At 44.1% G+C, this 72,089-nt stretch overlaps 2 protein-coding genes across 2 annotated transcripts in view; both read right to left on the reverse strand.

Annotated features, from left to right (window-relative positions):
* Positions 1 to 23,985: 23,985 nt before the first annotated feature.
* Positions 23,986 to 46,470, reverse strand: LOC132651917 (ubiquitin-like modifier-activating enzyme 1 Y). Its single transcript, XM_060376871.1, has 25 exons — positions 46,393 to 46,470; positions 46,213 to 46,268; positions 45,960 to 46,128; positions 45,740 to 45,874; positions 45,402 to 45,508; positions 45,103 to 45,193; positions 44,420 to 44,552; positions 42,209 to 42,306; positions 41,968 to 42,114; positions 41,690 to 41,866; positions 41,477 to 41,581; positions 41,308 to 41,388; positions 40,835 to 40,990; positions 38,535 to 38,700; positions 38,094 to 38,290; positions 35,041 to 35,105; positions 34,638 to 34,833; positions 33,977 to 34,051; positions 33,694 to 33,883; positions 32,330 to 32,418; positions 25,381 to 25,473; positions 25,060 to 25,251; positions 24,475 to 24,576; positions 24,274 to 24,374; positions 23,986 to 24,121 (listed from the first exon to the last, which is right to left on the reverse strand). The coding sequence occupies exons 2-25, from the start codon at positions 46,263 to 46,265 to the stop codon at positions 23,986 to 23,988; spliced, it is 3,054 nt and encodes a 1,017-aa protein (XP_060232854.1). The 5' UTR covers positions 46,266 to 46,268; positions 46,393 to 46,470.
* A 23,280-nt stretch (positions 46,471 to 69,750) lies between these two features.
* Positions 69,751 to 72,089, reverse strand: part of LOC132651916 (ubiquitin-like modifier-activating enzyme 1 Y) — a 22,452-nt gene continuing 20,113 nt past the window's right edge. The window contains exons 21-25 of the mRNA XM_060376870.1: positions 71,146 to 71,238; positions 70,825 to 71,016; positions 70,240 to 70,341; positions 70,039 to 70,139; positions 69,751 to 69,886 (exon numbers count right to left, since the gene is read on the reverse strand). Of these exons, the coding sequence (XP_060232853.1) occupies positions 69,751 to 69,886; positions 70,039 to 70,139; positions 70,240 to 70,341; positions 70,825 to 71,016; positions 71,146 to 71,238 (624 nt within the window). The remainder of the gene's footprint in view (positions 69,887 to 70,038; positions 70,140 to 70,239; positions 70,342 to 70,824; positions 71,017 to 71,145; positions 71,239 to 72,089) is intronic.

The following is a 72,089-nucleotide window of genomic DNA, read 5'->3' on the forward strand; positions in this document are numbered from 1 at the left end:
AGTTGTTTTGTTTACTTCCTTCACCTGTCTGATTGTACTTTCCTGTTTTTCTTTTAGTTCCTTCAACTCTGTTTCTTTCATTTCATTCAGTGTTTTAAGCATTTCCTTTCTAAAGGCCATAAACTGTTTGGCTGCAGCTTCCTCTATTTCTTTATGGATGGCAATATTCTGTTTGAGTTTATCTTCCTCCATGTCTTTACGAATCTTATTTGTTTCCTCTGTTATCATCTTCATGAGCATACTTGTTAGGTCATCTTCTTGGATTTCAGTTATGGTGGGGTGTCCAGGGCTACTTGGATTTCAGTTATGGTGGGGTGCCCCTGGGTAACTGGGTTCTGGAGATGCCATATTGCTCTGTCTTTTGTTGCTTGAGCTTTTACGCTGGCCTCTACCCATTGTGTTATCTTAGGAGTTTAGGGTTATTTTCTGGTGGTTCCTGGGGATCCTGTGGTGGAGAGAATCCCCTTTGCAGAAAGCTGGATTTTCCTGAAGGATGTCTTCTCAGCTTTTTGGGTATAGTCCCTGGATGGCTGGTGTTTTTTCAGGAGTTGCTCACCTCAGGGATATAGACCTGAGTGGTAACTGTGGTCTTTGTTAGTCGAGAGGGTTCTCCTCTCACCCAGGGAAGTCCTGAGGGCAGCTGCCCTGTTTCTGGGTTTCTTGTTGCAAATTTAATGATCAGCTGCTGTGACCCAGTTGGACATCAGGCGCGCCTCAACTGTTTGTGCTTGTGTCTGGAGCACAGCTGAGTGCTGGCGCCTCGGCCCCACTAGACTACTAGACTTTTTCTAGGGAAGGATTGGGTGATTTAGATCAGTACAGTTTCCTTCCTTCCCCGTGGATTCTCTGGAGACACGGACTCCTAGTGTCTTTTTTTGCCCTGGTGCACACTGCTCAGTGTCCGCCAGCTGGCTGGCCACAGAAATTTGCCTGTGCCTGGAGCACAGCTGTGTGATGGCGGCTCAGTCTCTGCCAGCTGTCTGGTGCGCAGAAACTGCCTGTGTCTGCCTTTGTGGCTTTTGGGAGTCTGAGTGGCTCCCTAAGCTGGGTAATTTTCCGGGGACCTTTTCAGGTTGGGGGTGAGCTGAGTGCTCTGAGATCAGACCCGCCGTTTCTATCTCTGGCGGCGAATCAGGCGCGCAGGCATGCAGGGCTCTGTGCTGGAACCTGGGTCCCCGGCTCTGGCTCCGGGCTGGCTCCTGGGGTGCCCGTGGAACCCGCCCGAGTCTTTTCCAGGGGATGTCTGGGTGACCTAAGGCCGGTCCCAATCGTTTCCTGTACCCTGGGGTTATCTCTCGACTGAAAATTCCAGTCTCTGATAGTGTGGTGCCCAAGGTTCAGTCTGGGACCGTGACCAGAGACACTGGCTTGTGGCTCTGGGCTGGGGCTGGGGCTGGCGGCCGGCAGCCAAGCGTCTGGCGGAACCGGGATCTCTTCCGTGGTTTAGCCGGGTGAGTTAAAAGCTGATTGAATCCCCCACCGTGGGGTATCCTCTCACCTGGGAAACACAATGACTGTGTTTTATGGCCGAGAGTTCTGATTGCTGTTCACTGTGCTGATCCTGCTGTGCTGCTGCTCAGAATGAGAGTCCTCCCGGCGCCGCCATCTTGCCCCCCCCTTTTCTTTAGTTCTTTATATATACTTGATATTAGTCCTCTGTCAGATAAAGGGTTGGTGAAGATTCTTTCAATTTGTAGACAGTCGTTTTGTAAGATGATGGCGTCCTTTGCTTTACAGAAGCTTTTCAGTTTCATGAGGTCCCATTTATTGATTGTTGCTCTTAGAGCCTGTGCTGTTGGTATTCTGTTCAGGAAGTTTTCTCCTGTGCCAATGAGTTCAAGGGTATTCCCCACTTTTTTTTCCTAACCTATTTAATATATCTGGTTTTATGTTGAGGTCCATGATCCACTTGTACCTCAGAGTGATAAGTATGGATGTATTTTCATTTTTCTACATGTAGACATGCAGTTAGACCAGCACCATTTGTTGAAGATGCTGTCTTTTCTCCATTGTATGGATTTGGCATTTTTTTCAAAGATCAGGTGTCCACAAGTGTATGGGTTTATTTCCAGGTCCTCTGTTCGGTTCCATTGATCTGTCATTCTGTTTCTATGCCAGTACCATGCAGTTTATAACTGTTGCTCTATAGTACAGCTTAATATCAGGGATGGAGATACCTCCAGAAGATCTTTTATTGTAGAGGATTGTTTTAGCAATTCTGGGTTTCTTGTTATTCCATATGAAGTTGAGAATTTTTCTTTCCAGGTCTGTAAAGAATTGTGTTGGTAATTTGATGGTAATTGCATTGAATGTATAGATTACTTTTGGCAAGATGGCTATTTTTACTATGTTAATCCTGCCAAGCCATGAGCATGGGAGATCTTTCCATCTTCTGATATCTTCTTCTAATTATTTCTTCAGAGACTTGAATTTTTTTTCATACAAGTCTTTGACTTGCTTGGTTAAGGTTACTCCAAGGTACTTTATGTCATTTGTGGCTATTGTGAAGGGTGTTGTTTCCCGAATTTCTTTTTCAGCCCCTTTGTCTTTTGTATACAGGAGGGCTACTGATTTTTTTTTAGTTAATTTTGTATCTGGCCAATTTGCTGAAGGGGTTTATCAGCTGGTAGAGTTTTTGGGATCAGTCAGGTATACTATCATATCATCTGCAAATAGTGATAGTTTGACTTCTTCCTTTCCAATTTGTATCCCCTTCATCTCCTTCACCTTTCTTATTGCTCTAGCAAGGACTTCCAGAACTATGTTGAAGAGATATGGAGAGAGTGGACAGCCTTGTCTTGTCCCTGATTTCAGTGGGATTGCTTTAAGCTACTGTCCATTCAGTTCGATGTTGGCTATAGGCTTGCTGTATATCTCCTTTACTATGTTTAGATATGTGTCTTTTATCCCTGATCTCTCCAATATTTTAAACATGAATGGATGTTGGATTTTGCCAAATCCTTTTTCAGCATCTAGGGAGATTATCATGTGGTTTTTTTTTTTTCTTTCAGTTTGTTAATATGGTGGATCACATTGATGTATTTCCATATATTGAAACACCCCTGCATATCTGGAATGACGCCTACTTGGTCATAGTGGATGATATCTTTTATTTGTTCTTGGATTCCCTTTGCAAGTATTTTGTTGAGTATTTTTTGCATCAATGTCGTTAAGGGAGATTGGCTTGAAATTCTCTTTCTTTATTGGGTCTTTGTGTGGCTTAGGTACCAAGGTGGCTGTGGCTCCATAGAATGAGTTTGGTAATGTTCCTTCTGTTTCTATTTTGTGAAATAGTTTGAAGAGAACTGCAGTTAAGCTCTTCTTTAAAGGCCTGGTAGAATTCTGCACTGAAACCATCTGGTCCCGGGCTTTTTTTGGATGGGAGACTTTCAATGACTGCTTCTATATCCTTGGGGGATATTGGACTATTTAATTGATTTACGTGGTCCTGATCCAGCTTTGGTAAGTCAAATCAATCAGGAAAATTGTTCATTTCATTTAGATTTTCAAATTTTGTGGCATATAGACTTTTGAAGTAAGTCCTAATGATTGTTTGGATTTCCTCAGTGTCTGTAGTTATGTCCCCCATATCATTTCCGATTTTGTTGATTTGGATAGTGTCTCTCTGCCTTTTAGTTAACTTGGCTAAGGGTTTGTCTATCTTGTTGATTTTCTCAAAGAACCAGCTTTTGTTTCACTGATTCTTTGAATTGTTTTATTTATTTCTAATTGATTGATTTCAGCCCTGAGTTTGATTATTTCCAGACGTCTGCTCCTTCTTGGTGTGTCTGCTTCTTCTTTTTCTAGGGTTTTTAAGTGAGCCATCAAGTTGCTTGAAAGAGCTGTCTGGAATTTCTTCTTGAAGGCACTTAGTGCTATGAACTTTCCTCTTAGCACTGTTTCATTGTGTCCCACAAGTTCGGGTATGTTGTGTCTTCATTTTCATTGAATTCTAGGAAGACTTTAATTTCTTTCTTTATTTCTTCCTTAACTCAGCTGTCATTTAGTAGCAAGTTGTTCAGTTTCCATGTGTGCATAGGCTTTTTCCTATTTCTGTTGTTGTTGAAGTCCAACTTTATTCCATGGTGATCAGACAAGATACAAGGGATTATTTCAATCTTCTTGAATCTGTTGAGGCTTGCTTTGTGACCCACTATATGGTCTATTTTGGAGAAGGTTCCATGAGGTGCTGAGAAGAAGGTAAATTCTTTTGTGTTTGGGTGTAAAGTTCTGTAAATGTCTGTCAGGTCCATTTGATTCATGACCTCTGTCAGAGACATTGTTTCTTTGTTTAATTTCTGTGTTGTTGTCCTGTCCTTTGTTAGGAGTGCGGTGTTGAAGTCTCCCACTATTAATGTATGAGGATCTATGTGTGGTTTAAGTTTTATCAATGTTTCTTTTACAAATGTGGGTGCCCTTGTATTTGGGGCATAGATGTTCAGGATTGTAATGTCTTCTTGTTGGAATTTTCCCTTGATGAGCATGAAGTGTCCTTCCCCATCTCTTTTGATTAATTTTGGTTGAAAGTCTATTTTATCAGATATTAGAATGGCTACTCCTGCTTGCTTCTTGGGTCCATTTTCTTGGAAAGTTGTCTTCCAACGCTTTACCCTCAGGTAATGTCTATCTTTGTGCCTTAGGTGTGTTTCTTGTATACAACAGATTGCTGGGTTTTGTTTACACATCCATTCAGTTACTCTGTTTCTTTTTATTAGAGAATTGAGTCCACTGATGTTGAAAGAGGTTAATGACCAGTGACTGTTAGATCCTTTTATTTTGATGTTAGCTGTGGTCATAGGTTGTGAGCTTGGTTGCTTTTTGTTTTACTGTAGTGAGGTTAATTATTTCCTGTGTTTTCTTAAAAGGAGCTAGTTTTTTTGGCTTGTATTTTTCCTTCTAGTGTCTTCTGTAACACTGGATTTGTTTGTAGGTATTGTTGAAATTTGTTTTTGTCATTGAATATCTTGTTTTCTCCGTCTATGAGGACTGAGAGTTTTGCAGGGTATAATAGCCTGGGCTGGCATCTGTGTTCTCTTAGGGTCTGCATGATATCCGTCCAGGCCCTTCTGGCTTTCATAGTCTCTGTTGAAAAGTCAGGTGTAATTCTAATGGGTTTGCCATTATATGTTACTTGGCCTTTTTCTCTTGCAGCTTTTACACAGAGTTGACCTCAGAGATAAATAAAACAATTCTCTTCAAATAAACTGTGAACTTATACTTGAGGGGCCAAATTTCTGATCCTGGTCCCTGGCTTGGCAGTGCCAGACCATGCAAAGCTCCCCTCCTGAAGGAAATGGCTAGTTTATACATTATTGCCATAGAGATGACACAAGAGTTCACAGACTAGTTCCAGTTAGACACCTCTCCCTCCCACTGACTTCTCTGTCTGTAAGAGCAACAGTAATTGACTCTTCAGGCTCTGCTGCATTTTCTGTGGTTTCATCTTCTCAGTTTCTCCAGGCATCTTACCTTAGGTCCCAGAGCTATGGAGAGTTAGCATCAGTGGTTCTGAAGTCCTGCAGTGTTGCAGTCTAGAGATGTAGAAAGGCTAGCAGTCCAGGCCGAAGATCTGAACACCCCTTTCAGGAACCACAGGAGGTGGAACCCAGGGGAGCTGAATAGGTGGCTCCAGGAAAAAGATGTACAGGGATCCCAGGAGCAAAACCGAGCCTGGCTATGGGGAAGCTTCCCAGGTATAGGCATGGACACTTTCCTGCAAAGTATACAAAGTTTACAAAGTATACAGTTTACAAAGAAAGTCCACTGCAGGGAAGCCATTTGAATACCTGTAAATAGCCAACATCCATGAGGAATGCGTGGTTTTAAGGATAATATTCCATTGGTTCATGTTTGGAAAGGATTAGGAGGTGTGAAATTGTTGGAAATGTGTCTGTAGGGCTAGATTCTGAGGTTTAAAAGTCCTCATCATTCCCAGTCTCTCTACATGGTGACTATTCTTGCAACATGAAAGCTGTCATACTGCTTCAACACCATGCCTACCTGCCAGCTGGCATGACATGAAAACAGTAGGACTCTTCTAAATGTTGCCTTGGTTGTGGTATGTTACCAAAGCAGTAGATAGTAATACACACACATATACACACATGTGGTTGAGATATATGTGTATGTGTCCCATATGTTTTATTTGATTTTTAATTGGCAACCTACTTAAAAATAAGTATTTTTTGTTATTCTGTACATTTACTATTTTGATTATTATGTGATGATAGGATTTTCTCTTCTGGTCTAATCTATTTAGTGTTCTGAAGGCCTCTTGTATGTTTATAGGCCTCTCTTTCTTAAGATTGGGGAAATTTTCTTCTTTGATTTTTGTTGAAAATATTTTATGGTCCGTGGATAGGGAAATCTAGATGTCCCTAGATTCTAGGTATTTCTAGAATCTATATAACATAGGTTAAGCATACAAAAATCCTCACACCTAAAGCAGCTAAACAACAAGGAGGACCCTAGGGTGATTGATTAATTCTCATTCAAAAGGACAAACAGGATAGACAGAAAGAGGTTAAAGAGAGGGAACAAAATGGGAGCCAAACTTAAAGGGTCCTCTAAAAAGCTGTACCCAAAATGGGATCAAAGCAGATGCAGAGACTCACAGCCAAACTTTGGACAGAGCACAGGGAGTCTTATGGAAGAAGGGGGCCATAGACAGACCAGGAGGGGACAGAAGCTCCAAAAAAAGAGCAACAGAACCAAAAACTCTGGGCACAGGGGTCTTTTCTGAGACTGATATCCTAACCAAGCTCCATGCATGGAGATGATATAGACACCCTGCCTAGATGTAGCCCAAAGGTAGCTCAATCTCCATGTGGACGCCCAAGTAAGGGGAGTAGGAGCTGTTTCTGAGATGAACTCAGTTGTGTGTTCTTTGATCACTCCCTGCTGGCAGTGTGACTTTAACAGGCCACAGAGGAAGAGGAGCCAAGTGGAAGGACCAGGCCTGATGCCCTCCCCAAAAAGTCATCAGTCCCAGGAACTAGGCCATAGGTCACCAATTTCAGTAATAAGAAAACCATAAAATTTCCAACCCAAGGAATAGCCTGGAGGTAACCACAATGATGGGAAGGTATCCTCTCTCAGGGTGGGGCAGCCCACCAACCTAACATTCCTAAGTCCTACTCAATGTTATGTTAGTCAACCACTTTGTAACAAGCATGCCCTTGGTCACCCAATAATGTAAAACTATTAAACTGGAAATTCCCAGTCCTTTCTTAAATCCCAATAACATACCTACTGTGCAGATGCTGGGCCCTCTCCTCTCTGATCCACTTTGTTGGTGACAGTGGAGAGTTGGAGATTAAGCTGAATAAAGCTCTTTGCTTTTGCATACATGATCTGACTCATGGTGGTCTTTGGGGACCCTAAGATCTGGGCACAACAAGACAGTCCTGATGAGACCTGATAGGCTAGGGTCAGGTGTTAGGGCAGGAGGTCCTCCCCTATCAGTGAACTAAGGAAGGAGCATGGGGGAGGGGAGTAGAGAGGGAAGGTGGGAACTGGAGGTGATCAGGGATGGGCTACAATGAGATGTAAGTGAATAAATTATTTAAAAATAATTTAAATTAAAAAATAATTATAACCCAATGTTTCTGAAATCCACATAGTATGTCCTCAGGAGAACTTGGTACATTGAGATGTAAAATATGAACATAAAACTCTACCTCTTAAAGTTGTGGAGCACAGGACATAGTTATAAATAGCTAGATTAGTCCTTTCCAGGAAGGCTGACGGCTTTTGGTTCTTAATATAATGTCTTTTCATCTATTTTTAGTTTGCTCACTTTTTTGTCTTCTGGAAACTTACTTTGGAAAGACTAAGATAGTTTATATTTATTGTATATCAAAAGGAGATAATATTTTCTAAAAGGACAAGATCTAAAATATATATTTCAGTTAAGCATTTGCCAGCTAAGCATGCAACTAGCTGTTTACTATACCACTGCATAGTGAAAATGTATAATAGTTGAAATGTTACTGATAACTTCAAACATTTGCCACATAAAACAATGTTTTTTAATTTTTAATTTTAATTATTTACAGTTTATTCACTTTGTATCCCAGATGTAGCCCCCTCCCATTTCCTCCCAATCCTGCTCTCCCTCCCTCTACTTCTCCTATACCCTTCCCCAGTCCAATAACTCAGGGAGATCTCCCTCCCTTCCATTGACCCTAGTCTATCAGGTCTCATCAGGACTGGCTTCTTTGTCTCCCTCTGTGGACTTGTAAGGCTGCTCCCCCATCAGGTGGCGATGATAAAAGAGCGAGCCACTGAGTTCATGTCAGAGATGGTCCCTGTTCCTATTATTGGGGAACCCTCTTGGACACTGAGCTGTTCTGGGCTACTTATGTGTATGGGTTCTAAGTTATCTCCATGCATAACTTGGAGGATATATACAATCTTTATGCAATTCAGCAGGAATGTTCTAATGGACACTTTTTTCCCCAGCAGATTTTTCCCTTGTGGCTTTCCCATAAGAAAAAAAGAAACCTACTACAAGTACAACATCCTGAATAGACTTCATGAGCTATTGGTAAGGATGGCTTTAAAAAATACTTCCTAAGAGGAGAAAATATGAGGAAGCCATTCATGCAAATGAGAAAGAGAAACTGGAAGTGGACCATGTGGTTAGTGGTTCATCAACCAAATATAATGGCAGCCTGGCTAAGCAGGAGAACCTCCTTGCCTGGTACCAGGGTTTTATCAGCATTATGGCAAAGTTCTCATAGAAGGAATCTCATCTGCAGGAAAGGATAGGGGTGGACAGGCAGCTTTAGAATGGAGGTAGAAAGGGGCACAGTGGCCTTTTAGGGCCACGAGAGGTTGCAGTTTTGCAGCTCCAAAAAAACAGTGAGACAGAAACAAAGCAGTAAAAGCAGCTGGCGGGGGGGGGGGAACACAGCATTTTTGTTGATTTGTTTGTTTTTTAACCAAGATGGCTGCCAATCATGTGACTGCTCTTGATTGCCCTAAGTTAAGGGCAATCATGGTAACACCATGTGCTTGCCCTTAGTGGAAATGGCAGTGAAGCCTTGGCCCCACCATTCCTATCTCCAAATCAACATGGGGGCTAGCCATGTGCAGTGTGTGGCCATAGTGGCATAGCAAGACCAGGTGCTTGCTGGTGGTATTGCTATCTCAGCCCAGTTTGAAACTCTCTGCCAGTGTGTGGCTTGGCAGATCCTTAAGCTACACAATTGAAAACTGTCCTCTGCAAGCCAGCTTCTTGTGGCAGACTGCCAAAGACTGACCCTGAGCCATGAGCCAGAGAAATCTCTCAGACTGACCCTAAGTCAGAGACAGAAAGTCCCTCTGACCGACCCTGAGCTGGAAGACAAAGAATTCCTCCTCCAGAAAAACACTGACTCAAGACAGCAGGGATAGATTAGCACAGAAAAGGCTTACTGAGGAAATTTGCAAGATAGTAGCCCTCAGCCAGCTGCACTAACAGCCCATGCCTTTGAGCTGGAGTCAATACAAATTCCAGCTCGAAATCCTCCCTCCTAACAGCTCACCTTCCCCCCCCCCATTCCCTCCTTTTATAGTCTGTACCCTGGCTTACAATAAACAGACCTTGACAAGACTTAGCTTGGTCTCCCTCTTCTTTCTTGTCCGTTTTGCCTTTCAGGTGTGGTCCTTCTCTAATTCTCATGAATAACTAAAGTCCCACAGTTGGGGCAGTAGACATTCTGTGGAAGATTTAAAACCTCACCCATGGGGTCTAAGGCAGTGTGCAATCTAAAGTCATCTGTGTGTGTGCAGGGTCCCCAGCAATTGCTTACCTAACAGTAATAGTTTAGAAGTAGGCAGGCTGTATCTGTGTTTGAAGCAGAAGTTTTAGCATCTAGTATGATGGGTTTAGTTTCCCCAAGCCTATTTTGGTGCAAGTGAGTGTCCCCCATATCCCCAGGTGCAGCCTGAGCAGAGAGACAGGTGTTTGTGGTAAGAGCAGGGCAGTTAGGAGAAAATGTAGGTTTTAAGGAAGAGTATAGTCGTTCATGACCACCAATAGTAACCGCCTGCACAAGGGGCTGGGAATTAAAAGAGATGGAGAACATGAAGGAGGGACACCAAGACAATGCTCTGATCAAGGTTCCATCTTTTTTACAGAGTAAGCCACTTATATAGGCAAACCACAAGAGACTTTCCAAGTAACCATATCCAAGCAAAACAGGAAACTCAACCAAGCCAAACAGGAGGTGTCTGCTGAAAACAACAAGAATAGCAAGTCAGTATGACTTGCAAGCACATGACCACCTCAGGACCAATGGAATGGCTACTTCAGTTCCCCCTTTTTCATTTATGACCAAAGACTCATAACAGATCATGCCTGTCTTAGGTTAGAGAACAGCTGATCTCTTCTTACCCATCATCAGAATTTCAGACTGATGTTCTGAAATCCTGTCTTAGGTTGACAGAGTGGCTGACCAATTTTTCTCTTACCCATCTCTGGGCTATCCGACCCTCTGTCAATGGAACCAGGGGGACTAATCAAGGTGATGCTCCATTTGGGCAAGCCATATTCCAAGCTTTGGACCTTCATGAGGGGCAAGTTGTTGGTTTAAGCCTACAAGAACCTTAAGAGCAGACTCATTAAACTCCTGTATTGGCATCTATATCTAAACAACCATCCAATACAACAAGTAATGTGGCACTGCTGACAGCATAAAGAAATATCCATGAGGGATCAAACAAACCCTTTGGCTGAACCAGCTCCTGACTCTCCACTGGCCATGGCCAGCAACGTGAAGAAGAGCTTGGGAGCAGGCAGCCTGATCGAGTTATGAAAGGCCTTCCAGCTTCACTTCTACCATCATTGATCTGACCTGTGACACATCCAGGATACATGGCATTTCCCATGTATGATGAAGTTAAAGCATGACTACAGAAATACAGTACCAAGCCTGAAAGCTACATTTTCTAGTTTAAGCTGCACTCAGCTGGGACAATGGGCCATTGGCTATGTGACTGGATGGCAAAGTCCTACATAAAGCAGCAGTTTGGCCATTAGAAATCATTCTCCTTACTTTGTGTCCAGAGATAATCCAGGATATATCTAAGGATGTGAAGATTGAGTCCTGCAGACACCTCACATGCACATCCTACCTCACCTCCTGGCAGGAATCAGAAGGTCAGGGCTGTCCTTTTTGACAATGTGAAATAAAAGGTCCTGGGCCCATCATGGTGGATCCATTTGCCCCAGATGCAGTGTCAGTTCACCAAGAAAAAGAGCAGAAGGTGCTCCCTTCCCAAGTTATGACCATGAAGATGATGAATGAGCTGATGACTCTTTTTGGCGTCCATGGAGACAAGCATCAAAATGGGGGGCATCAGAGCAAAAGCCCAAAGGTCCAACTTAGCAGTCACTGGAATTATATTAACAGGGATCTCAGCGTCAGCAACTGGGGAGGTCTCCAAAGTTTCAATGTTGTCCACTTGATGCACCAACCTTTCCAGTAGCCAGCGGGCAGCATCATTTTCCTGTGAGAAGACACAAACATATCCTCTCCCCCAAATAAGTACAGGGTTGGATGCATGCCATTGGTTGGTTAGAGGATCCTTCCATCTAATCATGGCATAAGTGGAAGACTTGGGGTGCCAATAACGTTCTGCTGCATATTTGTCTTCTTTATCCACTTGTAAGAAATTTAAAATGAAGAGAACATAGTCAAGGTGAGCTCTGGGGGACTTATGCAGATACAGCTCCCATCTTTGTTTTAGACAGATGATTTCTGATCATCACATGGGCTCTCTCTAGTATACTTTGACCCATAGGATTGTAAGGTATGCCAGTTTTATGTATTACAGAAAATTGTTAAACGAAAAATCCCAAACTGAATATTCCTTCCTTCTACTTCCTATTTATCTCTCTATCCATCTTCCTGACTTCCTCTTACTCTCTGTTTTTCCCTATGTTCATTCCCTGTCAACTGGTTGCTTGCTCTGCCTCTTGACCTATGGTTGATTTTACTTAATCCTGTGTACAATACTTAGACAGAAAGCTCCTGGATTAAAGGTGTGTGCCAATCTAGAAACAGGTTTTTTTTCCAGTGAACAACACAATGTCAGGCTTCACAGTGTGACCAAATATCCTGCTATAGTCACTCCAAGATATTTTATATTATTTAGGGTTATTGCAAAAAATGTGTTTCCCATCCAGTCCAAATTCTTTCTCAATTTGTTTGCCATTTCTGTCTAGGAGGGCTATCAATTTATGTTTGTTAATCTTGTATTCAGTTCTTTAGTGAAATTGTTCATTAGCCCTAGGAGTTCTCCAGTGTAAGTTTTAGGGTCATTTATGTATACCATCAAATCATCTGCAAATAAAGATACTTTTTCACTTACTCTTTTCCTATTAGTGTCCCCTTGATCTCCTTTGACTATCATATTAGCTAAGACTTCAAGCACTATATTGAGGAGGAATGGAAAGAATGGAATCCTTATCTTATTTCTGATTTTAGTGGAATTGCTTTGAGTTTCTCTCCATTTATGTAGATGTAGGTATGAATTTGATACAAACTGCCTTTATTATGTTGAGTTATGTTTCTTCCATATCTAGTCTTCCATAACTTTTATCATGAAGGAGTGTTAGACTTTGGTCAAGGGCCATTTTTTTTTGCATTAAATGAGATGATTATATTTTTTTCTGTTTATATGATGAATTACACTTATCAGTTTGTATACATTGAACCATCCCATATCAGCTTCTTTGGGATGAAGCCTACTTGGCATGTTTTTGGATTCAGTATTATCCAGTAATTTTCCATCTATGATCAAAAGAGAAATTACTCTGTAATTTTCTTTCTTTGTGGTGTTATGTGTTTTCATAAAATGAATTGGGAAAATTCTGTTTCTATTTTGTGGGATAATTTGAAGAGCATTGGCATTCACTGAAAGTCTGGCAGAATTCTAGACTAAAACTATCTGGCCCTGGGCTTTTCAATTCTTTTTTTTTAAACTGGAAGACTTTTAATACTGCTTGTTTTTCACTAGGAAGTATAGCTATTTTATCTTGCTTATCTGATCTTAAATTAACTTTGGTAAGTGCTAGAGAGAATTTCTTTCAGATTTTCCCATTTGGTGGAGTACAGGTTTTTAAACTATATCTATCTAATTCTCTGGATACCCTTTCTGTGTGTTATTATATCTACCTTTTTTTTCTAGTTTTGATAATTTGGATACTCTCTACGTTTTGGTTATTTGGGGTATGAGTTTTAAAATTTGAATAAGTTTTTGAAAAAATTTACTGATTTTCTTCATTATTTTTGTATTGTTTTGCTTGTTTGTTTCTATTTTATTTATTTCAACCCTCAGTTTGATTATTTCCTTCACTCTACTCCTCTTTGATGTACTTACTTGCTTTTGTTCTACAGCTTTCAGGTGTACAGTTAATTTGCTGGCTGGAAATCAATTTATTTTCTTGTAGGCACTTGAATGCTCTTAACTTTCCTCTTTGGAATGCCTTCATTATGTCCTGTAAGTTTGGATATGCTGTATATTCATTCTGATGAATAGAAAATGAATCACTTTTATTCTTGTCTTGTCTCATTTTTATTTAGTACTGACTTTAGTTCCCATGATTTTAAGCTTTCCTTCATTTATCTTGTTGTTAATATCCAGCTTTAATCCATGGTGGTCTCAGAGAATACAGGGCATTATGTTGATTTTCTTGTATCTGTTCAGGCTTGCTTTGTAACTGAGTATTTGGTTAATTTTGGAGGAATTAGGTTTAGAGGCAACTCTACCTGCTTGTTTACAAAAACCAGTGATCAAGTTGGTTCAAGAGAGGCCAGGTCTCAGTAGTAGGATCTTCCTTCCTTTGATATATGTTTATCTCTCTCTCTCTCCCTCCCTCCCTCCCTCCTTCTCTCTATTATTCTCTTACTCTCTTTCTCTCACTCTATCCTTCATTCAGGACCTAAAAGATTCTCTGCACACAGGCAAGCACTGAAGTTCCTCTACCTATGCTAAAAATCATTCTACCAGCACACACACCCAACCCCAGGCATTGGTTTCCCGTGAGCAACCTCGGGTTTACCGGCTGTGGGGCTCACAGTGCTTGACAGAATGCAGAGTTTTCCGGAGTTCTGAGTATTCTTCACAAGCATGGCACCTGAGCTGGGCTTGCCTGAGCTCTCCCTCCAGCCCTTTCCTGTCAGAGTGAAGTACTTCAGTGGATCTAGCCAGAGATCTTGTGCAATGACCTGGAAGGTTGTGAGACAAGTATCTCTCAAGCTTTTGGAGTCAGTATCCTTTACCAGTCTCAAGGTTTTGAGGACTCATCCCTTATCAATTTGGACACAGGAGTCAGAAGCCCTCCACCTCAGATAGCATGTTATCTCCTGGGAAGTTGTGGGTGCACATCCAATCCAAGAAAGTCAGCCTCCGTGGTTCCTGCCAGCAGCTGTGGATTCAAAGGCCAAGGTCTGCATACCATTCCACAGTATTGGACCAGGACTCCTCTTGTCTTGGGAGGGAGGAGGATGGGAGCCTATGGTGTCATGGTGCAGGGCCAGACAACCATACCAGCAAGGAGCAATAGAGAATGGGAATGCCTGTTCAGAGACTGGCCACTTCCTGGGGAGTCTGAGCCTGAACTCCTCCAATATACTTTATTGCAGAAGTAAGGGTTGATGCCAAAGAGAAAGGTAAGCCTCAGGAGCATGTTGCCACAGTGCAATTGCCCTACATGTTGCAGCAAGACAAAGGCAGAGAAAAAACATTTCTAAGTGAGCCAGTACACAGGGGACTGGATGAGGGGAAGCACCATGAGAGCACCAGCCCAACATCGCCTCAGGCCACGCCCAGACATCAACCCTGAGATCACCTCCAAGTTCAACATGTAGCCCAGCAGGTCTTCATCTTGCTCAGTGAGGATAGACCAGATCTTGGGTGCTTCATCGTCTGCCTTAGCTCAAGGAGTCCTGCTGACTGGGAAATGGTGAGCTAACCTCCAGAGGAAAGAAATGTCATCCTTTCCTCTGAGACACAATGCTCCTAGACACCTGCTTCTGGATCTCGCTCTTCCTCAAGGAACCCTCCCTCTTTCTCCAAGTCAGAATCATGCACACTCTATAGACAGGAGAAGGTACTTCGGTGACTTGGGCTCTGAAGAGTGGCAGCTGCCCTTCCATACTCAAACCCGATCCAAAGCTACAGACACTGTGGTCAGTCAGCAGAGATAGTATCCAGAAAGAAAGTGCAATCAGGTCATGTGGGCACACTGTTCCAGCCACCAGGTCAAACTTGAGTTTTGATGCTAATCACAACTCACTTGAGGAACCCATTGCCTGAACATGAGGACCAACCCTTACTATGGTGCAGGAGATGCTGAGAGAGTGTGGGAGATGGGAAGTGTGCACCTGAGTGTCCTAACCCAAGTGTGTAGGCAGTGATCTCTATTCCATGGGCCATGATGGCATCAATGGGGAAATTCCTCCTTCATAACCTTCCTGGAGGCATGCCATACCCTCTGGACCTGCAGTGTTACACTGGAAACTTGTTGCATATGCCTCAGCATCCAAAGAGTTACACAACACACACACACAAACGCTGACAGGTCCACATAGATACAGGACACCAGCAAACATACATGCAATCAGAGACAGAGAGATAGAAACAGACAGAAACTCAGACAGACACCAACTCTGTAGGAAGCTCAGAAATCCAAGGCTAGGGAAACTCCTGCTTATGCCTGGGACATTACTTTCATTCCTTTACCAGCTAGGACCAACATACTTCCTTCTACAGTGACATTCTCATGACAACATGCTATTCCATGTTTGTTCTCCCCTGGACAGTGAACAATGGTAAGGACACTGCTGTAGCCCAGGTGCCAGGGATGCCCTTGATGACCGCCTGTCTGTGTTTGTAGGTAGGATCCTTACCTCTCAGCCACATCCCTCTTGAGGCTCTCAAAGGCCCTGCTGGTTTGGCCACTGACTGAGCCTACAGCAGTGGGTCTGCAGCAGCTCCGCTTCCATCAAAGGAGAATAGCGCTTTGCCAGGCCTCTCCCGGTCTGTGGCCACAGGCATTCCTTGCCTACCTCTCTGGGCCGATCATCTTCTTGCCTAGGCCTTACCTGCACTTCAGTGTATACCCCCACCTCCTCCTGGATTTCTGACATCAGAAGCAAGGCCTCTTCCTCAGGGGATGTTTCAAATTGCCTCACTGTTGCCAGCTGCTGCTGAGAGGCCTCCTCACCAAGGCATCTTGGCTGCTTGGAGTGTTGCTGGGCAATGCCCAGTATAGAACCACCCTCAAAGGAGGTCAGCCCTGCAGCCCAGGTTCTGGCCTCAACTATGTGCTGCTGGGGCTCCTCTGTTTGGGCTGGAGATTCCCACCTACATACACTCTTCTCTACTGCCCATGGCCCTGGCAGCCTTGCTTGGAACACAGGCTTCTCAGGACCTCAGTGTCTTCAAGTCTCCAGTTTCTGAGAGGCTGTGAAGCCAGAGGCTTTTCTTGGGACCTCCCGGCCAGGGTCTTTGTACTGCACATGTGCCTTCCTGTAGAGCAGGGCCCTTGTGAACTCCTGACACCAGTGTTCTATGTTACTGCTCATCAGCTCTGTGTCTGCTTCTGACAAAGGAGTAGTACCTGCCTTTCACTCAGAACTTACTCAGATGTGGCATGAGAACCATTTTAATGCATTTTCCTGGTCAGCCCCTGCACCATACTCTTTGTGGTAGAGGCATGACTTGATGATTTTTTGCACCTCTTCCAGGTCCCCTTGCTTAATTCCTGCCTGAGCCCTCACCCCACAAATGGCCCTTCCCACTTTGTTTGGCCCTGTCTGAGCATGTGCTTTGTATGAACTCCCCTGTCTCTCAGCATTTCAGCCCATGCAAACACCTGGCTTTCATGAGTGCTGCTTTGAAAGATGCACTAGTGTCTTCCAATTATGACTCATCACTTAATAGGATTCAGTAGGAAAACGCATTTGCAACAACAGGGCACCAGAAGGAGGTGATGCGGGGCTGAAATGTCCGTGATAAGATCTCTGTCCAATTTGGTGACTATGGACTCTAAGTGAGGATTTCTGTGATTGAGCTATGAGGCTCCCTGTGTTTTTGTGTGTGTGGAGTGGGCATGTGTGTGTGTGTGTGTGTGTGTGTGTGTGTGTTTGTGTGTGGTGAAGGTAGGTTCATGAGTGACTATTGAATAATTTTCCTTAATTTACAGTACCAACATTCCAGGGCAATCAGGTGTGACAGCAGATAGGGATATGATTCTACTAGAGGAGCTTTTCACTTGGCTGTAGTATAAGATTTCAGGACTGAGGTTCTTGTGCTAAGAAAGAGCTGCCAGGGAGCATCCTGAAAGATGATTCCCAGCATCTCTTGTTGCAAACGGACAAGGACTTTTTCCACCATAGGGGGAGGGAGTTAGCATGGATGGAGGCAGGACCCTGAAGGGCCCAAGGCACAGGGCATTCTACAAAACAGGAATCTAGGCAAAGGCTGGTTTAAAAAGACTCAAAGACCCCAGAATCCCCAGTCTGGTGGTCTGTGTCTTCACACAGCATATACTGCTGAGAGAAGACTGGCCATCATGGCAGCTGGGTAGGTATAGACATTGTATGAAATCCAGCCTAACAGTGAGCAGGAGACAGGAGCAGTAGCTACTGGCTGAATTTCCTATATGCTCCTCCTGGCTTGAGGGGGAGGAAGGCTGGAGCACTTCCACTGGACTGGAATACTCTCTTTTATATTCACAATGTCAGTGCAGGAGACAGTGTTTGAGGCACCCAGGTCCCTGAGAGGTCTTTGGTTGGTATGTTGTATTGCCTGATATGAGTGATTGTTCACCTTTCTCTGAAGAGTGGTTTGTCCTGCAGGCAGGGTGTGTTGTCTGCCTGACTGACAGCCAGGCCAACAAAAGAGCTAGAGCATAGGGCTGTTCTGCTTTGGCCCAAAGCTGAGTGTGTGTGGGAGGGGAGGGGATGCCTCAAAGCCCTTGTGCCATGCTGTGGGTTCTGACACTGGCAATGGGGTCTTTTCCTTGGGATCCAGGTGCTTTTGTGAAAAGAGGCCATCTCCAAACCAGGGCTAAGATAGCTTAGGTTGGGCGGCAGGACAGAAGGATGGAGGGCCAAAAGCTCCATAGAAATTTGTCCTCCTTAGCCTGTGCCATATTCCTTTGGGTTGGCCATTTGTATTGACTGGCAGAATAAGGAAGGTATCCAGGGTACAGTATGCAGGCAAGAAGAAGATAGAGCCATGGCACAGTCCACTTAACACACAGTATGTCAGGGCTCTGGCAGGCAAAGGAGTCTGTCCTGAGCTCTCTTTAGTTGGGAGAAGGAGGACTACAGGTGCTGGGATCTGGATGCCTGGGAAAGTGTGGCAGGAGGAAGGAGACAGGACTGGGACTGGAGTGCCATTCAGGGACGCTACTCTGTTAGGCCTTGGTAGGCATGAGCTCTTAGGAAGCTGAGGGAAGTATCCTTGCCCTATCTCTATTCCTCAATGTAAGATCCTGATACCCAGAAACACAATTTTCCTGGGAGTCTCAGGGCATGGCCCTCGGGTCCACAGTAAATTCCCTGTTGAGAAAGACACAAGCTTTACAACTATCTAAACTCCAGATCGGAAACTGGAACCAAAGATCACAACACCCACCTCACAGAGACAAGCCAGGAATCAACAGCAAGAACTATAATCACTCTAAACACAAGAGGCCTAGATAAGGCCTGGGTAAGAACACAGTATCACCCAGGCACACCATCTCCCCTAGTCAGGTATCCTACCAAAGCAGGCTCAAAGTATTTCAGCAATAGCTGGAGCTTAAGAAAAAATATCTTATAACTGCCTTACACTAAGATGATAGAGGGCCTTAAAGAGGAAATGAATAAATCACTTAAATAAATCCAGGAAAACACAAACAGTGTGTAGAAATGAGTAAGTAAATCTATTAAGGAGATCCAGCAATACACAAATAGTTGAAGGACATAAAAAAACAACAACAAAAACAAACACAATCCTTCAAGACTTGAAAGTGGAAAGAGAATCAAAATAAAACCTAAGTTAAGGGAATGCTGGAAATGAAAAGTCTGAGATTCAAACAACAACTACAGAGGAAAGCTTCACCAAGAACATACAACTGATGGAAGATAGAATTTCTGGTCATAAATATAGGACAGAGATTTGCACCTAACTCTCCAAAGAAAACATTTACTTGCTTTCACAAAATATCCAGGATATCTGGGACACTATGAAAAGAGCAAACCTAAGATTAACAGGAGTGGAGCAAGTAGAAGAAATGTTTTCAACAAAACCAAAGAAGAGAACTCTCCTAACCTAAAGAAAGATATGCCTATAATGGAACAAGGAGGATGCAGAACACATATATTTGGACAAAAACAAAAACAACAACAGCAAAAAAAAAAAAAAAACAAAGAAACAAAAAAAAAACCAAAACAAAACCCAAACAAACAGAGAGTCCATGTGGCACATAATGACCAAAACAGTAAACGAACAGAACAAAGAAAGATACTTAAAGCCACCAGGGAAAAGACCAAGAAACAAAAAAGGCAGATCTATCAGAATTAATACCTGACTTCTCTGTGGAGACTCCTAAAGCCAGGAGGACCTGGACAGATGATAATTTACAAGTTCCAAGGGAACACACATAGCAGCACAGAATACGACACCCAGGAAAATGTTCCATCATGATTTACAGAGAGAGAAAGAGAAAAAAAAAAAAGACAGACAACAATTATTACCAAATTTAATCAGCACTTATCTACAAAACTAGCCTGAAAGCAGGTGCTGGAAGGAAAACTTCAGAAGACTGATGCTGGCTGATGGTGGCCACACAGTATCTGCAGGGAACAGTGTATGAGGGCTTCACTGATGGGCCTCTACTGACAAGGCCCATGGAAACCCCTTCCCACTTGGCAAGGACCTGTGGAGAATTTGGTGGCTTCTATGCTTATTACCTGGATCATGTGCTGCAAGCTCTCCTTGCTTTTGCTATGCTGTTTACACTTATAACAGTTCATATTTTGTCAGCCACGGGCAGGTCTAGGATCACACAGGATTACAGGCCTGAGGATGATTCTATCTTTTCTCAGTACTATTTCAAGGGGGTAATACCCTCCCCTCCCCTCCCTCTCCTCTCCCTCCTCTCCCTCTCTCCTCTCCCTCCCTGCCCTCCCTCTCTCCATTCCTCTCTACTCCACTCATCTCCCCTCCCCTCCTCTCCTCCATAGAACCTCCAGATAAGATCATGAATCCTGGGGATTTGGGGACACGTAGTCATGTCCCTCCCTAGAGAAACAGCTGCAGTCACACTGAGTAAGTAGCACTGTGGCACACTGTGGCAGTAGAGGAGAGCAATGGGTCCTGCTGGAGTAACTATTCTGAACACTTAAAAAACAGTTCTTGGGAAGATGGTATCAGGGACAGATTGGTGCATATCAGGAACGTTTGCTTGGTACAATGAGCATGTCTGTACCTGCCCTTACAAATGTATTATGGCAGAAGGGTGCTGTTTGATGACTGGACTTGCACCCACAAGTGGTCATTCTGTCTCTCACCTTACTTTAACCGCGTAAGCCACATTTGCTGCCAGCTGGGTTTGTGCTCATGTCCACAGGACATGCCTGGCTAGACGTTTATTTTTGGCTTGCCAAACTATAACTACTATACAAAGTATGAACACTATACTTTGTAGTAGAACGCAAAGCGTGACTGATGCAGTGGGAGGGAGGAAGGAGGAAGGGAAACTTTGTGTATTGGGGGCTTTGTGTAAAGAGGGGGCTTACGGTGGTATATAAATAGAATAACCAGTGATGTCTCTGATCAGACAAGCAGGACTATTACTGTATGCAATACAGTAATGTATGAAATACAGATGTCTCGAGTGATTGAAGGTCATTGGCTTGAACATCGACACATGGTCAGCTTCTTCACTTTTGCCAACCTCACACATGTATCCTCATGTTGCAGAACCCCGCTGTCCCTGGTCCCAGGCAACTAGTTATCTATCTTCATTTGTTATTTAATTTCTAACATGGGGCTCGGCGTCCCACATGAAGCTGGCAGATTGAGCCTGTCCAGCAGGCTGACTCGCTCCAAGGATCCCCTGTATCCAACTTCCAGATGCTGGAATTAGGAGACTGGTATTTATGTGGGTACTGGGGATCTTCCCAGTGCTGTAGCAAGCACTCTGCTAACTCGGCCATCTCCCTAGCCCTTTGCCTATTACTACAGGGCTTTCCCCTTCACAAAGCACAGTATGTACACTTGCAGAGAAGTGACAAGGCAAAGGAAACTATGAATCAAACCTGGGTTCTCTACAGGAACAGTATGCTCTTCGTGCTCTTAACTTCTGAGTCATCCTGACAAGCAGGGTTTTCTATATTTTTGCTTCTTTATTGCTGAGACTAGGGTTTTTCTATGTTGCATTGACACTCCTGGAACTCACCATGTAGACCAAGCATGTCAACTCAGAGATCTGCCTGTGTCTGCCCCCTCCACCCAGTGATAGGATTAAAAGCATGTGCAAAGGCCCACTCCTGTGTGTGTCTGTCTATCTGTGTGTGTCAAGAATTTAAACACACAAGGGAAAGCATCCTCTGTAAACTACATCCACGGGAAAATAAAGAACTGTCAAGGATTGAAGATGTGTTGAAGATGCAAATAAGGAAAAAAATAAACAAGTAATTCCCAGAACTATCAAGTACTCTCGGACCTGATCATGTCCACAAGAACATTTAAGAATCCCTGTGGTAAAACAAAGAAATAGAAAGGAAGGAGAAAAACTAATATTCAATGGAATCATGGCGCCAGACTCCCCAAATCCATGGAAATGTGTGCACATGCAAAGAGGAGGGACATTTAGAAGTCAAAATGGACATGACCAAAAAGGGTCCTTTCTGGTCATCTGGTCACACCGTATTTAAAAAAACCTGCTACTGGAAACCTAGCTCGGGGCTTGAGGATAATGAAGTCATAGACCTTTTAGAGGAACCTACAACAACTTTACTAAATCATCATAATCCCTGACTACATTCTCAACACTTTGTCCCTACATGCACAGACATCTAACTGCTCACCGTTCATCAAAGAAACCTCTCTGCAACAGATAAAGACCTTTGCAGAAAACAATACCCAATCAAAATGCAAAAGGTTGTGGAGCCCCATGCCAATACATATATTTGTAAATGCAGTTTCTGCACCTAAGGTCACGAATCACTGCAGAGGAGAGAAAAGGAAGAGTCTAAGAGCTGGAAGTCATGACTGTGAGGATGTATCTTCTTGGAATGTTGTGTACCTGAAGATGAGCTGAACAAGAACTGTAATAATAAACTTGATGGTGTGGACAGGGAAGTGCCTTCCACCCTAGACAAAAAAAAAAAAAACAAAAAAAAAACAAAAAAAAAAACAAAACTAAATGCAACTGAGGAATGCTGAGAATGGAAAGACAATCCTTTCCAGGGAGGAGCACACCTACTCTTTATCTAATCCCAAATGGGCAGCCCTGCAGACCAAAATACAAGTAACAGTATAGAGACCGAGCAGTTGGTGTTTATGAATGTATATGTATATACATACATGCAACAACAATTAATTCAAGAACAGCCACAAATTTCAAAGTGCAAAGAAGAGTGCATCAGAGCGTTTAGAGGAAGGAAGGGAAATGATTTAATCATGTCATTGCCTCACAGAGGAAAAGCTATGAGGTGAGGACAGTCTGGGACTAAATGTATCTTACAGGAAGAAAATTTTGTAAGAAAAGAAAAGCTTAGAAAGGCAGAGATATTACAAACACCGAATGAAGAAAGAGAAAATGATAACATATTTACAAATGCATTTTCTCCAGAATTGCTCCAAGACTAGACCCCTAATAGCTTGGAAAACATTACCCGTTGTCATATTTCCACCACGAGAAGAAGTAACAGCCAACCACATCACTACAATGAGCAGAGTTTTCTTTGTAAACCAATCTAACTCTTCACAACGCCTTCCAAGGTAAGTGTAAACAACAAGCCATTCGTGATCAGGAGGTCAGCACTGCAGAAAATAAAGGAATGTAAAATACTGATGAGGGAGCAAGGTATCCGAAATCACACCGCCTCGGGAATGAACACCTTTCCCGAAACCAGGAAAACTGCAAACATTTCAACTCAATACCACAAAGTCACCAGGAGAGTAGGACAGGAGAAAAGTCCTGAGTGAAGCAGAAGCGCCGGAGGGGTGCTTACAAGAGAGAGCACCCCTGGCCTAATGATACCCCTAAATGTCATTATTCAGCTGTCGAAAATAAAAGAGGCACATTTCATGACTGCCTAGCCAACAACAGCAATACCTAAAACTTAGGCAGGCAACTACACATTCAAAAATAATGACACACGCGTTAAGCAGCAATCAACTCTGAGACCCTTATTCCTAATAAGGCACCAACCTCTTACCCCTTTATTTCAGATGAGCAACTGGCAGGAGGGGAAAAAAAATCAAGACTAGAGTCTCTGCTTCATCTGACATCACTACGACTGGTATGTGGCAGGAGAAAAGAAAGGTTATATCAATGTTAGGTAAGCACTGACCTCCACACGATGGCCTTGCTGCCACAGGCTTCATTTCTCCCTAAGCAGAAACAGCAAGAGGAATGTCGGCATCACCCACATTTATGAGTCCAGCTGAAGTTTAACCTTCAGTATTGTTTTTGAATACTGGATAATGCCCATGCTGCTTCTGTGCAGCTGTTCTCTTGTCACCGTTTACCTGACACAGTGTAGAGTAAGGCATCCACAGTTGAGAGTAAGGGCTGCTGCCCTTGCAAGGAGAGGAAGACACACTACCTAAAGCCTGAAAATTTATTATTATGACTTTCAGTTCTAAACAGCGTAAAAAACAAAATCACTAAAAAAAAAACATCTTGGGAACGAGCAAGTCCGGACTCCGGGATCATCCTAACTACAAGGGTTTTGCTGTGGGCTGACAGAACTGAAAGAATGGAGTTCAACGGATGATGTATCGTACATAAGGAACCTCGATGTCCTCTCCACTCTCACTGTTGCAGCACAGCTCAAACACAAGGGTCTTTACACGATGGCCCAGTTTTCGCTTTAACACACGGCTCAAAATCTCTGTCATCCTGAAAATCAGGAAAAGTAAGAGTTAAGAGGGAAGAATAAAAGCCAAGGTCGGGGCAGAGGAGGGGAAAAGAACAGGAAGAATGAGAAGCACACTGGGATGCTGAGAATCCTCTATAAGGCTTCCATCCCACCAGCCCAGAGGCTAACTCACGGCTGATCCAAGCATTCCTTGAGCTTGGTGGCTGGCATAAAGAAGGAATAGAGCATGGATACACCCTGGGACAGCATGGTGATCTCCAGCTTGTGCACTGCCTGCAAAGGTTAGGAGAGATGTGTGAGTGGTGACTGTGAGATGGGACAGTGGTCAGTCAAATGTACACTTACGGCGACTTCAAGGAGGACGGAGCCCTACCTTAAAGTAGTCTAGAAACTGCCTGAGGGTCATCTCCTCTCCGCTGGGTTGCAGTCCCTGTACGTCAAAGCGATCCCACAATGTCCACTTCTGATCATAGTACTGGAGGACAAATACACGTGCTAAGGAAGGGGCTAACCCAAGCGCTGTTAACATGTTACAACTGCACTAACCATTGCTCTATTGTCAAACACACCCTTGTAGCATCATCTAACTGTGATCAGGAAGTCTGAATCTTTGTAATGAAAAGGACACACACCCTAAGACCCTGCTTTCTCCCTCCCTCATAGATCCCCATCAAGTATTTTGCCAGCACCCTTCTTGCTCTTTTTCGGTTTTGTCGAAACAGAACCTCGCACTCTAGCAATATCTGGCCTGCCCCACAATCAGGTAGCCTGTGTAGTTGATGAACGGACCAAAGTACCCAAAATTTACCTCAGTGACATAACACCTCATCTCCTGTGAAGGTTAGACATACACACGCGAGCACACTCCCGCTTGCACACGCACACACAGTGCTCATGAACTCATCATCTCCCTGAATGGTAACGTCAACATTTCCTATATTCTTTGTAGGTCCCGCACCTGGTGATAAGTTGGAGCTAGGGGTGCAGAGAAGCTAAAGAAAGGCAGAGCCAAGTTGATGAAACTGTTTTTGTAAGACTCCAGTTGTCGGTGTCCCTGAACCACCTTGTACAGCTCCAGACACACAAGGCCAACTACAGCTGCTGTGGTGGTTGCAATGGCTGGGATGATCTTCCCCGCAATCAGCTTGCTCTGTAAGACAGACAGTGACCAACAGGGATTAGCTACTGTTTAAGAGAAAGCAGGGGGTCTACGGAAGACTCAAAGGAAGGAAAAACAGCTTGGGGCAAGGGTCAATGGCAGGTCACAGACTCCTATTACCTGATGCCGGTCTGCAGGGGAAATGCCGTAGTTTTCAGCCCGGAGGTTGGATGCTGCCACAATGAAATCCATGTGGAAGTTGCTGTCATCATCCTTTTGGGAGTGGAGAAGTAGGACAGTGAATGGCTACTGAGGAGACAAGTGTCTCCTCCAGCCACGTGCAATGAATGCAATGACCACAAGAAGTAACTGTGCTGTGTCCTGCAGGTCTTGTTCAAAGCAAAGTTTTTTGGTTTTTGTTTTTTTTTCTTTTTCTTAGAGTGAAATGTAATTGTGGCGTCTCTCTCTAGCTTTTCCTTCTTCAAATCCATTCTAACTATCCTCTTCCCTGCTTGCTCTCTTTAAAAATTATGGCCCCATCTTGGTATGTTTAAAGATAACACCTAAATAGAACCTGCTCAGTCTGTGAGCATTACTTGGATTCCATGATTTCAGGGATGACAACTCGGTACTGAATAAACGCTGGAAAAGAGGGTTTCTCCTACTCTCAGCCTTCCCTCGTTGCCTGCCGTTCTTTGTTTATGAGTGGGGCCCAATAACCGTGCCCTCCCACTCCCCGCTCAGGTATTCAGTGCCTCTAAGGACTCTCTTCAAACACACTCCTATAAGGGAGGCGGGTAGGCTAACTGCAGACCTTCACCTCTCCTTCTGCTCCTCCAAGTCCAGTCCCCGACTATCATCCACAGCTTTGCAGCAGAATACCTGAAGCAGCCTTCTGACCCCCACCTCCTATAGGCCTTCCCCTCCTCATCTCCCTCTCCACATCTAGATCTGAAATCCAGGAGGCCCTCTGGTCTACAGGGAACTATAGGCCTCTCTGGTCCAGGAAACAGGCAGCCTAAATTTAACCAAGTCCTCGTGTCTACCTCAGCTCCTGCAAATCAAAAATTGCAGTCTCAAACCTCGCTCTGTAACAGTCTACTTGTGGCAGCATTCCACACCCACTTCATCTCTATATGTCCTACTGCTCTTCCTCTCCCTACACCCCTAATGGGTTTGTTCTGTCCCCTAATTCCAGCAGGCGTTCCCTGAGAAACCACAGAGCAACCTAGGCAGGGACGTCGGAAAGGGAACTGCAGATCATCACTTCTGCCTCAACTCCTCCAAGTTCAATCCTCTGGTCTCCTCTCGAGCTCTTTAGCAGAGCTAAAGAGCTGTGGTCTCTCCTAACTGTGTGCTCTCGTAACAAGGGCAATGACTATTCAGCTCCTGGTGAAACACTCTGCTTTCCCTCCCTGCAGTAAAGCACAGTTATCACCCCAAGCCCATTCCAATCCTTAAGTCTCAGTTCGCCACACCTTGAAACACATTTTACCTGGAAAACCCAGTCCCACACCTATCAAGACTCCAGAAGATTTTCCTATAGGCCTCACACAGCCTCCACACTCTCCTATAAAATACCAGGGAGAAAGAGAAGCCTATGAACAAAACACCCACCCAGCACAGAGAAGCCTGGGTTTCAGCACCTTGTACACCTAGAATTACAACCCTCCCTATCACAAATGCCTGGAGATTAAAACAAAATCAGTACCATCTGCCTCCATTAAAGCCCACCAACCCCGATACAGCAGGCCCAGCATGTCCACAGCACAAGTAAAAGGTCTTAAAACAGCCTGTTTGAAATGATAAAGGTCCTTAAAGAGGAAATACATCAGACATAAACAAATAAATCTCCTAAAGTAATCTTGGAAGCTGCAAACAGTGGAAGGACACGAATAAAACAGTTCAAGACCTGAGAGCGAAAATACAATCAAAACAGAAAACCCCAACTGATGGAAACCTGGTAATGAAAAATCCAGGAACTTAAACAGAAAATACAGAGGGGACACAGAATACAGGAGGTGGAAGAGAGAATCTCGGGTGGTGAAGATACCATAGAATAAATGAAGCCCACATCAAAGAACATGCTATATCTAAAGAGCTCCTGACACAAAACATCCAGAAAATCCGGGGCACCAAGAAAAGACCACATCTAACAATAGTGGGAATAGAGGAAGGAGAAGAATCCCAGCTCAAAGGCCCAGGATAATTTTCAACAAAATCTCAGAAAAAAATTCCCTACCACAAACAAACAAAGAAACAAATGCCTATCACAGTACAAGAAGCATACAGAACACGAAATAGACTTGAACCAGAAAGAAAGTCCTCTCATCTCCTAATAATCAAAACGCTAAAATATACAGAACAAAGAAAGAATATTAAATGCAGCAAGGGGAAAAGACCAAGTACTAAAGAATGGCTGACTTATTAGACTTATACCTGACTTCTCAAGTCTCCACATGTGTTCGTTCCATGGTGATGGAAGCAGGGACTGTCTCTGTCATGGACTCAGTGGCTGGCTCTTTGATCACCTCCGCCTGAGGGAGAAGCAGCCTTACCAGACCATGGAGGTAGACAACGGAGCCAGTCCTGAGGAGACTTGATAGGCTGGGGTCAGGGGGGAAGGGAAGGAGGACCTCCCCTATCAGTAGACTTGAGGAGGAGCATGGGAAGAGATGAGGAGGAGAAAATGGGACCGGGAGGCAAAGTGGGAGGGGGCTAAAGCTGGGGTACACTATAATTAATAAAACATTAATTTAATGAATAAATATAATTGAAAACCTTTTTAAAGACCACTATTACCACTTAAATCACATGTTGACCTTCACACACTGACAGTGGGAGACTTCAATACCCCTATCACGCCAATGGACTGGTCATCCAGACAAAACCTAGACAGAGAAACGTTGGAGCTGACTGAAGTTAGAAACCAAACAGACTTAACAGATATCTACAGAACATTTCACCCGAACGCGTAAGAGCATACCTTCTTCTAAGACCCCCAAGGAGCCTTAAAAATTGACCATGTGGCCAGACACAAAGAAGTGTCAACAGGTCCAAGAAAATCAAAACAACACTGCACATATCATTTCTGATCACCGTAGATTAAAGCTAGAGATCAACAACAGAAACAACAGAAACCTTACAAACTCATAAAAACTGAGCAAGGCCCTACTGAATGAAAAACAGGTCAAGGCAGAAATTAGAAACAAAACACTTTCTAGCACTGAAGGAAAATGAATATACAGCATGCCCAAACTTAAGGAACACAAGGAAGGCCATTTGAGCAGGAAAGTTCAGAGCACTAAGAGCCTACATTAGAAAGCAAAACAAAAACAGAAAGAAAACTTAAAGAGACGTCATAGTGGCAACTTAGCAGAACACCTGAAAGCTCTAGAAGAAAACGAAGAGCTCACACCAACGATAAGAAATAATCAAACTCAGGGTTAAAAGAAATCAATGAAACAACAGTTCGTTAATGGGGAAAAATCATTAAAGATTGACCAGATCTTTTATAATTTAATTAAAGGGCAGAAAGAGAATATCCAAATTAACAAAAATCCGCAACAAAAAGAGGGCTATGATTACAGACGCAGAAGAAACCTAAAGAATCATAAGGACAATACTTTAAAAACCAGTACTCCAAAAGCCAGGAGCAGTGCTGTACACCTGTCATCCTCCATTCTGGGAGGCAGAGGCAGGGGGACCTCTGTGGGTTCGAGAGCAGCCTCGTCTACAAAGGGAGTCCAGGACAGCCAGGGCTACACAGAGAAGAAACCCTGTCTTGAAAAATCAAAACACAAACAAACACACAAACAAACAGATAGACAGACAGACAGACAAAACCCTGTACTCCACCAAACCGGAAAATAAAAAAAAAAACTGGATAATTTGCTCCTCCATACTTTAGTAACACTTGCCAAAATTAAATAAAAATCAGATAAACAATTTTTAAAGACCTCTACCCTAGAGTGGAATAGAAGCAGCCTTTGAAAGTCTCCCAAACGAACAAAGTCTGGGGCCAGATATTTTAGCACAGGAGTTCACCAGACTTTTTGTTTTGTTTTGTGTTTGTTTTTATTTTTCGAGACAGGGCTTCACTGTGTAGCTTTAGCTGTGCTGGAAATGACTCTGTAGACCAGGCTGGCCTCGAACTCAGAGATCAACCTCCCTCTGCCACCCAAGTGCTGAGAGTAAAAGCATGCTCCACCACCACCACCACGGCTTTCAGAGAAGAGTTAATACCAATCCTCTACAAAAGACAATCAGAACTCTATTGCCCAAGTCCTTTGATGAGATCACAGTTACCCCTGATAATCAAACCACATAAAGACTGGAGGACAAAGAAAGAGAATTACAGACCAATTTCATTTGTGAACATTAATTCAAAGACAGTCAATAAACTGCTTGCAAACCTAATCCAAGAACACTTGGAAAACATCATCCACCATGACCAAGAAGCTTCAACCCAGCGATGCAGGGATGGTTCAATATGTAAAAAACAATAAAAGTGATTCACCATATAAACAAACCAAAATGAGAATATGGGGAGATATGGCTAAAATAATGGTGATGTGAGGGTATGCAGAAACCGAACAAAGTAGAAACTTCCTGAAAGCATTTACAAAAGGGGGTGGGGGCATGCAAGATAGAATGAAATCACCAAATGATGGGAGAGACAAAGTCCCCCCAACTGGCCACCTCTCGTCACAAAAAGAAGCTTCCAGGACTGGGATTGTGTTGCATCTGTCTGAGAAACTGGCCAAAGGGGTCCCAAGGGATCCCCAACTAACCCCAGCTGTTGCCAAGACTACAGGTTGCTCTTTTCAAGCTGACAGCTGAAGAAAAACATCTACACAACTCACTGAACATGGAAATGTCAAACTGGTACCTAGACAGAGCCCTCACCCCTACATTTCACTCTTTGGTACAGGAAGGTTCTCTGCATGCTATCAAAAGAGGAACATAAACATCAAGCCAGTCACAAAGCCTTCATCTACCATAGTGTCCTGCCTGCAACACATACTAGGTTAACACTGACACAAAGACTGGGGGGGTGGGGCAGGGAGGCCAAACGATGACTGACTTGACCTAAGACCCCACCACATGAGATGGAGCCATACCTGACACTGGGTGACTAAGAACCTGACAATAGATACTAAAGAGATGTAGTGAAGAGATCAAATGATACTGGTAAAAGCAAAAACAAAAACATAGTGAAAAATGATTCTTAATGACAGATATTCCACTACATTTATGAATCAATGTTGGTGTCTTATTACACCAACATCCAAAAATCTTCCTTCTTCAGCTGATAGGAACATAGAGACCCACAGCTGGATATTATGCAGAGAGTAAGAGATCTTGGAGCAGCCATCCCTCAATGGGACATCCACATGAAATCCCTCCTCTCTGAGCTCATGAAACCTATGGTAGAGGAGAGAACAGATACCACCAACCTCTTAAAGAAACACACACACACACACACACACACACACACACACAGACTTGTATGCACCTCCTAACTCACGATGCGCTGTCTAACCTCTCCCAAACAGGATGTCTGACCTGGAGTGGTGGATTATGCCCAGTGTCACTCCATCAGAGATGAGCTGGAAGAACTTGAGGAAGGGGAAGAATATGATCAACGTAATTTTACATTTGAGAAGTTGTTTTAGTAGAAATAAATAGTCTACTGGTGTTGCCTTTGTTCAGGTCTTGTTTGGGCAGCCACACTGGTGAAATGGAGGGAAGAGGAGCAGAGAGAGGGTAAGAGCAAGAAGGGATGCAGGACAACAACAAAACTAGGCCCTCTAAATCAACTGAGCGAATCTCATATAAACCCTGCACAGGTCCCCTGAGTAAGTATTATGGCTTTCACTTAGTGGGTCTCTGTTTCTTGTGCCTTCCCCTGGGCTCTTTTCCTCTGTCGGTGGTTTGTCTTATCCAGCTCTGAGGTGATAGTTGTTTTATCCTATGTTATTTTGTTGTATTTGTAAAAAAATAAAAAATAAAAAAAAAATTAAAAAAAAATTGATGAATGAGCAAAACCTTTAGGGTCAAGGTTAACAACCAATCTGTCATTTATACCTGCAGGGAACAGGAACATCACTTTTCTCCTGTGGAGTGACAATGGGTATATCAACCATATCAGAGCAGGTCTCCTGTTTAGGAATAGTGGAACAATACCTAGAGGACTGGACAGTCTGTGTGTGCTTTTATTTTGTTAAGAGTTTGGTGGAGAGAGAGAGATAATGCAGACAGTCCTGATGAGACCTGATAGGCGGGTCAGCTGGAAGGACAGGACGACCTGCCTATCAGTGGACTGGGGAAGCAGCATTGGCAGAGAAATGAAAGGAAAGGGTGTTTGGAGGGTGCGAGGGAGGGGGCCACAGCTGGGATACAAACTGAATAAATTGTAATCAATTTAAAAAATGAATTTTTAAAAAGGGTTTGCTGGGACTCTCGCTGTTCTCTCTCTTGAGTGGTGTCTTGTTTTCCTGGTTTTGGAAAGTCTTATTGTTGTACTACATTTCTGTTGTTTTAGAGACAAATCATGGAAGTTGTGGTTGGGAATGATCTAGAAGGACTTGGGGAAGGAGATGAATATAATCAAAGTACATCTAAATGGAAAAAATGTCTATTGGTGTTGCCTTTGCTCAGGTCTTGTTTTGGGAAACTTCACTGTCAATTCTAGGAGACACAATCTCAAAGCAGTAGTGTTTGTTTGTTTGTTTGTTTGTTTGTTGTTTTTAATCAAAGGATATTACATTTTTTAAAACTTGCCTTCCAGTGCAGGACAAGTACTGTAGATGAACATATGAAATACAGACCATTTGGGGTTTGTGGAAATCAAGCCAGGGACTGGGAACCTAGCCAATTCCCAGAATTAGTCAAGTAATGAATCTTAAAAAAGGAGATGTTACCACACCTTTCCTAAACCAGCCTAATTCTTAACGGCATTCAAGCTATTCATTCTTATACTCACAGATCTAACTCTCTCCCTTCATCAAAGCAACTACTCTTTGAAACAGATGGCGACCACTGCAGGCCAACAATGTTTGACCAAAGCCTACTGCTAGGGCTCTGTGCCTACCATGCTAGACGTCCCAAGTAGCCCACCATATACCTTCTCAAAGTCAATGGGGTACATCTTGAATCCACGCAGCTTGTCTGGAGTAGGAAGTGAAATCTTGAGGTTCTCCAGATGGCTGTTATCTGCACAAAGTGAAAGACACCACAATCTCTGGTGAACCCATTGCACTGTCCAAGGTGAAGTCAGGAGTGAGTGGGTGGTGTTCAGGTAAAAGTATTTGAAAAGGAAAGGTATCGTGGAAGATGGAAGAGAAGGAGAGGTGAGAAAACACTTCCCTGCCCAAGGGATACAGGGATGAGGAATACAAACACACAAACACCTGAAGAACCTAAGTGACAAAGATGAACACATCATACAAGCAAGCAGCATGTTCATAATAGATCAAGGGTGGAAGGAAATAAATTAGTTATACGGCAACAAATTAACAGAGAAATATTCACACAGGAGTCTAATAAAGCCGTGACACAGAGAGAAAATTGTAGGAGTACATTAATGCATAGCCATCACACTAAAAAAAAAAAAAATAGATGAGACAGAGAAACACCTGGTATGATTTTGCTTCTCTGTAGTTGTGCTAAGATGGTATAGGGAGTGGTCAAAAAGACAAGAAAGTCGACAAATGTCTTCTGAAATGGGGAGGTGGTACAGGATGGTAGGAGCTGTTCGATGGGCATAGGATTTCAGTTTTGAAAGATGAAGATGACGGAGCTGGGAAAAAGTGATTCAGATAACTTCACATAAAGACAGACGTTAGTTAATGGAAAGAAAAGACAGGCAATCCTACAGGGAAGAGAAGCAGAGACTTAAATGAAGGAGGTGAAAGTCTGAAAAGGACATTGTTGGCCAAATACCAGAAGGAGACAACTACTACCTATGGGAAATTGAGTATCAACTGGGGAGATTGGGACAAGACAAGAGACTCTTCAGAGAGGTCAGAAGAGGAGATGGAGCATGACTCCAAGTGGGCTCCAAGTGTGGTGTGCTTCAAGCAAGACACAGAGTGGACACAAACACAGAGAAAAGTGTGAAGTAGATACCTGGGTGGGAAAAGAGACAACCTCTGTTACAAGACAAAGCAGCAGAAGGAGATGGCAGGGAGCATTCAGGTTTTGTTTGCAGGAAATGAATTCAAGAAGAAACAAGAAGGAGAATTCTGTAAAGTAATTCATATAAAGAAAGAATGAACCATTTACATAAACCCATACTGCAGAGAAAGGAGATACAGAAACTTGTTTTCCAAGCATGCACCCTAAAGTACAGACTCAAAGAAGACAGGCCAGGAAAATCGCAGAAACACAGTGAAAAGCATGGCCAGTGGCAAACACCAGAGGGCAGGGAGGCTTACAGGGAGAGGAAACAGACACATGAACCCTGAGCTAACTGCGGAGCTTTCTCACCAAGTGTGGCACTGATGCTCTGCAGCTCCTGCTCAGAAGCAGGGATCCTGATGCCAGACTTGGGAGAAAACTTGGGGACTGGCAGAGACTGTAGGAGTTTGGCCACAGCAGCACAGTCCTGGGATCCTCCTAGTCCGTATGTCTGGGCAAACAGGTTGGCAGCAGCCATCACATAATCCAGATGCAGGGGCTGAAAAGAAAGGCAGGGCAAAGGGTGAGGGTAGAGACAAACTCCCCACCCACCCACCGACCCACCCACCCACCGACCCAGGACAACTTTTACATTGGTTGTGTCAAAGGTGAGCGGATGTGGACAGCGTTTTGGTCCTGACCAAAAGAGTGCCCCAGAGCTCGTAACCTAGGAGAATGCAAAGGATGAAGAGGATGAGGGAGTAGGACACTCACACCATCCTCAGCTCATGAATCCCAGGCCCACCATTCTTGGAAATTCATGATGATCCCAACACACAACAAGACAAAACTTACCACTTTATATGAGGTACAAAACCGAAGGAATACTAAGAAATGCAAACTGATCCTTTCTAAACTCCCAAAAGACATTACCATACCTATTTCACAGACGATGTTCATCAAGACATTACCCATGATGTGACCCAGTGCCAACCACAGTTGGGAACTGGGACCAGAGATTGCTGTATGTGCTTAACTAGAGAACTTTCTCACCTCTGACCACGGCCCTCATGTGACATCAGATGTGACTCAGCCCACAAGTACAGGAAGAAAGGAAACTAAACCCCTTGCTTGTCACACAGGGAGAAGGAAAACACAAGTGCTTGCCCAAAGTACTGGCCTAAACCCTGCCTTGGGGTGCCCATGGCAGTTAAGCTGCCTGGAAGAAGCCATGGATAGTCATATATTGGACAGTAAGCATCCAATTTCCTGGAAATGTATTCAGCCCAATACACCCAGGGGGTAGAGAATACCTGGTCTGGAGGGAAGTTATGCAGCAACTGCTGGATGTTGTCAGAATACTGGGTGTGCCAGTGCCGGTAGGCCCAAGTCACACAGTCGGCCCAAGTACGTGGCCTCTGCAGGACCAGGCTGCGCTGTACAGCCTCCAGGACTTCCACAGGCTGGGTGCCTGCTAGCTGCAATGTTCGCTTCATGAATGTGGGGTCCCTGCCCAATGCAAACAGCTGGATTACATCAGGGGCCTAAAAGTAAGGTTTCTGGACTAGCCTATTTCTCCATGGAAAAGGCGACCCTGACCACCTCCCAGCACCTCCACCAGCACCAGGCTCAATCGACCATCTAACTCATCTCCTCTGCCTGAGTTGAGCAGATAGCATACCTTTGTTGGTTGGCAAGACAGTGTCTGGGACTTACGTGATATATTGGTTAACGTTTTCTGCTGACTGCTTGAAGAGCCCTTCAAACTCATTGCGAGCCCACTACAGACAGAGCACACAAATGTCATGTGCTTGTCAGCAATGCCCAACAAAATAGCGTTCTAGACACATTAGTGACTACTAGTTAGTAGAGCTTGCTCTGGGTGAAGACAGCATTCAACCTCTTGAATGAGGGGACCCACCTTCTCCAGAGCTTTCAACACCAATCTTAACACCTGTGGCCATTCTTTGCAGCCACTTATGTTATGTGTGAGACACTAGAAAGTTCATGGCAATACAGGTGTGATATGCTGGGATTTAAGAGAGATAGACAAAAAAAAAAAAAAAAAAGAACAACAACAACAACAACTCACATTAGAAGAAGAATGATCCACAAGCAGTTATTAGGTTTGGGCAGAACAGTACCCATGACTCAACAGACACTGTCTACTCACTAAGGTTTCTGAGAGCTAGGACAAATTGCTGAAATGGCCTGAGACATCTATGTAGACACTGCACATACAGGTTCTGAATTCTAACTCTCACACACAATCCCCTGCTTTTATGACCCACTGCAGAAGAATAAACACCACTGCACACATCTGAATTTTAACTCTGTGATGTAACGATAGCATGAGCAGGCATCAAAGTTAGTGAATGAGTACATACCATACCACATGACTGACTACAATGGCAACCGCATACCCAACACTAAGCACTTTACCAAAGCTTATTGATAAGTGCTTTAATCACCCCCTGAGGTAGATATTACTTCAATGCACATTATCTCTGATAGGGATGCACATTTTTGCAGATAAGCAATCTGAGGATCTGGGAGGGAGCCTGCAAAGTACCTGAACACTGTCTAAACAAGTTTTCTGATTCTCTGTCTGCTGTGAAGACCCAGGGAACCATTCCATAACCTCTAGCAAGAAAACGGACATGGTTCCCTCAGCATTGGGTTTCTTCCGAACAGGGACAACCAGTCTCTTTGGGTGCTTTGGGGCCCGCAGTGCTGTCTGGGACGGTTGAGCCGTGTGCACAGGCAGGCATGGCTACACAACTCTACCGTACTCACCTAAAAACAAAAAAGTCATGAAATTTGCAGGCAAATAGATGAAACCAGGAGAGATCATCCTGAGTGAGGTAACCCAGAAACAGAAAGACAGGCATGGTCAACACTCACTAATAAGTGGATTCAGCCATGTAATATAGGAAAACCATCTACAGACCTAAAGAACCCAAACACCAAGAAGGACCCTAGGGAGGATGCTTAAATCGCGTTCAGAATGCCAAACAGGATAGACACCAGTGGAAGAAAGGAAACAGGATGGGAGTCTACAATAGAGGGTCCTCTGAAAGAATCCACTCAATGGAGGAATGAAGCAGATGCCAATTTTGGGCAGAACAGAGGGTGTCTTAGAGAGAAAGAGAGGTAGGATTACAGGGACATGGGGGGGGGTGGGAATGGACAGGAGCACCACACAGAGACCTAAAAACTCAAAGATCTGAGCCCAGGGGTTCCTGCAGAGACTAATGCACCAGCAGGGGACCATTCATGGAGAGGGCCTAGACCCCCTGCTCAGATGTGGCCAACTGACAGCTCAGTCTCCCTGTGGATCCCTGAGTGAGTGGAGCAGGGACTGCCCCTATCATGAACTCAGTCGAATGCTCTCTGATTACTTGCCCCTGGTGATGTAGCCTTGTCAGGCCACAGAGGAAGAGGATCCAAGCAGTCCTGATGAGACTTTACAGGGTATGGACAGGGGGCAATAGTGGAGAACTCCCCCTTTCAGTGGACTAGGGGAAGAGGGGAAGAGCGAGGGAGGGTTAGACTTGGGGGGACTGAATAGGGGGCTTCCACTGGGATACATAATGGATAAACTGTGAAGAAAAATATAAAAATTAAAAGAAATAGGACATGATAATGCAGCTGGACCTTTCCACAGCCTACTCCTTCCTGATCGCCAACTCCTTAGCACAGCCTCAGTGGTACTACACTGAGCCTATGACCAAACAGAAACAAAAACATCCTCTCAGCCCTGGGCTCTGGGTTTGGTTTCCACTGGACAGCATTCACTCTGTCCAGCCAGATGGCTCACAAGATTATGTACTTGACTACACAGGCAGAAGCAACACTGACTAACCAGCTGTTTAACAGACTTTGGGTAAGCGTTAAACAAACCAAAAATGCACTCACTATCAAAGGTAATTTTTCTAAATTACCTGCAGAGTCAACATTAGCTGGTTTGTGTACAGAAAGCATTGTTTATACAGGCCGTTCTCACTCTTCAGATCATGTCCAATGACCTTCCTGTACCTCTTTCAAAAATGAAAAGCTTAAGGTTCTTTAATTTTTGAACTTGAGATAGTTTTTTCACACAATATATTTTTATTGTATTTTTGACTTCTGCCAAGGCCTCCGAGACTCCCTCCCTGCCTAACCCATGTGGTATCTCTCAAGAAAACACAATAAAAGTAAAAACCCAGAGAAGTAAAGGGACAGAAACCCATTTGCAAGAGAAGAAATACCAAAACAGAAGCGAGCAAGAAAAACAAGAAGGCCATGTGGCCACCTACTCCTAGGCATGGGGCCTACCCTGAAATGTGCTTGATAGACCCAGTAACAGTCCATTGTAGACAACGATTTTTCCCTTTCTGAGCAGGTTTCACTCTTCCTGCTCAGAGGCAGGACAATGTATGGACTTCTTCTTTGTGCTGGGATTTTGCTTGGTTTGAACTTGTGCAATCTTGCGAGTGCTGTCAACAGAGGTGGAGGACACCAAAGGAACACCTGCTAGATATACATCACCTATGGGCTAATACAGGTAAGACCTCAGAGACTGTGACAGCACACCCAGGATGTGCAAAAAGGTAGAGTTCTTTTTAAATGAAAGGATTCACTGACAGGTTCTCTGGCAGTAGGTATACAGCCACAGGATGTATTCCAGACACAGAAACACACAGGAAACTGTAATCTGCAGCACGAGACAGAAAAAGGCGGAATGACTTAACCCTTCCAAGCCTCCCATTTCTCCCAAAGATGTTCACCTGCAGGGTGTGCTCAATGGCATTGGGGAAGTTCTTCAGTGTGCAGATAGGGATATATTTCTCAGGTGGGTCCTGGCTAGAGCTGTAAGATTCTGTCAAGAAGGGAACAACCACCTGCACGTTGCCCTTGGTGCCCAGTGTGCCTGATTCCAGCAGAGGCTTACGGTAGTACACACAACGGCAGTCCATGTACAAACCTTCGGCGAGATGGGGAGAAATGGAAGATAAGCAGCAAGAATGTTTGGATACGGTAGGACCACAGGCCAGCCTGGTCTACAGAGTGAGTTACAGGACAGCCCAGGCTACACAGAGAAACTCAGTCTCAAAACCCCAAGACAAGGCAGCAACACAAGCAACACACACACACACACACACACACACACACACACACACACACATACACACTACCCTGCTCTTGTCCTCATAAAGCTGCAAACTTACGGGCATCCACATTGTCCAGGGCATTGGCCACACCATCAATGTTTTGGAAGAAGTCATCATCATACACGTGTTCTGTCTCAGGGCCTACTCGATTCTGGTGGCTGAACACCGTGATGTGTGGGTTTATGTTTCGCACTGCTGCAGCAGCAGTCTCAGACTTTAACTTCTGGGTGAGAATATGGAAAAAGGAGCTGATTCCCATATACCCACAAAACAAAATGTCACAGAGATATCCTGAGATTTATCTCCAGAAGGGCAAAAGAAGGCTCAAGGTGAACCAGGCTCCAATCGTGTCAGCCCCAAGGGATACTTCAAAGGAGATTACGGACCACAGGATGCTCTTTTATGACAGCTATATTCTCAGATCTCTATGGCTTAAGGATTATAAAGGAAGTTTGGGACCACAGAATATTTTGAGTCTTGTGAAATAGGTATTTCCTTAGCTTGTACATTCTCTGAGTCTCTCTCTCCCCCTCTCTCTGGGTGTGTGTTTACACTTGAATGCAAGTGTCCTCAAGTCAGAAGGTGAGTAGAAAGAAAAACTGAAACAAGACACGAGGTCAGAATGAGCTAATAGCTACTGTATTTTCAGTTAATGGCATCAGGAGTAACCCAAATAGAAACACAGACAGAGTGAGTTATGTTCTACTTCTCCAACAGCTCCTCTGGTTCCACTTTCACTTGTGGCCTCCTCCACTTGGACTCTCTAATCTTTAAATACCACACAGCCCAATATCATCTTTCCTCAGGCTACTGCAAACCTGGCGCGGTCAACTGTTTGCTTTCATACCCTGTTTCATCACGGAAATGCCAATTTCCCTACGAGAAAATTCTTCCTAAGCACTGAACACCAGCACCCCCGGTATTTCCAAAAGCTAACTTCTCTGTTTCTACTTCTCTTACACACGTCTGGCATCCTAACATTAACCATACGCCACATATTCATAAGACATATTCATATTCATAGGACAGTCTCCAAAAGAGCCTCTTGGGATTTAGGTCATATGAACCACAACTTCCCATGTTAGAATTTTAAGCAGAATATTTAAAAGCACTAATAAGCATTTATCGTGAAAACACTTCCAGCATAGAATTCCTGAGGAGTCACAGCATATTCAGATTTTTCTAAGTATGTTTCAGGTGATGTCCTCTCTTCTGACACCTATTGTTTGTTGGTTTCTTTGGTCGGTTGGTTTTGGAGACAGGTCTCTCTCTGTGTAGCCCTGACTGTCCTGGAATTCACTCTGTTACAGCGGGCCAGTGTCTGCCTCCCGAGTGCTGGCATTAAAGGCGTGTACACCGCCACACCACACCTGAAAATACAGCTATATTTTTATATCCATGGCACTCCTACATCTGTTTTTAGGTGCAGCTTTAAAAAAGTTTATGAAGGAGAGCGGGGAAAACAGAGTATTCTCTTGAAGTGTTTTATTTTGTTTTAAAGATTCTGTTTTAGTTTTTGTTTAGTGCATGTTAACCATGACAGGCTATCTTTTGCTTCTTGTATTTGCTGTGCAGCCCAGGCTTGTCCTAATTTCTGGCTTCAGCCTCCCACTTATGGCAGTCTTTGCTAGAGACTGCAAAAGCTGCAATAGCTAACTCTGATTTGATTTTTTGTTGTTGTTGTTGTTGTTGTTATTTTTGTTTGTTTGTTTTAGTTACCACAGACTAGTCATCTGGAAAACAGCTTCACTGAACTAACAAAGGCTCCCAGAAAGTATGGAAGAAACTTGTCCTTTCCACTGGCAGAACGAGCTGGGTGAGGGAAGACAAACAGTATTCAATACCACTTAAGTAATCTCTGAGTCGTGTAGACTCAGTGTTACAGAGAGAGGAGATCAAAATGCACTCAGTAAGTTTCTCCCTTGTTCCAAACCTTCCCATCACAGAGGGCCACGAACATTCCTTACCTCAGTTTTCTAAATCAAGAGTCTAGAATGCTTAGTGTGAAATGAAGCCAAGGAAAGGTGGACTATGAGCAAGTCGAGGTCGTACTGACCTGTACGGAATCCACAATCATGCCTCTATTAACCCACTTCTCACAATGTCACATCTGCCTTGAAGAAACATCCAAGCTTGGGTGGAGAGGGAAAACCAGGCAAAGGAAGGAATAGGACAGGAAATAACATCAACTGAACTCGTTCCAGAATGACTGAAATACAGGAAGGAAGTAAAGAAAAGGGCAGAAACTAAAGAAAGCAGAAACGTGTAAACCACTTGGATCAGAATCAAAGAGATGAGAGAAAGACATGCCATCCCATCCCATCCCATCCCATCCCATCCCATCCCATCCCACTCACGGTGACATCCCAGGGACGGAAGAGAAACTGACGGTTCAGGTTTGACTTCTCAATGGTGTCCATATCTGTAACTGTGATTTCTCCATCCTCTCCACAGCCAAGGCCAATCATGGCAAAGTTCTTGAGCAGCTCACAACCGATGGCACCTGCACCCACCTAAAAGTTGGTAAACAGTCTGATCTGAGTGAATAATGGTGGCACACGGTAAGCCACTCCTTATTCCCATAAGAAAACAACAAGAGAACACAAGACTGTGCAGTACCAAACGTTCAAGGCACAGGGCTGGAAAACTCCTCTGCGTGACTGAGGGAGGAGGAGGAGGAAACACAGAATCATGTAGCCTTTCCTTGACCAACCAAAACACAGAAGAGGTGATGTGATCAGGACATGAAAACCAAAAGATCCCTCCCCAAAAAGGATCAGGGTGAGAGAGATGCTGGAGAGGGTGGAGGGAAGCCATTAGTGTCAACTACCAGGAAGTACTTCTGCTTGCCAAGCTTCTCTTGTAGGTCTGATCCAAACACAGCCACTTGCCCATCGTAACGGTTCTGATGCTGGATTTATGTGGATGAATAGAGACTGGTTACAGAGAGCCTTCCCTCAAGAGGTTCCCAAAGTTTCCCTTTGTTCCCAACAACCTACCGGCACGCACTTTTCTTCCATGAAGGCCACTCTGTGCTCTGGGAGACATTCAAGGGCATCAAAGTACAGCCACTGCCTAATGGGCATAAACTTTCCAGAACAAGCCTGGGGAAGGAGTGCTGTCAGTAGCCAAACTGGAAGTGACAGGGACTGAAAGGCAGTCATGGAATCGGATACACACAGCAGTCCATACCCTTTCCCACTCATGCTAACCTTCATGACCTCCTGGGCAGCCAAGCCACCAATGAAGGCATTCATGGGTGCCAGATCCCCAGCAGCTACATAAGACAACTTCCGGATGAGGTCTATGTCCAGGCAATCCTGCTGAACTGCTGGCAAAGCTTGAGCATTCACAGCTTGTGCTAAGGTCACCACTTCTGCAGCATCCTCCTGGTCGGACCCAGAGAGAATCCATCATGCCCTACTGGAGGTAAAACAGGCACAGGGAATAGACAAATCTGGGGTTCCTGGCTGGCTTCCCACTCACTTACCTCATTATGGGGTCGAGGCGGCCTGCTGTGTTGAGTACAGAACTGATGCAGGGCCTGGAAGCCAATGTGCAGCTGAGCAGGGCGACAACACTTAGCAAAATCTGTTACCACAAAATCTGGCTCTGCCAAGGAGGCAAGTAGGGGTTTCTGTAGACGATGGAGCATTGACACCAGATGTGAACAACCTACAAATCTCCAAAGCACTCCTTCATGCACCCATGGCCCCTCCCCAACTACTCACAAAACTGATCTTCCGAGATACTTTCACTTGACTGACAATGCCTCCACGGATGTACTCAGAGAAGCTGGTGGTATCACAGATACTAAAGGTATAGGGACCTGAAAGATGAAAAAGATGGAGAGGACTGCCAGCCCATGCAGTGCCCATCTGCTGTCCTAAGACCAAGTACAAAAACCAAGCCTAAGACACAGCAGCCTTTTTTTTATTTTATTTTATTATTTTTATTTTTTTATTTATTTCAAGCATGCTGTACTCAAGACATGGAAAAGAAAACAAAACACTCCCAAAGTCACAGGAGTATACAAGTCTTATCCCAGCACTTCAGAAGTCACCTCAAGGGGATTCAGAGTACAAAAACAGCCAGTTCAAAGTGTGCACATAGCAGGCAGAATACAACAAACTCACTAATACCATGAAAGGAAAGTACCACCAAGTCTGGCTTCTGTTTCAAGTTCTGTCCAAGATTTAGTTCAGTGGTTGAGAGTGCTTCCTGCTCCACAAAGACAGGAGTTTGGTTAATTTCCAGCACCTACCCCATACAGCTCACAACTGTCTGTAGCTCTCACTGCAGGGCATCCCGGAACACATACACACACAAATTCAAAACAAGAGAAAAAAAAATCTACTTGTCCCTCTCCCAAGCTTTATGTACTACCTCTGTAAAGACACAAGCCACAGGGCCTAACTTTTCTTACAGGGGTTCTGGGGGATCAAACTCTCCAGAACACTTACACAAACCAAGAACTTTACCAACTATACCAATGTTCACCATAGTGAGAACTGCTATACCAATGTTCTCTACGCTAGACTATGTTTCAATGTTAGTTAGGGAATAACAAGAAAAAAAAATGTGTTCATGTTCAAAAACAAGGAATTTTTCTTCCGTTATTTCTTGATTTGGAAACAAGGGTTCACATAGCCCAAGATGGCCTATTGCTCTATAACTAAGGCTGACCTTCAACTCCTAATCCTTCTGAATCCACCTCCTCAGTGCCAGAATTACGTCAGGTGCATGACGTCATCCACAGTGGTACAGAGTTTCCCTTTCTTACGAATCATTTCTATGAGCAGGGACCCTGGGGTGGAGGGCTACATACAAAACAACTTTTAAGAGTCTTCACAGTCCTTTCCATCACTGCTCAGTTTCCGCCATGAAGAAAGGCTTCCTATAAGCATCACCTCGAGTACTCAGAATCACACTCATCCAGGTCTGGACAATACAAAGGAGTTGAGGCCCAAGGTTAAGAAGATTAATCCAGAATAAAGTTCAGCATGCCAGTACAACTGGAGCCAACATCAAAGATGTAAGACTCACAAGTATCTTGCATCTATCAAACAGTATCAAACACCATGCGTCTCTTGACGGTGGTTGTTGACACACCTCACTTCATTTAGGTTTCCCCAAGTTTCTTAACCTATTCCCTCTACAGAAGCTTTATTAGTCTCACAAGTCTTTGCTGGGATGCACTGAATGTGGCTAACTGCATACACAAATTTCTGTACTATAGATTCTTAACATCACGACCATACAAGCCTTTAGAAACTTTCTCAGTGAAGCAGGTTCGATGACTGAGATGTGAGCCCTCAGGACTCCTCTGCCCCTGACGCCCACTGAAGCTGCAGTGGTCACCTGTGTGCCATCCGGACTGCACAACGTGGCTATTCTAAATTCAGACTCGGCACCAACACTTAGAGAGGCAATGCTCTTGCAAACTGAGCAGTCTTTCCAGAACCCAGCTTACTGATCTTACCTCACAGAAAGGACGTAGTCGCCTAGTCCTTTCATAGCTTAAGGAGAAAATTAAGCTGTCTAAACTACAACCAATAGAGGGAAAAGTCAAGAGGGAATAAACCAACAGCCAAAAGGGAATAAACCCACAGTCACTGGGCTGTTTAACAATAAGCAATGCACTTCACACACACAGGCACACACACACAGGCACGCATACTCCCCCCCACACACACACAGAATGAGAGATGATGCAGTGGGGATGGAGAGACACAAGTTAAAAGGCTCTGTTTCATCAGGGCATGGTGGCTCATGGCTTTACTCCCAGCACTCAGGAGGCAGAGGCAAGTGGACTCTTCTGAGACCACTTTTACAAGTTGCAGAGTGACCTCTTGGCTCCTCAGACAGCCAATATCACAGAGCCATTCTTCCCTTTATTCTTTGCTATCACTTCTCACCCTCCTTCCCCAGGCTTGCCGTACCCAGAACTTTGATCTCTATGGGACCAATGCCATTCAGTTCACTCATGCCCTGAACTTCTGTGAAAGAGACAAAGTCGCCACTCTCAAATCCGTGCCGTGATTCCTCCAAACAGGTGACAAGCCCTGGATTTTCCTGGTTGAGGAAAGAAAAAAGAGTTAGCTTTAAGCCTAGCACAGTGTGGCATGCTTACAGTAGTACCACCACCGTGGAAGCTGAGGCAGAACCCCAACCTGAATTCAAAGCTAGTCTTAAGTACGTTCCTGAGAACATCTCAAAGGCAGACGCAAAAACCAGCACGACCCACAAACAAACAAAAACACAAAAAACACCAAGGATTTACAGTCAAGCACAGGTTGCCAGCAGGTAAGGGCAACTACTAGTTAGAGGTGCTTGATTTACCTCGGGGATAGGCTGCTCACCTAATTAGTGGTCAGATCCCACATTCAACAGTCAGACAGAGGTAGGGGAAGAAAAAAAAAGGGGAGGGGAGACAGGAAAATAAGAAAAAAAATGAGGGAGTAAGAAAGGAAAAGAAAACATCAAGAACACAGAAAGATGAGAAAGGAAGGAGTGCAGGCTGCAGAAAGAACGGGGAGAAGCAGAGAACAAGAAAAGGAGAGGAAAGAGGAAGAACAACTGCTGTCTACCTCTGACTGAGATCCTATGCAGCTGGCCTCCTTACCTTGGTGATCATTGCAACCATGGCGCTGAGTGGCTGTTCCCCATTTGAATCAGTGAGAATCATTTCCTCTCCAAAGTCACAGAACAGTTGTCTAGGGAGGGAGGCGACAGGCGTGGTGCTTTGGACCAAGCACAGGGCCTTCCAGCACTTTAAGGTACTGGAACAGATCCTACACCCCTCAGACCACTCAAGAGAAATAAAAAAGCATTTCAAATCTGGTTGGTGGAGGAGAACATGAAGGTTTGGGGGACTCTTCGCCTAGCTGGCAGAAGTTAGACAACAAAGAGGCAAGCACTCACCCCACCAGGCCCCGAGTGTCTGCTACCACCAGCTTGATTCCATGGCTATGGCAGAATTCACCCACCTGCAGCTGATATTCCAAAGGAGCACTGGTAAGAACCACCACCTGTAAAGACCAAGAGGCTCACGCTCTTACAAGGGCTCGGGAATTATGTATGCAGGTGCTGTGCTTCAGATGTCACTGTAACACAGCCCCCTTCTACAAAAGAATCTGCCCCTCTGGGGAGCTCTAAGTGCCACCTACCCCACCTCATTTTCCAGGACAAAAAACCAGTCATACTGCCACAGCCGAAATGACAGCAAAGATGAAAGAATAAGGCAGGAGGCAGGAGGGTACCTGAAAACCAGTAAGGAAGCTCCCATTTAAGGGTCCAGTGTAGGCGTGCACAGGCACGTAACTGTTGAGTTCGGCAAGGCGCGGCTGGGATATCTCAGCTCGGTTTTTGCCAATATCTTCTTCACGCAGGTAGAACTATAAAGTCGGTGTGGAAAGATAGGACTGAAACATATGCAGTGCACATGCTGGCGCCTAGGCAAGGAGAAACAAAAAGAGATACCTGGGAAGACAGATCAGCCCACTGGGCAGTACCCTGGTCATGGAGAGTGACAGCCTTAACCCCACCAAGGATGATATTTTTGGCAATTTCCACACCCAGGCCCTGCAGGCCTGATATCAGCACACTGGAAGCCTGGAGATGCTTCATCGCCTCATGACCTAGCACATACCTGTCAACAAAGAACTCTAGGTTACAGTTTGGCCCACTCTGTGCCTCCTCCCAATCTCCACTTCCCATCCTGGACACCACTCACAGCTGACGAGAGTAAAGGCTTTCATCTATGTCCATTTCCTTGTTTTTCGACATTGCCTGAAGACGAGCACAGAGTTCCAGCGGAGATAAAATGGTAATGGAACTTAAGATATATGAAAAGACAGTGGTGCTTTACCACTCCCTCCTCTTGTTTCCATCTTGACAGGAGCCACATACTCACCTTGGTTGGCCCTGGGGGTATTTCACACAAAGTAGAATAGGCAGGAGACCAATTAGAATCCAGCTTAGAGTCTGGCCCAGACACTCTTGTGACTCCCGGACATCTGAAGAAACAGGAAACATATCACAGCTGAGGTACATGTGTGGCAGGGACTTTCTGCTGGTATCCCTTCATAGAGGTTGACACCAGCACTGCTATCTTAAGAGATACCGTAGGCCAAACGGCCAGCATCTAAGCAGTAGATATTCTGACAGTTCACATTCCAAAAAATCCAGTGCTTAGACACTGGTTACACCTGAATTCTGCCTGGGCTTCTCCAAACAATAAAACTGAATCCCACTTTTGAGAGTAGAGGTCAGTTAGCGGCCCCAGGAAAGTTCATGAGGCCAATGCACACTTTCAAGGGAACGTTAAGAATTTCTAAGGCTCTGGCACAATTTTTTTGTAATAGGTTGGCTCTAAATGCCCACAGTTTCTATTTTGTGTCTTTAATCTTTAGTAGTTTTATCAGGAAGGTACTAAGGGTAACCTGAAGAGGGTGCTGAGACCTTTAAAACTGGAGGCTATTCCACAAAAAGTACATGCACCACATTTCTTCAATACAATGTGCAGTTCTAAGGCCGGGTGATCACGAGAGACAAATAAGATAGTAAAAGCCAGATGCTGGGTCTAATTGTGCACTTACATAAAACATCTGCTCTGAGGACTCTCTCCAGAGTCACATGTAGACTCTAGCTCTCTAAATAGGAATCCAAGGTGCAAAAGGAATCTTACTGAAACTGTTAGGCTGGATCTGTTAGGTAGGAGACTTGGACAGTGATTCAAGCCCACCTGATTCCCTTCTCCTTTCTAGAGCTTCCAGGGGAATCCAGGAATTGTTTCTGAAGGAAAAAAATTGAGCAACTCCTAGGGCAACTGAGTGCCAAACGGACTGTGCAGGCATCTGACCTCTTTCAGAATGCAGGAACACAACGCAGAGTTCCGGACTTTTGGGTTTATTTCCACCCGAATTAAATTAACTTTACCACTTAAGGTAAATGAGGCTGGAATGTCACAACCAGTTCTTCTCAGGTGACCAAACACATTTCTGGCCTTTAGAGGAGCATCTGATACCGGTGCACTAGATACCCAAAACAACAAGGCACATTTTATAAAATACTAAGTCTTGTGCAGGATGAAGTTGTGAAAGTGAAGCCTAAGACTGTTTGAAAGACTGTGTTTTAGTTTGACTATCCGAGGCCCCAGATTCTATGTACGGGCAAAAAGCTGAAAAAGAAAAGGAAGGAAGGGATGGAGGGAGGGAGGGAGGGAGGGAGGGACGGACAGACGGACGGACGGAGGGATGGACGGAGGGAGGCACAGAGGAAAGGAAGGAAGGAAGGAAGGAAGGAAGAAAGAAAGAGAGAGAGAAGAAAGAAAAAAGAAAAAAAAGGACAGGACCACCTCCAGTCGACTAATACCAGGATAAGGAAATGAAACTGTGCTATACAAATGGCTCTGCTTCCCTACTTTCTAATTAGCTCCAAAGGCGAAAGCTCGACTGTCTGTGCCCAGGTCCGCCCAAGGGCTCCCGAGGCCTCTACGACCGACCGAGGTACAGACTGTTACCAATGCTGGCGCCTGACTGCGGTCCCTGCCACTCTCTTAGTCCTTCCTCTTCCCGGAGACTCGGCTCCAAACCGTTGCTGCCTCCACTTTGAGGTCCCCGGCCAGCAGCGGGTTGAGGAGCACCTTCCACACAACGGGCACGTCCTTCTCCTGGGCCAGGAAACAAGATGGTGCCTGCCCAGCCGGAAGAGAGAAACGTGGTCCACGCCCAGTCACGAATCATTTATGACGTAGTCAGATGCCAGAAATGAATATGCAAGAGGAAGGCGGAGTGAATGCCGTCCGGTTTCCAAGCCTGAGCTCTCTGAGACAATGCAGCAACAAACAGAAAGGGTGAATGCTCCTCCTGGAAGCGTCACATGAAATTAAAGGGAAATCTGCTGGAAAATGCTTACAGTGCAGGAAGGCAAGAGAACATTACAGCTGAACAGAACATAGAACATGCCTTGAAGGTTTAAGCTCTTCGTCGTCGTCACTTGTCAGTGCTGTGGGATTTTCCACTACTCCCCAGTAATAATACGTTATACCGCATAAGAGACCGCGTTTCCTCATCTTTTGAACAGAAAACAGCTATGGGCGTCAGAATGGCTTCTTAAATATGACTTGCACCTTTAAAAGAGAAGCTGAGAAGATGTAAGCCTGCCACGATGCGAGGGGAGACTATTGACTGGTACACTGAAGACACAAAATGAAAAACAAACTATTGGTGTGTTATTGCACAGTGAAATCCTGAACACGTAATTAAAAGTGAGAGATAGCTCCGTGGTTAAGAGCACTGTCTGCTCTTCCAGGCAGGGGTCCTGAGCTCACAGCCATCTATTACTGCGGTCTGATGCCCTCTTCTGGCATGTGGGTGTACATGCAGGGCACGCATACGTAAAAAATTAATAAGAATAATAATAAATAAAATCTTTAAAAAACATTAAAAGAATAATAAACAAATAAAGATGAGAGATGCAGAGAGGTCAGGAAAAATTCAAATTTACTGTAGTGCAGAGAGAATGATTAGGTTTGTTTCTGTTTCATTGGTGGGGTTTTGGTTTTTTGTTTGTTTGTTGTTTGCTTCATTTATTGAAAAGAAGGGTTTTTCTTCTCACTTAATATATCCTGATTATGGTATCTCCTCTCTCTCCACCTCCCACTTCCTCTCCACCTCCTCTGCTTCTGGATCCTCTCCCTTTCTCTTTCTCTTAAGAAAACAACAGGCTTCTGAGATATATAAAGTATAAGATAAAATTAAAATGGTAACAGAAAGAAAAGAGCCCAAGAGAAGGCACAAGAATCAGAGACCCACTCATGACCTAGTGAAGGCCTTGTATCTGCTGCCTCAGTCTGTGAGTTCACATGTGCTTTGCTCGGGAGGACCTGGTTTTCTCTGTCCTCTATCTCCTTTTGCTCTTACAATCTCTCTACCTCCTCCTCCATGACGTTCCTTGAGCCCTGGATTGAAGCATTTGATCGAGACATCCCATCGAGGGCTCACTGTCCCAAAGATTCTCTCTGCATAATGTCTGTCAGTGGGTCCCTGTACTTTTTTCCCCATTGCTTCAGGAGGAAGCTTTGGTGACTGAACAAGGCCACATAAGCCCAGCAAATGTCTTTAGCAGAAATGTTACTGCTACCTTTAATTTCTTTTTCACAGCGGTTGTGAGACTACTAAGCTGTGCAATGGTGCTACGGGGGTTAGAGTGTGGGGTCCAGAGCTGGAGTGAGGTTGAGACATGCCCAGACTCTGAAAATCCTGTCCTGAGAGCTGTTTCATTGAAAACTGTCTCTCAGAAGGCTGTTTCTCTTGCCCCCCTTGTGCCTACTGAGATCCTGCCTAACCCAGGCTGAGCTTCATTCCCTACAGTCCGGCCCTGTGCACAAGGCTGCCTGGGGGAAAGCAGACTCAGGGTGGCAGCTGCTAGTATTTGCCTTTACCCAGGTCACTGGGCTATTTGGTCTCAAGTTCTTGGTACCCCAAGCAGTGTCAGAGGAGGCTCATGTCTCAGGGAGGGGGACGTAAGTCATATCATATATTGGCTAGTTCATACCACAGATTTGTGACACCATTGCCATAGCATATATTGTAGGCAGAAGAACAGTGTTGTAGATTAAAGTCTTTGTGGCTGGATTGGTGTTTCCCTTTGTGCTCTGGTAGCATGCCGAGTACCTGCCTGTACCACAAAGGCATGAACACATAAGAAGGACGGTTTTATACAGGTGCCAGCTCTATTTCTCCATAGTTAAAGAGTTGGGTAGGTTTGTCTTTAGCAATGGGGCTGTGCTTTTCAGGTCATTAAGACAAACCTTTTTATTGGAAATAGTCTCAGGTTTGGGGGGATATCCATGAAACAGCTTTGACCAACAACTCAATTACATGTAACCCAGGCAAGATATTCAAAACTTCATTTGGTGATAAGATGTGCCAAGTTGGGACGTATTCTCACCCATTATTTGAGAATTTAATTTAATTTACATCACCTACATATACATCTGTTGTATGCATACATAGATGTGTGTATTCGTACTTAAGTGTTTTTGTAAAAATGCCATGCACACAACTGATCTCATATGAAAGAGGTTTCTTGGATGGAGATGGAGGGAAGGGGAGAAAGAAGGTGATGGTGCGGGGAGGGGGAACCCTGACAAAGAGAGGGGACAGAGCAGAGAGGGAGAGAACAAACAACAGTGAGTAATGGGGGGCAGGACAGTGTATCTGGCCCAGATGATGTCATAGGATACAGATACTGACATAGGTCATTTTCAGGACCCTGAACAATCCTAAAGGAAGACCAGTTGAATTGTCTACACAATGTAACATATATGCTTGCATACACACACACACACACACACACACATATTTATAAATATATCTATATTTATACATATAAAAGACTCTATCTAGCAGTATATCAAAGCAGATGCTGAGCCTCATAAAGAAAACTTCCTAGAGTGCAGGAAATCATGTGAAAGAAGGGGGATGATGTGGAGAGGACAGGAGCTCCCCAAGGACCTAATATATCTGGGCACCAGGGGCTTTTATGTGACTCTATCTCCAACCAAGGACCACGTATGGATATAACCTAGAAACCCTGCTCGGATGTAGCCCATGGTAGCTCAGTACCCAAGTGGGTACCCTAGTAAGGGGAACAGGGACTATTTCTGACATGAACTCAATAGCGGGCTCTCTGACCTCCCCTCCACCCATACCCTCTACAAAGGGAGGAGCAGCCTTGCTAGGACACAGAGGTGGACACTGCAAGCAGTCCTGAAGAAACCTGATAAGCTAGGTTCAGATGGATGGAGAGGAGACCTCCTCTCTATCAGTGGACTTGGAAAGGGGCAGGGAGGAGAAGAGGAGGGTGGGTGGGGTTGGGAGGGAATGAGGGACGAGGCTACTTTTGGGATACCAAATTAATAAACTGTAACTAATATTAAAAAATAAAATAAAGTAATTCAAGAAATAAAAGCAAAGCATATTATATACCTTAAGGGAAAAAATAAAATAAAATAATTCACAGAAGCTTAAGTGAAAGGAGATCCATTTTCAAATAAATTGTTACTCTACACAATTACATAAATACCCACCAGTGACCTGTAATGTTTTCTGTGCTTGGTTAAGTCCACAAATAAAGTGTAGATATGCACAGCAAAGAGAAGACAGAAGACTGTGCTGCAACTTAAAGACAGAGTATCACACTTCCAGTTTGAAACTAAGGCTTGTCCTAAGTAGAAGGTGGAATTCAAGTTAGTTTCTAAGATGTTAATGGGGTACCCAAGTACCCCATCATCTTGGGTACTGGGGCACAGATCCCCAACCTCAGACCTACAGAAGCCTGGGATTCCCGAGATCAACCCCCAGATACTGCTCCAAGGGGCAACCAGTTATCCCTAACAAAACTGACCAAACCACGGGGCACCCAGTTTATAGCAGCAGCTCACTAAATTACAGCAGGAAACCCAGAAGCAGGGCAGCTGTCTCCAGGACTTCTGCGGGTGAGAGGAGAGCCCTCTTGACTCACAAGGACCACAGTTACCACTCAGGTCTGAACGCCTGAGGTGAGCTGTAGCAACTCCTGAAAAACACCGGCCATACACTGACCAAACCCAAAAAGCTGAGGAGGCTTCCCTTTCCTGCGAAGGGGATTCCCTCCACCACAGGATTCCAGGAACACCAGAAACTACCACCCAAAAACTAAGATAGCCCAATGGGTAGAAGCCAGCATTAAAGCTCAACCAACAAAAGACAGAGCAATATGGCATCTCCAGAACCCAGGTATCCAGGGGCAAGTAGCCCTGGACACCCCAGCATAACTGAAAGTCAAGATGACGGCCTAACATCTATGCTCATGAAAAGGATAACAGAGGAAACAAATAAAATGCGTAAAGACCTAGTGGAAGATAAAAACAAAGCAAATGGACCCAAGAAGCAAGCATTCAAATATCTGATAAAATAGACCTTCAACCAAAATTAATAAAAACAGATGGGGAAGGACAGTTCATGCTCATCAAGGGAAAATTCCACCAGGAAGACATCACAATCCTGAACATCTATACCCCAAATACAAGGGCACCACATTTGTAAAAGAAACGTTGATAAAACTTAAATCACACATAGATCCCCACACATTAATAGTGGGAGGCTTCAACACCTCACTCTCAACAAAGGACAGGAAATAAAACAGAAATTAAACAAAGAAACAATGTCTCTAACAAAGGTCACGAATCAAATGGACCCAACAGACATTTACAGAACCTTACACCAAAACACAAAAGAATTTACCTTCTTCTGAGCACCTCATGGTACCTTCTCCAAAATAGACCATCTAGTTGGTCACAAAGCGAGCCTCAACAGATACAAGAAGATTGAAATAATCCCTTGTATCCTGTCTGATCACCATGGAATGAAGCTGGACCTCAACAACAACAGAAATAGCAAAAGCCTACACACACATGGAAACTGAACAACTTGCTACTAAATGACAGCTGGGTTAGGGAAGAAATAAAGAAAGAAATTAAAGTCTTCCTAGAATTCAATGGAAATGAAGATACTACTTGGACTCACTCTGAAAAGCCATGGCCATGCCAGAGCTAGTCTATCTAGAACAAAGACCAGGCCTTTGTTCTAGGGTAACCTTTCCATTTGGAGACATCTGATCCCTGCTGCGTTTATTTGTGACTGTCAGGTAGACTCGGTGCCTTGCTGACCACCAAATGTAACTTCTGTCTCTTAAGCTTTGGCTGAGTGGATACCCTGGGACACTCAGAAAAATACAATAGTCTGTAATGATTCAATGTGGTAGGATTAGCCAGTCTATAAACTGTATCTATGATTGAAAGTTTTGCTTTGATAATAGAATAATCAAATCCTCTAATATGCTCATATACTTAAAACCACGTCATGCTACATACTCCTATTTTATGTTTACAGTTTAGAATAGCTAATTTAAAACACAAGGATTAAGAACAACAGTCAATAAATGGGACCTCATGAAACTGAAGAGCTTTTGTAAAGGAAAAGACACTGTCATCAGAACAAAATGGCAGCCTACAGACTGGGACCCTATATCTGACAGAGGGCTGATATCCAGAATATATAAAGAACCAAAGAAGTTAAAAAGCAACATATCAAGCAACCCAACTAATATCTGATAAAATACTAAGCAGAGTATTCTCTGTAGAGGAATATAGTATGACAGAGAAACACTTAAAGGACTGCTCAACGTCCTTATCCATCAGGGAGATGCAAATCAAAATGACCCTGAGATTTCCCTTTACACCCATCAGAATGACTAAGATCAAAAACTCAAGTGACAATCCAGATGCTGGAGAGGTTGGTGGGAATATAAACTTGTACAACCATTTTAGAAATCAATCTGGTGCTTTCTCAGAAAATTAGGAATAGCGCTTCCTCAAAATTCAGCTAAACCACTCCTAGGCATATATCCAAAAGATGCTCAAGTACACTAGGACATTTGCTCAACCATGTTCATAATAGCCAGAACCTGGAAACAACCCAGATGTCCATCAACTGAGGAATGCATACAGAAATTGTGGTATTTTTTACACAATGGACTACTACTCGGCAAGTAAAAACAAGGAAACCATGAAGTTTGCAGGTAAATGGTGGGATCTAGAAAAGATCATCCTGAGTGAGAGGTCTTCCAGAAGCAGAAAGACACACGCGGTATATACTCACTTAAAAGTGGGTACTAGACCTATAAGATAGGATAAACATACTAAAACGCTGTATACCTGAAGAAGATAAACAAGAAAATGGACCTGGGATAAGATGACCAAACTTCACTTAGAAAGACAAATGGGATGGCCATTGGAAATAGAAGAAAACAAGTAACATGACAGAAGCTTACCCCTGCTCAGATGTAGCCCATGGCAGCTCAGTATCCAAGTGGGTACCCTAGTAAGGGGAACAGGGACTATTTCTGACAAGAACTCAAAGGCTGGCTCTTTGACCTCCCCACTCCAAGGGAGGAGCAGCTTTGCTAGGCCACAGAGGAGGACATTGCAGCCAGTTTTGAAGAAACCTGATAAGCTAGGGTCAGATGGAAGGGGAGGAGCACATCCCCTATCAGTGGACTTAGAGAGGGACAGGGAGGACATGAGGGAGGGAGGATGGGAGTGGGAGGGACTACAGCTGGGAGACAAAGTTAATATACTGTAACTAATATAAAACATTAAAAAATTAATTAAAAAATAAAAACATAGGTATTGTTTGGCTCAGCTATACTTAATAGATTATGGTCCTCAAATCTGTCGGAATTTGCAGAAGATGGCATTTAAAAGTTTAAAGGAAAAGCTTGCTATAACAGAGACACCAGCCTCTAGCAGTGACCCCAAAACCTCCAAGAAGATACCGGCAGAAAAACAAATGACTCCCATCTGGATTGTGGTATGCTAACCACTGCGCAAGACTGGCCCAATGCCTCACCTGCTGGTAAGGCCTGGTCTGAACTATGGACAAGCAGGACACTCCTACAGCTGATTTGCCCCATTTGGCCTAGATGAAATAAGATGTCAGTCAGTTTCCCAGGATCCTCCTCCACAGAAATGTCTCCCAGATTTGCCAGGCATGGCAGCCAAACCTGATGCTGCCTTGGGACTTGTGCCCACAGTAAGGCCATTAATACCACAGCAGTCTACTAGGAAGTCTGTCTAGGTAATGGGTAAGCTTCTGTCATATTAGTTGATACATGGGCTGTCTGGAGTACCCTTTCTGTGGTAATTTATCCTTCTCAGGTCTCTGATGAGTTTGAATATGAGTTTGAGTGTAACACTAAAAACCAAGGCTTCTGCTGCCTTGTTATGTTGAGTTATAAGGACATCAAGCGTTTGAGGGGTCTAAGAAGGTGTTTTAAGGTTGGTAGTAAGAAAGTGATTTAAGGAATATAAAAACTCTTGCCCTCACTATGCTACTCTTGTATTAAGACTCTTCAGAGCTTTCACATTAATCAGATTTTAAATTGCCTACCAAGCCAATTTGTCTCATTTTGTAAACTTTAAGATTCTTGTAAGCTTCAGGAGATCTGCTGGAATCCACTAGAATCCGTAGGTCAAATGGACTCTAGAAAACTACTGTCAATCAACAGTCTATTTTCCTACCTACCTATTCCTGTAGGAGGGATCCCTCCCTATCCCAGCTGCCAAGACCATGGGTCTAGGAGTTTTAAATGCATGCCCAAGGAAAATAATCTCTCTTCCTAAATTCCTTAACTTTACCTTCTTTTCCTAATGTTTATCTGTTCCAGCATCCTGTCAGGTCCAGGAGCTACCTCAAGAGCTGCATCCAGAACACAAGTGCTCTTTACAGACTGTTGCAAACTTTACAGACTGTTACAAACTTTACAGACTGTTTCAGCTAGGCCTGCAGTTTCCTTCATGGATATGATCTCCCAGATCCTGGACAGAAAGTAAAACAGCCAATTCCCCCCTGACTTTGGCCAACATTTCAGCTTTTTGCCCTCCCAACCTCAGTATCAATGTCCCCAGTGACAGCAGGAAGCAGCCAAAGAAGATTGCTTTGCCCCTTATCCAGTTTTATCAACAAAAGGCTTCAGATGTGTGGTTGCAGGCATCATTAGATCCCTACCTGTTGCAGGATGAGGCTGGAATACCCTGCCCTCTACCCTCCATTCCCTAGCCCAGGAGTGGAGCATCCCCTCTCTAGAGATCCTTCAGTATGTATCAGACTTTCTGGTTCACCCTGCTTTGTCCTCTTCTCTTTCTGTATCTCTCTCCCCTCCCTCTATGAGTGCCTCTCTCCCTCACTCCTGCATAGCAACTGCCATCATTCAATTCATTCTCTGAACTACAAAATCCTGGAGCAATATGGGCACATCCCAAGGTTTGTTTTCTTTCTTTTTCCTTCTTTCTTTCTTTCTCTCTTTCTTTCCTTTTTCTTTCTTTTCATTCTTAGTTTTTTCTTTCTTTCTCTCTTTTTTCTTCCTTTCTTTCTATTTCTCTTCTTCCTCCTCCTTCTCTTTCTCCTCCTCCTCTTCCTCTTCCTCCTCCTCCTCCTCCTCCTCCTCCTCCTCCTCCTCCTCCTCCTCCTCCTCCTCCTCTCATTCTGTTTCTTTTTTTTTCTTCCAGACAGGGTTTCTTTGTGCAGTTTTGGCTGTCCTAGACTGGCTTTGTTGACCAGGCTGGCCTTGAACTCAGAGGCATCACAGCCCTTTGTCTAAAGGATGTGCATGAGTTTGGGGTTCAAAAGGTTGGGTATGGGGGCAGGAGGAAGGTGTCCTTACACAGGCAGGGCACCTTCATCACCTAGGATTGGGCAGAGAATCTATGTAGATCCTAGATGGGTCTCCTACCATGACACTCCTCTCCAGTGGTGTTGGTGTGGGGAGGTCAGGGAAAAGCCATTCCTGCTGGGTATTTCCTGGAAGTTTCTCCAAGAGAATTCCCCAAAGTCTTCATCATAGATCCATGCCTCTCCAGCTTTGCTTTAAGAACCTGCCAAGTCTTCGGGCCACTTCCCATAAGGAGTATATCGGATGTATCCAAGAAGGCATTGGAAGGGATTCTGGGGCTGGGCCAATCCAGGAAGAGCATAAACACTCTCCGGTCAGCAAATGCAGAGGCAAAGGCATTACGAAACACAGGGGTGTAATTGGTAATAAATGATATAGTGCTAAATAATTGTTATTAACCCAATGATCGTTACAGTGGTATTATTTAACCCATTTTCAAAATCAGTAAGCCACAGACACCTCTTAGGTTGTATAACTGCTTTATAACACCTGGCTGGGCAGGTATTTCCACCTATGCTATCTCAATAACTTTTCCTTCCATCTCACAGCACCTGTCAGATGCCATGTACCTTACCCATTTCTATCTCCCATCCATAATTTCATAACTACTTGTTAATCCTTTGTCTGCACTGCTCCTTTTTTATTTATTTTTTAATTAATTAATTATACTTTATTCACTTTGTATCCCCCCATAAGCCCCTCCCGATCCCATTCTCCCTCCCTCTTCTTCATGCATGCCCCTCCCCAAGTCTACTGATAGGGGAGGTCCTCCTCTCCTTCCTTCTGATCTTAGTCTATCAGATCTCATCAGGAGTGGCTGCATTGTCATCTTCTGTGGCCTGGTAAGGCTGCTCCCCCCTCAGGGGGAGGTGATCAAAGAGCAGGCCAATCAGTTCATGTCAGAGGCAGTCCTTCTTCCCATTACTATGGAACCCACTTGGACACTAAACTGCCATGGGCTACATCTGTGCAGGAGTTTTAGGTTATCTTCATGTGTGGTACTTGGTTGGAGTATGAGTCTCTGGGAAGACCCCTGTGTTCAAATTTTCTGGTTTTATTGCTCTCCTTGTGGTGCACTGCTCCTTTTAATGCCGCTTTCACAGTCCTTTCTTCTAATCCATTCTGAACACCATGATGGGTTGGTGTGGAAAAGGAACCACCCGGGCCAGGAGAAAGGACTCCAAGAATGGCATGGAAAGAAGCAATCCAAAGAAGCAAGTATTTATAAGATTATGAGTGGGAGGTATCCTAATTAGGGATGTTTAAAGCAGATGGGTTAGGATGGAGGCTGGGAGGTATGAGATAGTGAGGATAGACTTCTCTGTCCATCCCAAGGTGATATAAGGCAACTATAATATCTAACAGGCTGCTCAGACCACCTCTCTGCCTCACCAGATGGCCATGTTCCTCCTGATCCCAGCTTGCTGCTGCCAGCACCCTGCTTTGCTGCTCCAAAGCAAGCATCTTTCTCTTGACCACCTTTAGAGGTATGTGGAAACCATTTATCTGTTAATTTGGTTCTAAGTTCAATTCAGAGTTTGATTCCCTCTCGTGGCTCTGGCTTTCATCTTCTCCATGTGGACCCATTCACAACTTGCCACCCGTCCCCCACAACAAGCTTATGCTCTTTCCCTTCAACGGACTCAGAATGTATCAGACCACATTCACAGACCAAAGACTGTCTTGCTGAACTATGAAAATCTTAAGACCACAGAAAGATGGTTCCCAAATATTTAAACTCTACTCTGCACTCCCCAAAGTCTCTTATCTCTAAGACTCTACTGCCCAACTCTAAAAACTCTTTTCTCTCTGCTCTCAAAAAAAAATCAAAATAGATCATACTGTAAACTCTTATCTAAGGTTTTGTATAATTTGCTGACCACATGAATTATAAACTGCCATGTAACTCCACCATCTTAAAATGACCACTTGTTATAAATCAGTGTTTGGAAAACTTCTTAGTCATAATTAACTCTATTATTTCCTCTCCTTTTTAGACTAAGAAAGCAGCAAGTCTCATCTTAAATTGGTACAGATTGTCTTAAATTGGTATGGAATTTTATAAAAATTCAAAGTTATGCTTAACAACATACTGTGTATTCCTGGTTTAAAATGGATTTTGTATGATGATAAACTATCAAGTTTGGACAGGTCTTTTCAGATGAACAAGCTAGTTTAAACTGTATCTCTTGGAATGTGCATTGAACGTATGACAGGAGTCTACTGAGCGCATCTGAAAGACTCTAACTAGCAGTGTTTTCAAAGCAAAGACTCATGACCAAACCTTTGGCAGAGTCCAGGGAATCATAAGAAAGAAGGGGAGTTAGTCTGATGGGGAAAGGATAGGAGCTCCACAAGGACCAAATATATCTGGGCACAGGGTCTTTTCTGAGACTGACATTCAACCAAGGACCATGTATGGATAGAACCTAGAACCTCCACTCAGATGTAGCCTGTGGTAGCTCAGTAACCAATTGGTTTCCCAAAGTGAGGGGAACAAGGACTATTTCTAACAGGAACTCAATGACTGGCTCTTTGCCCCCACCCCCGAAGGGAGGAGCAGTCCTGTTAGGCCACAGAGGAGGGCTTTGCAGCCAGTCCTGAAGATACCTGATAAAACAGGATCAGATGAATGGGGAGGAGGTCCCCCCCTATCAGTGGACTTGGAAAGGGGCACGGTGGAGATGAGGGAGGGAGGGAGGGACTGGGAGGGAAATGAGGGAGCGGGACACGGCTGGGATACAGAGTTAATAAAATGTAACTGATAAAAAAAAATAATAAAATAAAATAAAGAAAAAATAAACTATATCTCTAACTACTTACGTCTTTGTTCTTGGATGCATAAATGAATGCTGCTCTTCTGTAGCCAATTGCCTGGACTCTGTGTTCAAGTGCAGGTTTTCTGGCTAATGGATTTGGTATGATAAATCCAAATGTTATTTTAAAATTGTTTTACACTGTTCTACCGTATTAGTGACTCTAGAAATGGGTTATTGCTCACCCTTTCTCAGACCCGATCATGTTTTTAAAGTCTAGGGTCAATAGTCAAAAACTTGTGCTTAAATAACCTTAAGCCATGTAACCTAACTCCAAAGATACTTTTAAACTGGGATATACTGATTCTGGAGGCATTCTATTGTTTACAATGTTAAAGCTTGGTTGTTATGCTCTACCTTTATTCAAAAAGGCTAAAAATCACGGCCATAAATATGCTTAGCCTTGTTTCTGCTAATCTATAGTATCGTCTTAAGAGTTTTATAAGCTATAAATTTTCATAAACTAAATCATAAAGGAAACTTTTATGCTCTATTAGTGATACACCACAAAAAGGTCAAAAAGTGTCTAGTCTCTTTATGGATTATGTTTATGTATTTCAATTCTGGACAAGCTCTAATTCAGAATTATGATTTTTAAGGATCCAAACTAACAGGAACAAAACTTAAAAACCTAGTAGTTTTTCATTGATGATAATGAAATGTAAATTAATAGTCAGTCATCTTGTAGATAGATGATCAAGTCCCTTAACATGTTCAGAAATGTATTTATAATCCCACAGATGCAGACATGGTCTCACTGCCATCTTAACTAAATGGCCAAGGACGGCCCCTAAACCTATACAGGAGTTGGTAAAATGGTTTTCAAAGTCTTTTAATCCCAAGAGGAGATGGCCAAATCTTCCTTACAGGTTTATTACAGCAGAAAACTATGCTCCAGGTCTTGGCTGCTGCCCTGAAGCTGTTGACATTCCTAAAGAGAAAACAAGAGGTCTGCTATGCTCCATACTGTATGGTCCAGTACAATACTGGACCTATGCTCCATACTGTATGGTCCTAAGCCAATAGGTCTGCTATGCTCCATACTGTATGGTCCTAAGTCAATTCTGCCAGGGATTTGTTTCAAATGTAGCCAGAAAGGACACTAGCCATACAGATGCCTCAACAAGCCATGTCCTGCCTATTGGAATGGCCTCTGTTGAAATGCTCCCATGCAGGCTTGGACAACATAATAAATATGAGTCCCAATGATTAACATCGAAGCTCTGAATGGAGGCTTAATCAGTGCAAGCACTGCAGACACTTCCAGCCTTCGAGTTCCTTGGCTTGGCAGATGCCTGAAGACCTCCCGATTCAGTGGCCTCCACTATCCTTGCTCAACCCAGGATAAACACTGCAGGTCTGTTTTAACCTCACACTCAGGTCCCATGGTCATACTGCCAACTTCTGTCATCAGAGGCTTTAGATGTCTTCACAGTCCTCTTCATATGCACGGGACTAGGCTACCGTCAGGTCTAGACACAGTCTACCTTTGTTACCAGACTCCAAAAACAGGTGTTAGATGTAGTTTTTTACCATTCCTCTAGCTAAAGGACAGTCACTGCTTCCAATAATTTCACCAGTGTCTCGTGGTAAATAATTGGAGTAGAGGCCTGAAAACACAAAAGCTTTAGTCATGAGGACTTAAGAAAGTATTTCAGGGTCTAAGAAGGTGATTTAATTATATAAAAATAAACAAATAAATAAATAAGCTCCAGAATTCTTCCTGTGGCTGTCCCACTGTGGTATTAAGAATGTTCAGAACTTTGATGTTAATCATTGGGACTTATATTTATTGATTTAAAAAAATAATATTCCACTGTATGATCCACTATCACAGACACAAGCTCAAGGTTTTAAATTTACTTTGGTTTACCTTTTAAAATAAAAACTTAGAAGTTGTTCCTTATTGTGTTAAATTTATATGCACCCAGTTTTCTGGATAGAAGAGGGATACCCCCACCCACCCACCATGGTGTGTACTCGTGCTAAAAATTAAGATCAAGTGATCTTTTGTCTTTATGCTCTACAGAAGGTTTCTATCATCCTTCTGAGGACAACAAGGTTACTATTTCACAGTTGTCAAAATGGTCCATAGCCTTTTCTAAGCTCAGCTCAGAGACAGTGTTCATGCTTTTAGCCCAAGATTGTTTCCCAAGCCTCTGCTCTAATATCACACAAAAAAGTATGTCTTTTGACCTTTTTCTACAATCACTGCAGAAATCAATGTTAATGCTAACATGTTGAAAACTTACTTTCTTTGTAAAGTCAAAAAGGACTCCTGTGAACTACAGGAATTCTATCTGAATCCACATCTCAGGTCAAGGGACTCTAGATAAATAGTGCCAATTAACTCTTGTAGGATATTTGATCCCACGGTGAATCCTAAAATTGTGAACTGTAAAACTGTTTGGTATAGTTGAGCCCTATCACACAACTGTAAAACAGAAACTTTTATATTGTAAATAGGTGGATATTGTGTAGTTCACCCATTCCTAGGATATGCCTTTAATCCAAGAGCTTTCTGTTCACAGGACTTAATAGACTTAACTCTACGTCAAGAGGCAGAGCAAGAAACCAGCTGACAAGGCTTGAAGAGCAGGAGGGGCTTGAAGAGCAGGAGTAATTTGACGGATTACTTTTATTTAATTTTTATTTTTTCCACAATTTATTCATTCTATATCCCAATTGAAGTCCCCTCCTTCAACACTCCCAGTCCCACCCTCTCTCACTCTTCCCCTCATCTACTTCCCCTAGTCCACTGAAGAGGGGGAGTTCTCCACTATTGCCATCTGCCAACAGCACATTAAGTCTCATCAGGACTGCTAGGATTCTCTTCCTCTGTGGCCTTTCAAGGCTGCATCATCAGGGGCGAATTATCAGAGAGTAGTCATGATAGAGGCATTCCTTGCTCCACTTACTTAGAGATCCAGATGATCTCTGAGATGCCAATCAGCCACATCTGAGCATGGGGTCTAGGTCCTCTCCATGCATGGGCCTCCATTGGTTTATCAGTCTCTGCCAGACACGCTGGGCTCTGATCTTTTAGTTTTGTTGGTCTCCGTTTGGGGCTACTGTCCCCTCCATGTCCCTCTGATCCTACACCTCTCTTCCTCTATAATACTCCCTGCGCTCTGCCCAAAGTTTGACCTTGTGTCTCAGCTTTTGACTTGATCCCCTGTAGGGTGAATCCTTTCAGAGGACCCTCTATAGTAGACTCACATCCTGTTTCACTCTTCGACTGCCTCTGGGGTCTGTCCTGTTTGCCATTCTGAATGCGATTTAAGCATCCTCCCTAGGGTCCTCCTTAAGGTTTAGTTTCTTTGGGTCTGCAGAAGGCTGCTCTATATTAAACAGCTAATATCTGCTTATTAGTGAGTGTCGACTATGCCTGTGTTTCTGTTTCTGAATTACCTCACCCAGGATGATCTCCAGGGTGATATGATTCTACTAGAGGAGCTTTTCACTTGGCTGTGGTATAGGATTGCAGCAGTGAGGTTCTTGTGCTAAGAAAGAGCTACCAGGGAGCATCCTGAAAGATGCTTCCCAGCATCTCTTGCTGCAGCACGACAAGGACATTTTGCACCATAGAGGGAGGGAGTTAGCATGGATGGAGACAGGACCCTGAAGGGCCCAAGGCACAGGGCATTCTACAAAACAGGAATCTAGGCAAAGGCTGGTTTAAAAAGACTCAAAGACTCCAGAATCCCCAGTCTGGTGGTCTGTGTCTTCACACAGCATATACTGCTGAGAGAAGACTGGCCATCATGGCAGCTGGGTAAGTATAGACATTGTATGAAATCCAGCCTAACAGTGAGCAGGAGACAGGAGCAGTAGCTACTGGCTGAATTTCCTATATGCTCCTCCTGGCTTGAGGGGGAGGAAGGCTGGAGCACTTCCACTGGACTGGAATACTCTCTTTTATATTCACAATGTCAGTGCAGGAGACAGTGTTTGAGGCACCCAGGTCCCTGAGAGGTCTTTGGTTGGTATGTTGTATTGCCTGATATGAGTGATTGTTCACCTTTCTCTGAAGAGTGGTTTGTCCTGCAGGCAGGGTGTGTTGTCTGCCTGACTGATAGCCAGGCCAACAAAAGAGCTAGAGCATAGGGCTGTTCTGCTTTGGCCCAAAGCTGAGTGTGTGTGGGAGGGGAGGGGATGCCTCAAAGCCCTTGTGCCATGCTGTGGGTTCTGACACTGGCAATGGGGTCTTTTCCTTGGGATCCAGGTGCTTTTGTGAAAAGAGGCCATCTCCAAACCAGGGCTAAGATAGCTTAGGTTGGGCGGCAGGACAGAAGGGTGGAGGGCCAAAAGCTCCATAGGAACTTGTCCTCCTTAGCCTGTGCCATATTCCTTTGGGTTGGCCATTTGTATTGACTGGCAGAATAAGGAAGGTATCCAGGGTACAGTATGCAGGCAAGAAGAAGATAGAGCCATGGCCACAGTCCGCTTAACACACAGTATGTCAGGGCTCTGGCAGGCAAAGGAGTCTGTCCTGAGCTCTCTTTAGTTGGGAGAAGGAGGACTACAGGTGCTGGGATCTGGATGCCTGGGAAAGTGTGGCAGGAGGAAGGAGACAGGACTGGGACTGGAGTGCCATTCAGGGACGCTACTCTGTTAGGCCTTGGTAGGCATGAGCTCTTAGGAAGCTGAGGGAAGTATCCTTGCCCTATCTCTGTTCCTCAATGTAAGATCCTGATACCCAGAAACACAATTTTCCTGGGAGTCTCAGGGCATGGCCCTCGGGTCCACAGTAAATTCCCTGTTGAGAAAGACACAAGCTTTACAACTATCTAAACTCCAGATCGGAAACTGGAACCAAAGATCACAACACCCACCTCACAGAGACAAGCCAGGAATCAACAGCAAGAACTATAATCACTCTAAACACAAGAGGCCTAGATAAGGCCTGGGTAAGAACACAGTATCACCCAGGCACACCATCTCCCCTAGTCAGGTATCCTACCAAAGCAGGCTCAAAGTATTTCAGCAATAGCTGGAGCTTAAGAAAAAATATCTTATAACTGCCTTACACTAAGATGATAGAGGGCCTTAAAGAGGAAATGAATAAATCACTTAAATAAATCCAGGAAAACACAAACAGTGTGTAGAAATGAGTAAGTAAATCTATTAAGGAGATCCAGCAATACACAAATAGTTGAAGGACATAAAAAAACAACAACAAAAACAAACACAATCCTTCAAGACTTGAAAGTGGAAAGAGAATCAAAATAAAACCTAAGTTAAGGGAATGCTGGAAATGAAAAGTCTGAGATTCAAACAACAACTACAGAGGAAAGCTTCACCAAGAACATACAACTGATGGAAGATAGAATTTCTGGTCATAAATATAGGACAGAGATTTGCACCTAACTCTCCAAAGAAAACATTTACTTGCTTTCACAAAATATCCAGGATATCTGGGACACTATGAAAAGAGCAAATCTAAGATTAACAGGAGTGGAGCAAGTAGAAGAAATGTTTTCAACAAAACCAAAGAAGAGAACTCTCCTAACCTAAAGAAAGATATGCCTATAATGGAACAAGGAGGATGCAGAACACATATATTTGGACAAAAACAAAAACAACAACAACAACAAAAAAAACAAAGAAACAAAAACAAAACAAAACAAAACAAAAAAAAACCCAAACAAACAGAGAGTCCATGTGGCACATAATGACCAAAACAGTAAACGAACAGAACAAAGAAAGATACTTAAAGCCACCAGGGAAAAGACCAAGAAACAAAAAAGGCAGATCTATCAGAATTAATACCTGACTTCTCTGTGGAGACTCCTAAAGCCAGGAGGACCTGGACAGATGATAATTTACAAGTTCCAAGGGAACACACATAGCAGCACAGAATACGACACCCAGGAAAATGTTCCATCATGATTTACAGAGAGAGAAAGAGAAAAAAAAAAAGACAGACAACAATTATTACCAAATTTAATCAGCACTTATCTACAAAACTAGCCTGAAAGCAGGTGCTGGAAGGAAAACTTCAGAAGACTGATGCTGGCTGATGGTGGCCACACAGTATCTGCAGGGAACAGTGTATGAGGGCTTCACTGATGGGCCTCTACTGACAAGGCCCATGGAAACCCCTTCCCACTTGGCAAGGACCTGTGGAGAATTTGGTGGCTTCTATGCTTATTACCTGGATCATGTGCTGCAAGCTCTCCTTGCTTTTGCTATGCTGTTTACACTTATAACAGTTCATATTTTGTCAGCCACGGGCAGGTCTAGGATCACACAGGATTACAGGCCTGAGGATGATTCTATCTTTTCTCAGTACTATTTCAAGGGGGTAATACCCTCCCCTCCCCTCCCTCTCCTCTCCCTCCTCTCCCTCTCTCCTCTCCCTCCTCTCCCTCTCTCCTCTCCCTCCCTGCCCTCCCTCTCTCCATTCCTCTCTACTCCACTCATCTCCCCTCCCCTCCTCTCCTCCATAGAACCTCCAGATAAGATCATGAATCCTGGGGATTTGGGGACACGTAGTCATGTCCCTCCCTAGAGAAACAGCTGCAGTCACACTGAGTAAGTAGCACTGTGGCACACTGTGGCAGTAGAGGAGAGCAATGGGTCCTGCTGGAGTAACTATTCTGAACACTTAAAAAACAGTTCTTGGGAAGATGGTATCAGGGACAGATTGGTGCATATCAGGAACGTTTGCTTGGTACAATGAGCATGTCTGTACCTGCCCTTACAAATGTATTATGGCAGAAGGGTGCTGTTTGATGACTGGACTTGCACCCACAAGTGGTCATTCTGTCTCTCACCTTACTTTAACCGCGTAAGCCACATTTGCTGCCAGCTGGGTTTGTGCTCATGTCCACAGGACATGCCTGGCTAGACGTTTATTTTTGGCTTGCCAAACTATAAGTACTATACAAAGTATGAACACTATACTTTGTAGTAGAACGCAAAGCGTGACTGATGCAGTGGGAGGGAGGAAGGAGGAAGGGAAACTTTGTGTATTGGGGGCTTTGTGTAAAGAGGGGGCTTACGGTGGTATATAAGTAGAATAACCAGTGATGTCTCTGATCAGACAAGCAGGACTATTACTGTATGCAATACAGTAATGTATGAAATACAGATGTCTCGAGTGATTGAAGGTCATTGGCTTGAACATCGACACATGGTCAGCTTCTTCACTTTTGCCAACCTCACACATGTATCCTCATGTTGCAGAACCCCGCTGTCCCTGGTCCCAGGCAACTAGTTATCTATCTTCATTTGTTATTTAATTTCTAACATGGGGCTCGGCGTCCCACATGAAGCTGGCAGATTGAGCCTGTCCAGCAGGCTGACTCGCTCCAAGGATCCCCTGTATCCAACTTCCAGATGCTGGAATTACTGGTATTTATGTGGGTACTGGGGATCTTCCCAGTGCTGTAGCAAGCACTCTGCTAACTCGGCCATCTCCCTAGCCCTTTGCCTATTACTACAGGGCTTTCCCCTTCACAAAGCACAGTATGTACACTTGCAGAGAAGTGACAAGGCAAAGGAAACTATGAATCAAACCTGGGTTCTCTACAGGAACAGTATGCTCTTCGTGCTCTTAACTTCTGAGTCATCCTGACAAGCAGGGTTTTCTATATTTTTGCTTCTTTATTGCTGAGACTAGGGTTTTTCTATGTTGCATTGACACTCCTGGAACTCACCATGTAGACCAAGCATGTCAACTCAGAGATCTGCCTGTGTCTGCCCCCTCCACCCAGTGATAGGATTAAAAGCATGTGCAAAGGCCCACTCCTGTGTGTGTCTGTCTATCTGTGTGTGTCAAGAATTTAAACACACAAGGGAAAGCATCCTCTGTAAACTACATCCACGGGAAAATAAAGAACTGTCAAGGATTGAAGATGTGTTGAAGATGCAAATAAGGAAAAAAATAAACAAGTAATTCCCAGAACTATCAAGTACTCTCGGACCTGATCATGTCCACAAGAACATTTAAGAATCCCTGTGGTAAAACAAGGAAATAGAAAGGAAGGAGAAAAACTAATATTCAATGGAATCATGGCGCCAGACTCCCCAAATCCATGGAAATGTGTGCACATGCAAAGAGGAGGGACATTTAGAAGTCAAAATGGACATGACCAAAAAGGGTCCTTTCTGGTCATCTGGTCACACCGTATTTAAAAAAACCTGCTACTGGAAACCTAGCTCGGGGCTCGAGGATAATGAAGTCATAGACCTTTTAGAGGAACCTACAACAACTTTACTAAATCATCATAATCCCTGACTACATTCTCAACACTTTGTCCCTACATGCACAGACATCTAACTGCTCACCGTTCATCAAAGAAACCTCTCTGCAACAGATAAAGACCTTTGCAGAAAACAATACCCAATCAAAATGCAAAAGGTTGTGGAGCCCCATGCCAATACATATATTTGTAAATGCAGTTTCTGCACCTAAGGTCACGAATCACTGCAGAGGAGAGAAAAGGAAGAGTCTAAGAGCTGGAAGTCATGACTGTGAGGATGTATCTTCTTGGAATGTTGTGTACCTGAAGATGAGCTGAACAAGAACTGTAATAATACACTTGATGGTGTGGACAGGGAAGTGCCTTCCACCCTAGACAAAAAAAAAAAAAAAAAAACTAAATGCAACTGAGGAATGCTGAGAATGGAAAGACAATCCTTTCCAGGGAGGAGCACACCTACTCTTTATCTAATCCCAAATGGGCAGCCCTGCAGACCAAAATACAAGTAACAGTATAGAGACCGAGCAGTTGGTGTTTATGAATGTATATGTATATACATACATGCAACAACAATTAATTCAAGAACAGCCACAAATTTCAAAGTGCAAAGAAGAGTGCATCAGAGCGTTTAGAGGAAGGAAGGGAAATGATTTAATCATGTCATTGCCTCACAGAGGAAAAGCTATGAGGTGAGGACAGTCTGGGACTAAATGTATCTTACAGGAAGAAAATTTTGTAAGAAAAGAAAAGCTTAGAAAGGCAGAGATATTACAAACACCGAATGAAGAAAGAGAAAATGATAACATATTTACAAATGCATTTTCTCCAGAATTGCTCCAAGACTAGACCCCTAATAGCTTGGAAAACATTACCCGTTGTCATATTTCCACCACGAGAAGAAGTAACAGCCAACCACATCACTACAATGAGCAGAGTTTTCTTTGTAAACCAATCTAACTCTTCATAACGCCTTCCAAGGTAAGTGTAAACAACAAGCCATTCGTGATCAGGAGGTCAGCACTGCAGAAAATAAAGGAATGTAAAATACAGATGAGGGAGCAAGGTATCCGAAATCACACCGCCTCGGGAATGAACACCTTTCCCGAAACCAGGAAAACTGCAAACATTTCAACTCAATACCACAAAGTCACCAGGAGAGTAGGACAGGAGAAAAGTCCTGAGTGAAGCAGAAGCGCCGGAGGGGTGCTTACAAGAGAGAGCACCCCTGGCCTAATGATACCCCTAAATGTCATTATTCAGCTGTCGAAAATAAAAGAGGCACATTTCATGACTGCCTAGCCAACAACAGCAATACCTAAAACTTAGGCAGGCAACTACACATTCAAAAATAATGACACACGCGTTAAGCAGCAATCAACTCTGAGACCCTTATTCCTAATAAGGCACCAACCTCTTACCCCTTTATTTCAGATGAGCAACTGGCAGGAGGGGAAAAAAAATCAAGACTAGAGTCTCTGCTTCATCTGACATCACTACGACTGGTATGTGGCAGGAGAAAAGAAAGGTTATATCAATGTTAGGTAAGCACTGACCTCCACACGATGGCCTTGCTGCCACAGGCTTCATTTCTCCCTAAGCAGAAACAGCAAGAGGAATGTCGGCATCACCCACATTTATGAGTCCAGCTGAAGTTTAACCTTCAGTATTGTTTTTGAATACTGGATAATGCCCATGCTGCTTCTGTGCAGCTGTTCTCTTGTCACCGTTTACCTGACACAGTGTAGAGTAAGGCATCCACAGTTGAGAGTAAGGGCTGCTGCCCTTGCAAGGAGAGGAAGACACACTACCTAAAGCCTGAAAATTTATTATTATGACTTTCAGTTCTAAACAGCGTAAAAAACAAAATCACTAAAAAAAAAACATCTTGGGAACGAGCAAGTCCGGACTCCGGGATCATCCTAACTACAAGGGTTTTGCTGTGGGCTGACAGAACTGAAAGAATGGAGTTCAACGGATGATGTATCGTACATAAGGAACCTCGATGTCCTCTCCACTCTCACTGTTGCAGCACAGCTCAAACACAAGGGTCTTTACACGATGGCCCAGTTTTCGCTTTAACACACGGCTCAAAATCTCTGTCATCCTGAAAATCAGGAAAAGTAAGAGTTAAGAGGGAAGAATAAAAGCCAAGGTCGGGGCAGAGGAGGGGAAAAGAACAGGAAGAATGAGAAGCACACTGGGATGCTGAGAATCCTCTATAAGGCTTCCATCCCACCAGCCCAGAGGCTAACTCACGGCTGATCCAAGCATTCCTTGAGCTTGGTGGCTGGCATAAAGAAGGAATAGAGCATGGATACACCCTGGGACAGCATGGTGATCTCCAGCTTGTGCACTGCCTGCAAAGGTTAGGAGAGATGTGTGAGTGGTGACTGTGAGATGGGACAGTGGTCAGTCAAATGTACACTTACGGCGACTTCAAGGAGGACGGAGCCCTACCTTAAAGTAGTCTAGAAACTGCCTGAGGGTCATCTCCTCTCCGCTGGGTTGCAGTCCCTGTACGTCAAAGCGATCCCACAATGTCCACTTCTGATCATAGTACTGGAGGACAAATACACGTGCTAAGGAAGGGGCTAACCCAAGCGCTGTTAACATGTTACAACTGCACTAACCACTGCTCTATTGTCAAACACACCCTTGTAGCATCATCTAACTGTGATCAGGAAGTCTGAATCTTTGTAATGAAAAGGACACACACCCTAAGACCCTGCTTTCTCCCTCCCTCATAGATCCCCATCAAGTATTTTGCCAGCACCCTTCTTGCTCTTTTTCGGTTTTGTCGAAACAGAACCTCGCACTCTAGCAATATCTGGCCTGCCCCACAATCAGGTAGCCTGTGTAGTTGATGAACGGACCAAAGTACCCAAAATTTACCTCAGTGACATAACACCTCATCTCCTGTGAAGGTTAGACATACACACGCGAGCACACTCCCGCTTGCACACGCACACACAGTGCTCATGAACTCATCATCTCCCTGAATGGTAACGTCAACATTTCCTATATTCTTTGTAGGTCCCGCACCTGGTGATAAGTTGGAGCTAGGGGTGCAGAGAAGCTAAAGAAAGGCAGAGCCAAGTTGATGAAACTGTTTTTGTAAGACTCCAGTTGTCGGTGTCCCTGAACCACCTTGTACAGCTCCAGACACACAAGGCCAACTACAGCTGCTGTGGTGGTTGCAATGGCTGGGATGATCTTCCCCGCAATCAGCTTGCTCTGTAAGACAGACAGTGACCAACAGGGATTAGCTACTGTTTAAGAGAAAGCAGGGGGTCTACGGAAGACTCAAAGGAAGGAAAAACAGCTTGGGGCAAGGGTCAATGGCAGGTCACAGACTCCTATTACCTGATGCCGGTCTGCAGGGGAAATGCCGTAGTTTTCAGCCCGGAGGTTGGATGCTGCCACAATGAAATCCATGTGGAAGTTGCTGTCATCATCCTTTTGGGAGTGGAGAAGTAGGACAGTGAATGGCTACTGAGGAGACAAGTGTCTCCTCCAGCCACGTGCAATGAATGCAATGACCACAAGAAGTAACTGTGCTGTGTCCTGCAGGTCTTGTTCAAAGCAAAGTTTTTTGGTTTTTGTTTTTTTTCTTTTTCTTAGAGTGAAATGTAATTGTGGCGTCTCTCTCTAGCTTTTCCTTCTTCAAATCCATTCTAACTATCCTCTTCCCTGCTTGCTCTCTTTAAAAATTATGGCCCCATCTTGGTATGTTTAAAGATAACACCTAAATAGAACCTGCTCAGTCTGTGAGCATTACTTGGATTCCATGATTTCAGGGATGACAACTCGGTACTGAATAAACGCTGGAAAAGAGGGTTTCTCCTACTCTCAGCCTTCCCTCGTTGCCTGCCGTTCTTTGTTTATGAGTGGGGCCCAATAACCGTGCCCTCCCACTCCCCGCTCAGGTATTCAGTGCCTCTAAGGACTCTCTTCAAACACACTCCTATAAGGGAGGCGGGTAGGCTAACTGCAGACCTTCACCTCTCCTTCTGCTCCTCCAAGTCCAGTCCCCGACTATCATCCACAGCTTTGCAGCAGAATACCTGAAGCAGCCTTCTGACCCCCACCTCCTATAGGCCTTCCCCTCCTCATCTCCCTCTCCACATCTAGATCTGAAATCCAGGAGGCCCTCTGGTCTACAGGGAACTATAGGCCTCTCTGGTCCAGGAAACAGGCAGCCTAAATTTAACCAAGTCCTCGTGTCTACCTCAGCTCCTGCAAATCAAAAATTGCAGTCTCAAACCTCGCTCTGTAACAGTCTACTTGTGGCAGCATTCCACACCCAC

This window comes from Meriones unguiculatus, assembly GCF_030254825.1.
Source record: "Meriones unguiculatus strain TT.TT164.6M chromosome Y unlocalized genomic scaffold, Bangor_MerUng_6.1 ChrY_unordered_Scaffold_35, whole genome shotgun sequence".
NCBI lineage: Eukaryota > Metazoa > Chordata > Mammalia > Rodentia > Muridae > Meriones > Meriones unguiculatus.

Excerpts from the sequence above, each read along its gene's own strand:
- LOC132651917 (XM_060376871.1), bottom strand. The coding sequence starts at position 46,265 with ATGTCGAAAAACAAGGAAATGGACATAGATGAAAGCCTTTACTCTCGT. Across the intron at positions 35,106-38,093 it reads CCATTGAGCACACCCTGCAG|TGGGCTCGCAATGAGTTTGA; the intron begins GTGAACATCTTT and ends CTCTGTCTGTAG. Across the intron at positions 34,052-34,637 it reads ATAACTTCCCTCCAGACCAG|GTTACGAGCTCTGGGGCACT; the intron begins GTATTCTCTACC and ends GCATTCTCCTAG.